Source organism: Trifolium pratense, linkage group LG2 (genome assembly GCF_020283565.1).
Source record: "Trifolium pratense cultivar HEN17-A07 linkage group LG2, ARS_RC_1.1, whole genome shotgun sequence".
NCBI lineage: Eukaryota > Viridiplantae > Streptophyta > Magnoliopsida > Fabales > Fabaceae > Trifolium > Trifolium pratense.
In genome coordinates, this window is record NC_060060.1 from 18,318,722 (window position 1) to 18,388,900 (window position 70,179).

General features: G+C 32.3%; 9 protein-coding genes across 20 annotated transcripts; 4 read left to right on the forward strand and 5 right to left on the reverse strand.

Annotated features, from left to right (window-relative positions):
- Nucleotides 1-269: 269 nt before the first annotated feature.
- Nucleotides 270-5,807, forward strand: LOC123903786 (pentatricopeptide repeat-containing protein At5g65560). 3 transcript variants are annotated; one of them, XM_045953391.1, is made up of 3 exons: nt 301-3,349; nt 3,456-3,563; nt 4,514-5,807. In XM_045953391.1, the coding sequence occupies exon 1, from the start codon at nt 545-547 to the stop codon at nt 3,260-3,262; it is 2,718 nt and encodes a 905-aa protein (XP_045809347.1). In that variant the 5' UTR covers nt 301-544; the 3' UTR covers nt 3,263-3,349; nt 3,456-3,563; nt 4,514-5,807. The 3 variants fall into 3 exon arrangements, with proteins under 3 accessions (XP_045809349.1, XP_045809347.1, XP_045809348.1); XM_045953393.1 differs by having other exon boundaries at nt 270-3,563; nt 4,514-5,763; XM_045953392.1 differs by lacking the exon at nt 4,514-5,807 and having other exon boundaries at nt 3,456-3,753.
- Nucleotides 5,808-6,817: 1,010 nt separating this feature from the next.
- Nucleotides 6,818-11,206, reverse strand: LOC123903787. The gene is made up of 5 exons (XM_045953395.1): nt 10,748-11,206; nt 8,974-9,671; nt 8,296-8,428; nt 7,293-7,651; nt 6,818-7,201 (listed from the first exon to the last, which is right to left on the reverse strand). The coding sequence occupies exons 1-5, from the start codon at nt 11,108-11,110 to the stop codon at nt 7,075-7,077; spliced, it is 1,680 nt and encodes a 559-aa protein (XP_045809351.1). The 5' UTR covers nt 11,111-11,206; the 3' UTR covers nt 6,818-7,074.
- Nucleotides 11,207-14,726: 3,520 nt separating this feature from the next.
- Nucleotides 14,727-23,313, reverse strand: LOC123903788 (translation initiation factor eIF-2B subunit beta). 6 transcript variants are annotated; one of them, XM_045953398.1, is made up of 11 exons: nt 23,135-23,313; nt 21,673-21,737; nt 21,356-21,510; nt 20,397-20,684; nt 19,688-19,817; nt 18,356-18,463; nt 18,142-18,244; nt 17,895-18,020; nt 16,542-16,729; nt 16,298-16,425; nt 14,727-15,253 (listed from the first exon to the last, which is right to left on the reverse strand). In XM_045953398.1, exons 2-10 carry the CDS (start codon nt 21,723-21,725, stop codon nt 16,329-16,331), a joined length of 1,248 nt encoding a protein of 415 aa, XP_045809354.1. In that variant the 5' UTR covers nt 21,726-21,737; nt 23,135-23,313; the 3' UTR covers nt 14,727-15,253; nt 16,298-16,328. The 6 variants fall into 6 exon arrangements, with proteins under 6 accessions (XP_045809354.1, XP_045809355.1, XP_045809353.1 ...); XM_045953399.1 differs by having other exon boundaries at nt 23,153-23,302; XM_045953397.1 differs by having other exon boundaries at nt 14,727-15,310; nt 23,153-23,269.
- Nucleotides 23,314-24,184: 871 nt separating this feature from the next.
- Nucleotides 24,185-27,442, reverse strand: LOC123903789 (zinc finger BED domain-containing protein DAYSLEEPER-like). Its single transcript, XM_045953402.1, has 5 exons — nt 27,330-27,442; nt 26,245-26,296; nt 25,496-26,151; nt 25,232-25,400; nt 24,185-24,599 (listed from the first exon to the last, which is right to left on the reverse strand). The coding sequence occupies exons 2-4, from the start codon at nt 26,294-26,296 to the stop codon at nt 25,365-25,367; spliced, it is 744 nt and encodes a 247-aa protein (XP_045809358.1). The 5' UTR covers nt 27,330-27,442; the 3' UTR covers nt 24,185-24,599; nt 25,232-25,364.
- A 9,881-nt stretch (nt 27,443-37,323) lies between these two features.
- Nucleotides 37,324-39,533, forward strand: LOC123903790 (7-deoxyloganetic acid glucosyltransferase-like). The gene is made up of 2 exons (XM_045953404.1): nt 37,324-37,932; nt 38,179-39,533. Exons 1-2 carry the CDS (start codon nt 37,422-37,424, stop codon nt 39,093-39,095), a joined length of 1,428 nt encoding a protein of 475 aa, XP_045809360.1. The 5' UTR covers nt 37,324-37,421; the 3' UTR covers nt 39,096-39,533.
- Nucleotides 39,534-41,061: 1,528 nt separating this feature from the next.
- LOC123904306 lies at nt 41,062-43,074 on the forward strand. The gene is made up of 6 exons (XM_045953988.1): nt 41,062-41,344; nt 41,419-41,650; nt 41,764-41,848; nt 42,260-42,330; nt 42,375-42,524; nt 42,969-43,074. The coding sequence occupies exons 1-6, from the start codon at nt 41,062-41,064 to the stop codon at nt 43,072-43,074; spliced, it is 927 nt and encodes a 308-aa protein (XP_045809944.1).
- Nucleotides 43,075-43,194: 120 nt separating this feature from the next.
- On the forward strand, nt 43,195-44,196 carry LOC123903792 (protein MEI2-like 3). The gene is made up of 4 exons (XM_045953410.1): nt 43,195-43,275; nt 43,370-43,441; nt 43,679-43,858; nt 43,999-44,196. The coding sequence occupies exons 1-4, from the start codon at nt 43,204-43,206 to the stop codon at nt 44,053-44,055; spliced, it is 381 nt and encodes a 126-aa protein (XP_045809366.1). The 5' UTR covers nt 43,195-43,203; the 3' UTR covers nt 44,056-44,196.
- Nucleotides 44,197-44,348: 152 nt separating this feature from the next.
- Nucleotides 44,349-51,852, reverse strand: LOC123903791 (myosin-1-like). Of its 5 annotated transcripts, none has more exons than XM_045953408.1 (11): nt 51,405-51,852; nt 49,480-50,612; nt 48,341-48,442; nt 48,094-48,237; nt 47,860-48,004; nt 47,715-47,742; nt 46,633-46,798; nt 46,420-46,483; nt 46,266-46,279; nt 46,013-46,097; nt 44,349-44,639 (listed from the first exon to the last, which is right to left on the reverse strand). In XM_045953408.1, the coding sequence occupies exons 4-11, from the start codon at nt 48,166-48,168 to the stop codon at nt 44,584-44,586; spliced, it is 633 nt and encodes a 210-aa protein (XP_045809364.1). In that variant the 5' UTR covers nt 48,169-48,237; nt 48,341-48,442; nt 49,480-50,612; nt 51,405-51,852; the 3' UTR covers nt 44,349-44,583. The 5 variants fall into 5 exon arrangements, with proteins under 5 accessions (XP_045809364.1, XP_045809362.1, XP_045809363.1 ...); XM_045953406.1 differs by having other exon boundaries at nt 50,250-50,612; nt 51,405-51,845; XM_045953407.1 differs by having other exon boundaries at nt 50,250-50,612; nt 51,623-51,842.
- Nucleotides 51,853-60,810: 8,958 nt separating this feature from the next.
- On the reverse strand, nt 60,811-62,861 carry LOC123904307 (polyadenylate-binding protein-interacting protein 3-like). Its single transcript, XM_045953989.1, has 3 exons — nt 62,561-62,861; nt 62,305-62,426; nt 60,811-61,039 (listed from the first exon to the last, which is right to left on the reverse strand). Exons 1-3 carry the CDS (start codon nt 62,859-62,861, stop codon nt 60,971-60,973), a joined length of 492 nt encoding a protein of 163 aa, XP_045809945.1. The 3' UTR covers nt 60,811-60,970.
- Between the last annotated feature and the right edge of the window lie 7,318 nt (nt 62,862-70,179).

Sequence of the window (70,179 nt, forward strand, 5' to 3'; positions counted from 1 at the left end):
TATCTTTTTATTAGTATGAATATATATTGCATTAACCTATTTTTTCTTCATTTTAAATTTTGTTAATATTATTTGTTAGTTTAATTTAATCTATTTTTTTATATGTTTCAAATATATTCGATAAATGATATTTCAAAATATTAATTTTAATATATTATATGTTATATTTTATATCGAACTTAATATTTATTTCGTCAAACTATTATTTTTTAGTGTTTTTTTCTATAATATTAATATTATTTATTAAAAAAAACTAATCGATCCAAACCGAACCGCGACCGCCTCCCCCTGTGTGAGTAAGCAGAAGCAGAACCAGTGCAGAAGCAGAACCCCACGGCTATGGAAGAGCCACGATTTCAAAATTAAACCTCCTAACTTGTTAGTTAGCTTAGCCCAAATAAATAACAACATCTCACCTTATTCCTCCGCAGCCTCCAAAAGCCACATTCATATTCTTCTCTTTGCTCTTTAATCTCTTCCAAATGCATTGGAAGAACCAATTCATAAACCCTAAACACTAAACCTTTTTGTTCATGGCTTTTAAATGAGAAAATTCACACCCCTTTTCACTATTCTCCACCATAAACATAACCATAACCAAAAACTTAACCTTTTTCATCTTTTCCTTAAACCCTTTTCTTCTCTCTCTTCACCTTCCTCTCTCAACCATCAAAAACCTGATCTTGATCTTCCTTCACAGATCTTTACCATTCTCTCGCAACCCCAATGGCGAAAAAACCCTTCTTTTAACACCTTAATCCCTTCTTTAACCCCAACCCATCTCTCTTATCTCTTCAACAAACCTAATCTTGACCCTCTCACTGCCTTAAACTTCTTCAAATGGATCAATTACGAACATGGTTTCGTTCACACTGTTCATTCATACCAATCCCTTCTTTTGATTCTTGTTCGTAATGGGTTTCTTAATGTTGCAGAAAATGTTCGAAATTCTATGATTAAAACATGTGGTTCATCAGAAGAAGCAAGGTTTGTTTTGAACTTTTTGTGTCAATTGAACACAACTGATTTTAAGCTTTCTGTTACTTCGTATAATAGGTTACTTATGTTGTTGTCACGGTTTGGTTTGATTGATGAATTGGATTGTTTGTTTAAGGATATGTTGGATGATGGGGTTTTGCCTAATTTGATTACTTTTAATACTATGTTGAATGGTCATTGTAAGATTGGGAATGTGTTTGTGGCTGAGGTTTATTTTGGTGGGTTAATAAAGAGTGGTTTTTGTTGCGATACGTTTACGTATACTTCATTGATATTGGGTTATTGTAAAATTCATGAATTGGAGAGTGCTTATAAGGTGTTTGAGATAATGCCACAAGTGGGTTGTCGGAGGAATGACGTTTCGTATACTAATCTTATTCATGGTTTTTGTGAAGCTGGAAAGATTGATGAGGCTCTCAAGTTGTTTTTTCAAATGAAGGAGGATGGTTGTTTTCCGACTGTGAGAACTTATACGGTTCTTGTAGCTGCGTTCTGTGAGTTGGGGAAGGAGACGGAAGCTTTGAATTTTTTTGAGGAGATGGTGGAAAGAGGTTGTGGACCTAATGTTTATACTTACACTGTGTTGATTGATTATTTCTGCAAGGTGGGTAGGATGGATGCGGGGATGGAAATGTTGCATAGAATGTTGGAGAAAGGTTTGGCTTCTAGTGTTGAACCATTTAATGCCTTGATTCATGGGTATTGCAAACAGGGAATGATGGAGGATGCTGTCCGTGTTTTGGGTTTGATGAAGTCAAAAAAAGTTTATCCAAATGCTCGTACTTATAACGCACTAATTTGTGGGTTTTGTGGAATAAAAAGCATGGACAGGGCGATGGTGTTGCTTAATAAAATGTTTGAAAACAAGCTGTCGCCAAACCTCATCACATATAACACTTTAATTCACGGGCTGTGTAAAGCGGGTGTGGTAGATAGCGCTTGGCGGCTGTATCATTTGATGATTAAAGATGGCTTCATTCCTGATCAGAGGACTTTTTGTGCTTTTATAGACTGCCTCTGTAGAATCGGAAAAGTAGGAGAAGCACATCAGGTCTTTGAGTCCCTCAAGGAAAATCATGCCGAAGCAAATGAGTTTGTATACACAGCCTTGATTGACGGATACTGCAAGGCTGGGAAAATTGATGATGCCCACTTATTCTTCAAAAGGATGCTTGCTGAGGGGTGTTTACCAAACCCTGTTACGTTCAATGTATTGTTAGATGGCTTGCGCAAAGAGGGGAAAGTGGAAGATGTGATGTTGTTGATGGATGCCATGGGAAAGTTTGATGCGAAGCCTACTGTTTATACATATACAATTCTGATTGAGGAAATATTGAGGAAAAGTGACTTTGATCGCGCAAATAGGTTTCTCGACCAAATGATTTCATCTGGATGTCAGCCTAATGTGGTCACATATACTGCATTTATTAAAGCATATTGCAGCCAAGGAAGATTACAGGAAGCTGAAGAGATGGTGGTCAAGATTAAAGAAGAAGGCATATTGCTTGACTCCCTGATCTATGATTTATTAATTAATGCATATGGATGTATAGGACAACTAGACAATGCATTTGGTGTTCTCAAACGCATGTTTAATTCTGGTTGTGAGCCTTCACGTCAAACATACTCCATCCTAATGAAGCATCTAACGAACGAAAAACAAAAGAAGGAAGGCACGGGATTTGATTTTAATTCAACTAATATTTCAGTCGATAATGCTGATATATGGAAGATAGCTGACTTTGAAATCATAACTGTGCTATTTGAGAAAATGGTGGAACATGGCTGTTTGCCTAATGTTAACACTTATAGCAAGCTTATTAAAGGACTTTGCAAAGTGGAACACTTGTGCACAGCCTTTAGGTTGTTAAATCATATGAGAGAAAGTGGAATATCTCCCTCAGAAAACATCAATAATTCTCTTCTAAGTTGTTGCTGCAAGTTAGGAATGCACAAAGAAGCATTGAGATTGCTGGATTCTATGATGGAGTGTAACCATTTAGCACATCTAGAATCCTATAAGCTTCTCATTTGTGGGCTATTTGAACAAGGTAACAAAGAGGAGGCTGAAGCAATTTTTTGTAGCTTACTAAGTTGTGGATATAATTATGACGAAGTGGTTTGGAAAGTCCTAATTGATGGTTTAGCTAAGAAGGGTCATGTTCATGAGTGCTCACAATTGTGGGAAATTATGGAGAAAAATGGTTGTCGTATACATTCTGAGACGCAAACTATGTTAAGTCAGGAACTGGATGGAACTTGATGCAATGATTGTTTATTTTTTCGTGGAATTGAACATGGAAAAGGATTCCTCCCATTGATAATTATTTTTTTGAGGAGTCTGGCTAAGGTTGTTGTACAGAGTAATACCTGAAATTTCATAAACATACTTATTTATGAGTCTGGTTAAGGATTCCTCCCATTAATACATTCTAAACATACTTACAACGTTTCAGTAAATGAGGTGCGAGCAACTCTTTTCTACGATTGCAGTGACAGTTAACTGTCACAGACCATTGTAACTTAACTGTGACACTCACCCAGACGTAGCAGAAGACCAAGAGGCAAGTGACGATTTAAATTCTTATTTATTCTTTTATTCTTATTATATAATAAAGCCTGGATTCAAATTTGTAACTTTAATTTACTCATACTACATATTGGGGCATTACTTTACTTGAATCATGTTGGGGCATTACTTTACTCAGACATGTTGGGGCATTACTTTACTTGAATCATACTACATATTACAAATTTCTGTCCCTTAATTTATTCATATGTTTTATATTGGACATAACCTTTAGGTTGTTCCCATGTCTGCTACAGTTTCTTTTGGGGGCGGGGAAGATATTGGCGGGTTTAAATTAGTGAATTGATGCGGTGAAATACATAAAAATGCATGATTTTTGCATTAGATCTTTTAGTATAACTTTGTAGTAGCTTGTATTTTTTTTTTTAGTTAATGACTTGATTCTAATGGATGTGTAATGTACAAGTAAGAAAATTCATTTATCTGTTTGATAAGTATGCTTTTGGGACAACAAAATTGAGCTTATTTTTTCCTTTTCAATTCTGGTTCTTTGAATTAGTAATCTATGTCTATTTTCTTAATGGTGTTTAGTGATTTGTTTAACTATGTTGAGGGATGCACATTTTAGCAGGGTTGTTAAATAGCGACTATAGCGGTGCTATAGTGTAGTAGAATTTTAACAAACCATTACTATTTCACGATATGCGGTTTAGTACAAAGTATTGTCAAATATCAGCTATAGCATCACTATAGCACTGTAGCACAGTAGAATTTGAACAAACCACTGTTTTCCAAAATCCACGATTTACAACACTGCATTTTAGTTATTTTGGTTCTATATAGAATTGAAATGTATGTAACTGTGTTATTAAGTTGTTTGTCTGAGCTATGCTGCAGTCCGTTTGACATATTTTTCATAGCACTGAGATTAATCTGCCCAAAAATGCGACTGAAAACCATTGATTTTCTATTTTATTTTCATAGGTATTCTATTCTTTGCAACTATTGTGAGTTGTGACCAACAGCGGAAGCTGTGGTAAGACAACCCAGCAATTTTTAGTTCAATCATGCTACTATGGTTGCAGACTCTAGAATGTATTTTTGTTGAAGATCCATTGTATTGCCATCCATTTCAAATGCAAAGTTGTTGCTGCAGTAAATGGCAGCCTAATAATATCCTTCCACTATCATGTCACGATTCTTCTAACAAATTCTTCACAAACCTGTGTACAATTTGTCCAACATATTTGAGGAGTTGAATACAAAAAAAGGTCTGCAATAACTATTGAAGATAAAAAGTTTTGATAGAAAATTACTTCATACAAGAGTCATCAATGATAAGCTGAAATTTATTTTGTTTATTAGGTTTGTGTTCTGCATTAGTATGGTTAGCATTTTGGGTGAAGCAAGTGAGTAATTTGATCATTTTATTTTGATCTATAACACGCAACATTCGGAGGGGCTTTTTTTGGTTTTTTGGTATGAACAATGCACGGACTTACCCAACTTTTTGTTTGTTGAGTTCAACTTTTATTTAGAAGAGCGGGGTGAAAGCAATGTTTTAAACATCAAACTGAACTGTTCAATCAGTTGACTTGAGCGGTTCGATTGTAGTTTCGTCTGATTTGAGCGGTTTAAAGACATTAATTGGATCAAAGCTTAAAAGAATAGAGTTCTTGAAAATCATGATCACATAGGTTCTAATACCATGTTGAAAGATACAGTTATTGAGAAGTGTTGTGTGTATGGGTTGCACACATGATCTCATATAACTTGATCACTATCAATAAGTAGAGTCATTTGGATTTAGGAGTTCATTAGAAGCTTACTAGCAGCCTAAGTAATATCAGTAGCTGGCTTGTTAGAATATACTAAACGCTATTATATGTGAAATTTGCAATAGATATTTATAATTAAGGACGACAGAGGAGTCCTTGTTTAGTCTAATCATTGTGGCCTCGGCTTAGTTATTATATGGACTACTCTAGTTCATCTACTGTCAAAAAAATGTTATATTTAGGGATTGAGATCCCCTACCTTGAATGACTAGGTATTTTTAGGAAAGGGAAATAACATGAGAAAGAGTGTGTTATTGGAGATAGACAGAAATGTAGAGGGAAGTTCGGAGTTCCCTCTATAAAGTTAGACAATCCCAACCCTATATTTAAACCTATCTATGTTACTGATTTGATGCTCATTGCAACATCATATTACTAGGCATAACCCACTTTAGGGCTTTCTTCATTCTACAAAGTTGATAATTTTCTTGCTTTTGATATTAAATATATTTTGTTTGCTAGATATTTAAATATTTTACAGAAACTAGTGTAAGAATCGTATCCAAGAACCTTCCTATGGCTTAATGAATCCACTCGTTCTATTTATTAAAAAAACACACTCATTCTAGACCTTAATTTTCAGTTCTCAAATAGAAGTCTGGTGCCTTGTATAATTTGCCATTTGAGAAATGCAGATTGCATTCTTTCTTTCTTTTTTTGACAATAATACAAATTGGATTCCTAACAAGTGAGAGATATATCAAGATAACCAATCAATAAATGGAAGAAATTAAATGATTGAGGTCAAATGATTAATAAATTTTAGTCAAGGACAAATTGTTTAGTAGAATTCAAGATCAAAATTATTGCTGAAGATTTAATTTACTTCCTGTCCGAACACTGAATTGTTTAATCCCCATTTTTCTAAGAATCGGAAGGTTAAAGACACAACCATAAATGGAGGTACAAGTGAAATTGCACAAACCGGAAAAAAAAAAAAAAGTGAAATTGCACAAGGGTAACTCTGAGATACGATTTCAAGATATCAAGGAGTTCAATATCAATGATAGAACTCAGGAAGTCAAGGCTAAGTTTGAGAGCAGTAACCTCCACATCCCAGGACCTGCTGGGCATACAAAACCCAATCAGCTACAAGTTTGATTTTATTTTTTAAGAATACAATGATGCTATTTTAGTATTTTTACCACACATCACTAAAGAAAATGGTATCATAGTATTTATATAAAAAAAAAAATCATAGGGAAGCGGATAGCACATTTCCATTTCAATTTATAAAAATGGCATCATGAAATGATTTGATAAATCCGTGTATAAAAATGTTTTACATGACGTTATATACAAAATAAGAGTAAAGAATAGTAAGTTTGGTTAGACGTTTCAATCTTGTCTGATTTTAATTAAATACAAAGGCATAAGCGTGCAGTGAAAATTTCCCTTCCAAAGCTTAAGCAGTCAAATAATCATGAACATAAAAGCAGATATGTCATTAAGATTGAACTATTTCTGTTGCAGAATAATATACCACTAGAAGAAATTAGTGCATTATAGGAGTCGATAATTCAATAAACATATATTTGATTCAACATGGTACAGTTGTTGTGATGCCCTATGTGTTGACTACTGTACAATACACAGAAGAAGAGATATATTACAATATGGTCCATGACAATTTTGACATAACCCGATCCAAGTGCAAAGGGTCATCAGCGGGGATGCGCACACTCGCAGGCTAAAATACTAGTAAAATTATTTACTAGAGGGAGAAGTCAATCTATTTTCCTCTGAATCATGCTTCGATGAAGAAGGGGAGCCCATTAATTCTGAGAATCCCTCTACCTTCACAGGTGGTGCTCTAACCATGCTAATATTGTTCCTATACACAAACAATGAAACAACAGTCTCAATAAAAAAACATAAAAAGCCACCCTGGAAGTAGCATTTATTATTTATTCGAATTTACTTACTGTGACTGCATTTGGGGAATCTGTGGCGAACCCATCTGTCTATACTGAGTGTTAGATTGAGGATGGAAATTTGACATTGCAGCCAACTGCTGCTGCCTAAACTGCATTTGAGGATGTCTAGAATTGAAGGCATTACCATCACTTGGTATATCTGATGTATTTTCAATCTTGACTTGAACTAATGGTCTTTCCTTATTTACATCCATAGCAGGGCGGTGAGCAGATTGCTGGTTTCTCATTCTCTCTAACTGCAACTGCTGTTGTTGCTGAAAAACCAGACTTTGGGAATTAATCATCTGCTGCTGTTGGGAATTAATCATCTGCTGCATCTGTGGATGCATCTGTCTTTGCATCTGAACCTGCACGTTAACAATACATTGAGTAATACTACTTCACAGAAATCATAAATCAATCACCCCTATTTCCATCAGATACAACAAAAGAGAGTGCAGTGTTTTTTTTTTCGTGGTGGTGATGGGGGAGGAGAGCCTGCCACATTAGAGCTATTACCCATATGAGGAGAATGAACCTAATTAATCACAAGACCTAATAGTGAAGTACATTATACATAATAGGATGTAGTATGAACAAATACATGAAACCATGTCACATAAATTGGACATGAGGCAGGGAAATAGAAAAAAGTGCCAAGAGGTCGGAACGTGTGTATGAAGTGCAGTCTCATCCTAGGCACACCGTGAAATCATGACAGGTTGCATGTAATTTGGGTTACCGTGTCCCCCTAATAACTGGACACATTGTATCCAAATAACTAACATGCAAAGTAATATTTTGGTTAGAAAAGAAACATATTTATACTTGTGGTACATGGTAATTTTGTTTTGAAAAAGCACCAGGTACATCTACGAAAGAAATCTAGGAAATAACAAAGGATCCTAAATAAGGATTATTGCGCCACCCTTACTGTGCTATTTTCCCTGTCCACACTTCAGACCAGTATCTTACAATAGTAAACAATGCAGAAAGAAGTAGATATAATTACTTGTTGAGGTAGTCGAAGGGAGTTCTGCTGTTGTTGCTGCAACTGTGACTGAATTCCATGAGCACGTTGCTGACCTTGTTGTACAATATTTTTGGAGCCATCTTTAACCACATCCACTAATGGCGCAAAATTACTGTGAGCATATGAAGGAAAAATATTAAAATGGATCCACTGAATGTTTAAGATATCTTGATTTGAAAACTAAGCTATCTTTATTTAAAAGCAAACTACAAATCAGGGAAATATTACCTACAAAATGTACACATAATACACTCAAGCATTAAAAAGTTCACAGCAGCACTGTAGTTTATCGTCAAATTTTCCTCTCCCTCCCTCACAGATTTGTACTTCTTAAATGTTCAAGAATAGAGTACATTGATTACTTTTTCATTATATGAATGAAAATAGAACACAAACTGAAGCCTTTTCTTTGAGCAATCACCTTATGATTATATTAATGATGAAGAGCAAGACCAACATATTTATGCATATACATATATTTGATAGTAAATTGCATTTTGCTGAATTCATAAGATGAATTTGGCACATACATAAACAGCAAAATAAGATAAGGTAGAAAACCCGGCAAAGCTAACTTGGATATACATAATTTTCTTTTAGATCATTCTTTTCTCCCTTTCATAATCATAGGAATAGCAATAAGAATTTCAAACATACCTAAAACCCTCAGTTTTAAGCAACATCTTCAGAAGTTCAATGGCGGAACACTGTTTTTTATAACTATCAGTAAGTACTTTCAAATTGGTTCCTATTTTAACAATGCGTTTGCTCATCACATCAGACAAGTATTCAATTGGACCTTCCATGGCAGCTTCAAATCCTGCACCCAACAAAATGCGAGCCACTGCTTTCTGAGAGAGCTTCGCCGCTTCCTCATGACCAAGAACTCTTCCATTTTCCTCACTTCCCAACTTCCCACGGTTTAGCCCTCCCCCGCGTTGCCCATTAACATGCTCAGCACTCCGAGTCACAACAGGAGGCAACGTATCAAGCACACTAAATATCCTCATTTTCTGGTTATTGTTATTATTCTCCACTCTTTCACTCACAGGAATTGCACTTTCAGGTACACAGTTCCACGCATACGTTATCTCCGGAAAAACAAACTCATCATCACCATCAACTAAATTACCACCGTTTGATTGATCCATAACCTGATGCTGTTCTTCCTGAAACACTACACGCCTCTTTTTATAGTTACTACTGCACATAATATAGGAAGCCATCTCCGCTGGAGAACGTTTTGGTGACAATTCTTTGTCCCACATAACTAACTTCTTGTTAGCTTTATAATTCTCAATTACTTGATTATACCACGTTTCAGGCAACTCAGAATCAGCATATCTGGATCCAATCTGCATTACGAAAGAAGAGCTCAACATTTTTGGCACTACAGTACACAAACAATAATATAGTAAATTACCATTTTGTCCCCCCAAATATATATAACGACAAATTAATCTCTGAAATTTAAATTTCCATTGTCTACTGTCTAGAGCATACTCAGTTTGCAGCACACTCAATTTGTAGCATGTTTCAATAAACGTGTTCAAGACTTTCATTCATTTCTACTTTATGATTTTTAAAAATAAAAAAAAAACAGTTTTACAAGTTTTTATACATTTGTTACAGTTTAAAAATAAATAGAATCCAAAAGAAATCTAAAAACTGCTTCAAATCCAAAGCTCTTTTGAACAGCTTCTCATAAAAATCTTTTCTTACAGATACTTTTTTCTTAAAAAGGTGATTTTTATTATGATATTCAAACATGAAATAGCTTCTATTTTTCTAAATTTCTAAATTTCTAAATCTCTAAAAAATAATATCAACATTAATGAATGCTAAAATCACTTTCTTATAGTCTCTAACAAACAGGCCGTAAATTAAATTTTCTTAAAAATCTCTAAAAAAACAAGCTCTAAATTCAATCAACAAAATGTAACAGGCTCTAAATCTCTAAAAAAAAATCAACTTTCAAAATCACTACTTTAATACTAGGGCAAATAACCAACAAAATGTGAGACACAGTCACTATAGTCCCTAAATGTATAGAAATTGCAAACACATCCCTAGTGCGGTAGTGCCCATTTTGTTAGTAATTCTATGGACTAATCTAACCAACAAAAAACACATTCCAAAACTAAATTGACTACCTAAAAACAAATCCGAGATCAAAATGACCGATAAAATAGACACTTATGGATTTGTTTGCAATTTCTGATAATTTCAATACACTCAGGTACTAATGTAACAGCAAGTTCCACTTCTAGGGACCAAAATGGTACTTTACCATTATTGCAAACTGCCACTAAATTCAATTTCAGAGATTAATTTGTGATTCAAATACAATTAGCTAGCACAAAATTTCATAAACCAAATTGGTAAACCACTCAATAATAAAAATTAAAAACATGAATAAGAAATTAATAACCTTGGAATTAGACGAACTAGGTGCATTGTTGTTATCAAGAGTGAAATAGACATCATCAGGGTACAACCTAAGAAAATTAGGGTTAAGTTTAGAGAGAGAGGGTTTATGATTAGGGTTTGAAGAGAGAGAAGTAAAAGAAGAAGCTTTATCGAAGAGAAGAGCACGAACTCTGAGTTGAAGATGAATGTGAAGGGTAGATTTGGAAGAATCAGTTGACATGAAAGAATTCCAAGCTGAAGGTGAAGAGAGAAATGGTGCGAAATTGGTGTAATTTGAATCGCCAAGCCATGTTCGCCATGTTCCGGCGGCTTCGAGTTTCCGAGCTAACTCGTAACCGCGTCCGTCGTCGCCGAGTAGAGACATGGCGGTTTCTGGTTTGGTTGCTACCGTCACCTAACTAACTTCGATTCTCACTCTCTCAGTTTATTTGGATTTTGGATTTGGATTTGGATTTGGATTTTTTTTTTACTTTGATTTCATTTGACTATGAATTGTTGAATTTTTTTTTTCTATCCCAATTGTCAATCTACCCCAATATTAATTTTAAATGGACGAATTTGTCCTCATATATAAACTAAAATCCTGAAGAAAAAAATTTGGTTACCAGAATACTTTGGAAAAAAATGTTCTGATATGTAAATTTTTTTTTTTACCTGAACACTTTGAAAAAAAGTGTGTAGGTATGTAAAATTTTTCCAAATTTATTTTGTTACCTACACGTATATAAAATTTTTCTATTTTTTTTTTACCTGAACACTTTGAAAAAAATTGTGTAGGTATGTAAAATTTTTCCAAATTTATTTTGTTACCTACACACTTTGAAAAAAAGTGTTCAGGTATATAAAATAAATTTCCAAAAATAGCCTATTTTTTTACATGCCTACACACTTTTTTTCAAAGTGTTCAGGTAAAAAAAACATTAGAAAAATTTTACATACCTATACACTTTTTTTCAAAGTGTTCACGTAAAAAAAAAATTAGAAAATTTTTACATAGCTGAACACTTTTTTCCAAAGTGTGTAGGTAACAAAATAAATTTGGAAAATTTTTTACATACCTACACACTTTTTTTTAAAGTGTTCAGGTAAAAAAAAATTTACATATCAGAACACCTTTTTCGAAAGTGTTCCGGTAAACAAATTTTTTTCTTCAGGATTTTAGTTTATATATGAGGGTAAATTCGTCCATTCAAAATTAATGTTGGGGTAGATTGACAATTGTTGGGGTAGAAAAAAAAATTTCCTGAATTGTTTGACTTGTAAGATATGATTGGGTTGGGCTGGTTAAAATGGCTCTTTTTATAATCTCAAGAAAATAACAATAAAATTAAAATTAATTAATTGTGACTTCAACAAAAATTCACCATAATATCAAATAATGTATATATTATGTTTTTGAATTTTAAAATGTGAATGGAACTGGAGTTTATGAAAGAAAAAAACATCACAATTGTAAACAAAATGTTGTTACTGATAATCGTAACCAAAATATAACGAAATTACTTGTTACCGGTAAAACTATTTAATATTTAGAAAGGGGTGATTTAGGATTAATTTTGATATGAAATTACCTCTTTTGATTGTTTTTTATTTCTTTTTATTTAAATAAGTGATATCGACATATTTTTAGGGTTCATTTGAGTTTTTTTCCGATATTTTTTCATCTGGTGTTGTTTTAATCTCGTCTTAGTGCGTAGTTTTTGTGTCGATTGTCCCGCCTTAGTACGGTGTTTGTTTTTATTTCCCGTCTTGGTATGATGTTTTTGTTCAGATTTGTGGGTTTGTTTCAATTCAAATTTAGTGCAGATTCAATAACTTTAGCGTCGTCAACGTTGCATATCCGGATGCATAACTATTCTAAACATTTGAATTTTGTCACATCAACCGTAGACCATGTCATAGACATTAGGCCGTTTTATGCTTTTAACTCGAATAATGTTAATAGCATAAAACGTCTACCTTCTATGGAAAAAAAAAACCTCTAGCTTCTATAAAAACAAACCCACAAATCTCAAATGTTAAAGCATGAAAAAAAAAAAAAAAACCCTTCTATGAAAGAGCTTGCCTTTTCTTCTTGTACATATACATCCGCATTTTTTTTTGTGGTCCATTTACGTTAATAATCTCCATAAATGAAGAGAGTGTGCATGGGAAAGGTTACCACACTACTAAAAAATTGTCATTTTTAGACGGAATTTCATGCAAATTTAAAATAGATTTAAGACACGTTTCACACAGATTTAGGATGAAATGTTATTTTTAGATGAATTTCAAACAGATTGTGTCATGTCCGAAAAACCTTTATTTCTAATTGTATATCCCGTCCCAAGATTCGTCCCAAACACATTTTGGGTTTATTTAATTTATGAAAATTTTGTTTTTGATTTATTTTTCATTGAAGAATTTTGACAAATTTTCGATGATATATTGTGAGCATCTATTAAATTTCTATATGTTTTTTTCTAACAGCAAATTTTATTTAACAACTGGATCCTTGTTCAAGGCGAACAAAGATCGATAATTTAGAAAATACAAATTAAAAGTGTCGTATATAGGTGAAACACCCGAAAATAAACACCATAATATGTACATATCTATAATCTATAATATGTACATATCTCTCATTATAACACTCATTCACTTTTTTTTTATTACAAAGAGGGACTTAGCCCGAGAAAGAGATTACATCAAAATTAAACGAGGGGTAGTTATACCTAAAATATAAGCTAAAAGCAAATGACTAATATTACCAGGACAAACACCAAAGAACACACTCCCTACATCCATATTACAACCATAATGTGTCCACGCATTGATTTGCTTCGCGATACAAACGATGCACCGCTATCTCCCAATCCAAAGAAAGCAATCTCCGAATCTTTTCAACCAGAGTTCTACCTCTCAAACTCCCTCTTCCATTCGAAGTAAGCACTTGAACTACCACCATAGAATCCACATGCTTCAACACGAAGAAAATTTATTCTTCGAGCAACCTGAAGTCCCTCGTACACTCCCCACAACTCTGCTACATAAGTTGTAACATGTCCGACATATTTAACAAAACCTCCCAACCATCCTCCATTGCTTCCTCTAATAATGCCACCACAACCAATACGAGCATCTTCTCCACGCCAGCAGTCTGTATTTAACCTTACCCATCACTCATTCACTTCAATTTCAACAATATTTGTGTTTGTCTGTGCTTGTGTTGATGATTGTGTTTCACTTGGAAGAGTTTTGTTTTAACTTTTAATAGGTTGGGGATGGTTTTATTTTTCCTAAATTTGGATGAAAGATTGAAGCTTAAGATGAGTTTGATATTAATTTGTGATCTATTATGTTTTTATTTTTTCAAGAAGATAAAGTGTTTCTCTATCTTGTCATCATTTTTGTCCCTCGCCAATGTTAACATCACACATAAGCATCTAACATGACAAAATAATGGGATACAATATCTTAACACCACACACCAATTTAAAGTTCTGGACTAATTTGCCTAATGAATCAACAATGGAGTTTTTAATAATTCTTATTGATTCAGGGACTTTATTAAAAAAAAATCTGATGAAATACATTTCAACACACCAACAAAGATTAAGAAGAGCACACTTTATCTCCAAAAGAAGAGCACACTTTGTTCCCCTCCATGTACTCCAAAGTCCAAAGTTTCATTGCAAGGTATCGTCTCATAGATTCATTCATCTTCATTACATGTTATAAATATAAACACACTAAAAGTTTCACTATTTGCCATGGTAATCACAAATCTAGAATACGTGAAGCATTCTCAACATCAACTTCAGAGTGAGAATACAAATGGACAATGAAAACTATGAACAGGTCGAGATACAATTTCTTAAAAGGAGCCATAGAAAGATTTGAAATTTGAGAGGGATCTTTAATGGCCATACACCCTTCTAGTTTCTAAAAACATGCAAAAGACTGGTGTCTAGTGTCTATCAATTATCAAGCTATCCGTATAACTGTTAAGCAAATTTTACTTGGTCTCGATTTCATAGATAGATTTCCACAAAGTACATCTTGAACAATAGACAGAATATGAATGTAACATTCCACTTGAACATCATGTTCTAAACAATCCACTCGAGCAAACAATTATTGTACATAGATTTATCTAACAAACAATCCACTTAAGACTCCATATTGTTAAAAATCTACTGTCACAGTCATTTTATGAAACAAAGTTCCAACAACTAGAGTTTCTGTGTACTATTATCAACTCTGAGTAGAAAAAGATATACAAGTCAAAAAAGTTAGGGGGACCCTTGATACCCTGCGACTGGACAAAAAATTAAATCAAATAAGGGTTATTCCCCGGTGGTAAGCAATCACAAAAATGGAATTTTCCTTGTTTCACATGGTATTTTCACAGATCATTTCTCCGTATACAATTGCTCCGTCCCAATTCTCAGAACTACACAAGGTTTATTTTCTTCTGCATTGAACATCTGTCTACAGCATGGTTCATCAGAGGACAACAGACACCCTGAAAAGTGAGCATTGAAATGTTCATCATTCCATGATAATAGGTTCCTCACTTCCTCTGAAACAGAAAAACCATTGCAAACATCACTAATAGAATTCCGACAGAAGAGTCTAATTCAACTCCACAAAACCAACTAATAAGGTGAAGACTGTCATAAGAGTCATATCATTGGTCAATGTGAGATCTTCAGACACACCCTTTTATCCATAATTGGACATCTCAAGCATGAACTTTTCATGAATTGACATCTACAAGTGGCCCAACGAATGGGTGGTCTAAAAACATATTTAGGCGAGACTGTAATACCATTATCAAGTGAGATCTACATCACTTTTGACTATTGAGTATAGCCCAGTAATGAGCCTATCACAAATTTCAGACAATGGCAATTTTTTCTAATTTCAATATGCTACAGCACCGCAATAAGCTGCTACTGACAACACTGATCTCTACAACTACAAAAAGCCTTAAATGGTTAAAGAAAAATAATTATGATGATAAATTGATAATTTATTGTTTGACTGGAAAGTCATGATGGTTGTTTCAACATTAATAGACGGTTTTATTTTTTTAATGGAAAATTATAATATTTAGGTGTTAGTAATGCTAGGGGAGAATCAAATCCACATCACCTTATTTCTCCAACCCCTATGTTTATGCCCCCCAAACCATCAAATGAGCTTATCACTCAAAAAATAGCCATCATACTCATATGAAAGAAAATGAAGTATGGTAAAATAAATATGGAGTGTAGAGTTATCTAATTCGACTTTCTAAAACATCTTTTTATTTTTTTCCCTAAAGAGACAATTTAGCAGCCTCAAACAAATCACTTCCTTAAGAGTATGTTAACTTTCTAGATAATAGACTGTGCGTTATATAAGGAGTGTATCGCTATTCACTACCAATTCTATGGCACAACCACTAACACCTTACACCTACACTCATCCTTTTTGTTTCATAAATTAACACAGCTGCTTCCCCGACCCTCTCACTCTCAAATTATAATTACAAACAGAAGTAAATAGACATTCAATTGTTTACCATTGTAGGAGAAAATTTGGGGCAGCTGAACTCAACTTCCAGTAACAGGTCTTCGTTTCATCACCAAATCATCAGCTGAGTAGTAGTCGGCAATGAGCCGGTACATGTATGATGGATTATGCCCGCCTCTGAGAAGAAGTTCCAAACCAGCAAAAGCAGAGAAAGAAACCAATTAGTTAGTACACATTTTCTAATGTCAATTACCAAGAAAAGCTAGTTTTCTAACAGTTACAGTTCAACTTACGTGTCAGTAATAAAGAGACTAACGAGTTTTGGTGGCACATAATCAAATGTTGGGTTAACGACATGAAGAGAACCTCCACCACTCGCAGAATCCATGCAATCTGAGAACTCACCAAAGTCAAGTAGCTCAGACGGGGATCTCAGCTCATTCAATAGGACTTCAGGATTGTGCGGATACAGAGGGCACAACTGTCAATAAGATAAAGAAACATTCAACAAAAGCCTAACATTTGGTAACTGTTACGAGGAACCAGATCAAAATTCAATTCCAAAACATGGTTATGGCACCAAAGTTTCCTTGCTAGCAATTAACAGAAAGCCTGGAGATATTGTGTATTGGTAACACATCTTAACTGAATCAATGCAAGACTCGAAATCCTAATTAAAAAGGAATTAAATCATGATAATAACTAACATTATACAAAAACTAATCTCCAGTGATTGTCTAAGATACTCTAAGATAATATCAAGCTATTATACGATATTTTTAAACCGTAACATTTTTTACAAGACATTTTTTTTAAAACTACTACATCCTCATAGCTCTTTAATGCATAATAAGTTTTCTAAGTAAGATTGGTCAAAAAAGAAAGTTTTCTAAGTAGGGAAAACAAGTATCAAAATGTTAATGAACATTTATTTTGGTTTGATTGTTCATAATTGGTTAACTATCTTAATGACTATCCTTCGTTTCTACTAAAATAGAAAGGTAAAAAGCTCCACTAGTGTCACTGTTAGGATTTAGAATAAGGATTTTAGTTAGGAAAGTTAGTTAGTTAATTGTTCAGTTATAGAGTATTGGAATAAATAGGGGAATACAATGATAGAGGTAACTATCATTGAGTGCTGTAAACTTTGGTGAATTGAGTAGTAACTCGATTGTAGAAAGGGGAAACCCTTGGAGGAGAGATTTCTCTCGAATTTTGTCTATCGTTCGTTCGTTTCTTAATCTTTCAATAAAATAGTTCTTTCCTTTGAATTCAATTCCTTGGTACAAGTCACATACCGGTATAAATATGAAATATCATATCTGAATTATCAAATAATGTTAGGTGATTATTCATCTTGAAATGCAATAATACAAGTTAAAAAAACAACACATTGATTAAAGATTTTGATTCTGATATTTTAGTTTACAAAATTGTAAAATTTATGTGGAAAAAACATGCTGAATTCTTTGCTTCACGTAGTTTTGGTCTATAATCAGATTTCTGTATTTAACAAAACAAAAATAATCAAGCCATAGTTTTGGTCTATAATCAGATTTCTGTATTTAACAAAACAAAAATAATCAAGAGAAGATTTGGTAAACTATAATTGTGAGGTAGATTTATATTATAACTCAGCATTTCACCTTGTGACTTCCAGCAAGTACAACAAAAGGAACAGCATGCCTTTGAGCTGCAAGTGCAACCATATTTAATCCAACTGGGGCAATGACTCCACCATTAGCCATGACAGCATGGGCTCCAATGATAACCTATATAATGGCAGGATTTTTACATATATTCAATCAGGAATAACTCCAACACTTACCATGTCAGCTTGGTAAGTTGAAATCAAATAAAATTTTGCATAAGAATGGAGGGATTTTCACATACCATGTTCACTCGGGAAATCATGGCAAAAACTGCAGAATCAGTAATCACTGTGGTCTGTAAGCCTCTAGCAGCCAATTCTTTTGCAAGGAGATGTCCTTGATATCTGATTGCATGTAACGTCCACATTAATTAGTCATATGAATAGTATAAAGAAATCAATTGCTAATTGAACATCACCGTCAACTGCATATGTGAGACTGCCACTACTACCAACCTTGGGGCACCTTCTGCAACAAAGACCTTAAATGATCTCTTTTTCTCCTTTGCAGCACAAAGAAATTCCAAAACTGTCTTTGAACTACCTAGCGTTAATATTACCTCACTGAAAATTATGGAAACAAAGTGTAAACAAATAAGACAAAGGAATAAAAAATTCTTCTATCTTCAAAAGAAAATAAAGAAAAAGATCATCCTATTCCTATCTATCAAGACATGATATAATCCCATAAATCAACCGAACACTTGTATTGGTTAATTAAGATGAGGGAACATGAAATAATAACAATAATAACATGTTAAGAGCCAAATGTTAGTCATGTAGATGTAGATAAGCAACATACAACATAGATGGACAAAATAGTTCATTTTCCAAATAAACAAAAAAAAAAAAAAACCAAACCACATCAAAGTTATTCTCAAAAAGATAAAATAATGACAGCTTGGCTGTTTGATGTGTAAACTACGTGGCATTTATTGAACAAATGTATAATGTTTTAAGTTAATATTAAGTACTGTAAAAAAAAAATTAATATTAAGTAATGTACTTGAAAATTACTCTTTGACCAATTATATCAGCCAATAGTATGTATCCTCAGAAATACACCGTCATCGCGTATTATAAAATAACTAATCATTACGTTTTTGTTTTACATTCAAGACCAATACCTCAAAACCATGCTTTTACATGAAGGTAATGCGATCTCCGCAGGAAACTAGAAAGTAAGAAAGATCAAACAAACAGCCTCCATGATAAGCTTTAAGTAAAGTGTGGCTTGATAAATTTAACCATATAAATAGTTAAATCAAATTATGTGGGATCTTACAGTTTTATCAATCTTTGTGATTTCAGTCCAATCCTCACTACTACTAAAATAATATAGAAAACACAAAAACACAGCACCAAACTTTTAAAATAGACACAGTTACTTATCTAATTGTTAAAAAAAAACAATGACAGTTTAGTTTATGATTAAGAAATTTAACCATCTAGAAATAGTTGTATGTTCACCATATGGCATAGTATAGAATACTCTACTCAAGAAGCAAAAGCTTTCAATCAACCATGTGGAGAATTCTTGGGTATTGAAATAATTTATCAATGTCTATTTAGCCAAGAGTAAGAAATCTTAGCATTGGCCACAAAATAAATAGAATGACTCTTAAAAAATTGGCAAGCAAATATGTACAAATATCCATATAAGCCTTTCAGAGCCACTGACCAACCTTGCCTATGGTGAGCAGATGTAAAATGTTTTCAAACAAGCAAGCACTCAAACAGGCAAAAGATAAACACACACATCTTAGAGTATATAAAGGTAAAACTAACTTTTGATGAATGTGCTCTACTGCTTGTTCAGCTATTTGTTCATAGCAAGTAGATATGTCTTGAATTAGTTCATTAACTGCTTCAATGACATCATGCTTCAACTTCCGACCTCTTGAACCCTTATCAACAGCTGAAACAAAGAAAAACAAAAGTCAAACTTAAAATGACAAAAGCAATTGAATATCAGAACTGAAAAAATGTCACTAGAATGAAAAAAAATAAAGGGCGGCCAGTGAACGATGCTCGCTCCCACCAAGTGGAGTTTGGGAAGCGTAGATGTATGCAATCTTGCCCCCACAGGCAGAGAGGCAGTGTCCAACATTTGAACTTGTGACCTCAAAGTCGCAAGGCAGCAGCATTTCATTGTGCAAAGGCTTGCCATAAGCAAGCAGGAATTGATAATAAACAATAATCAGTGTTCAACAACTAAAGTATATAGTAACGTCAATGAGGCATTTTGATGATTTTAAAAAAAAGCGAGGAAACTTATTATATATAAGCATTAATTATATCCAAAAAATTTATCTATATTAAAAACAAAACATGTGTCTAATTATGAATTTTTGCAAGCAAAAGCTGAAATAAAAAGCAGAAGTAAATTTTTTTCTTCACTGCATATCAAGTATAAATACAAGCAAGATTCCCTTCAGATCAAGTTGGAAGGAAAAGAAAAGAAAAATATAACATGGTCAACAATACTCATACTCACATCTACTTTTCCCTTCAGAATCACCCCCTGAAGAAGATGTGTGTGGAATGGCGGCTGAAATAGGTGCATCCTCTAGAAGAGTTTGCAATGATGGTGGGCGCAAGGTGCTTCTTGCAGCAGCTGCAACAGCGGCAGCAGATAAAACAGGATAATCATCTCGCTCCACGTCATCTTCATCATCACTTACAGCTGATAGCTCCAAACCAGATATAGCAGCTGTGGCAAGGGAAAGATCTTCCTCCCTTATAATGTGCAAAACACGCCTTGCAATATTCCCCACAGCAAGCTCTGCAATCACATACATAACATTTTATGATAGCCAAACAATAAATCAACCTCTATTATCCACAAATCACAGTAAACCACTGTGTGTGACGATGTAACCATAAAAAATTTATGAACAAAAAAGTATTAAAAAAATCTTGTAATAATCATGAGTATTTTAAACAGAGCTACTTGTATAATTTAAAACTACCTTTGGCATCTTACTTTTTCAAAAATTCTCTTATTTAATGATAGAATCAACTGGCATCTATGGAAAATAATTAGAAGAAAAAAAAACAGGAACTTATTGTTAATCCCTCAGAACAATGTGATCATGAGCAATGAATGAGTACATTTTTTAGGGGCCATTTGAGAGTGCGTCATCTCTATTTAGTAAATTCTATTACAAAAGATGGTAATTACAGCTTACATTCAATTAGTTTCCCCTTACTCTCCCCCCTCCTTTCACATATACATTTCTGATAAAAGGCCCCCTATCATTTAACTGTTCAATAAACACTTACAAGCCCGTAAAAACTTTATCATAAGTAAAGAACCATACAAGCTATTAATTAATTCAAACTTAGGAAATCATGCAGCAATAAGCCCAAAAATACATACTTGACTTCCATAAAGACAACAAACATAATGCTTAATTGTAGTTTAACAAGAGCAAAAACTTCATCTCAGCATACCAACAGGGTTAGCAGCGATAAGCTTCTCCCCCACAGCCCTTACTGCATTAATCAGAGCTGTAGCCTGGTTTGTTTGAGGCACCCTTTGCTGTGAAATCACAGACCGAAGCAACTCTGCTGTCTGCTTTGCTGTGGCCTGAGAACCTTCAATTTTACTAGCATCACACATCAATAAATAAATAAATAAATAAGAAAGACAACAAACACAACCAGAGAGAGGGAGAGAAAAAAAAAAGAAAGAAAAAAACAGTTCAAAAGTCATAAAATGTTCCTAATACACAATTCACTGAAACGGTGCCAATGAAGAAACAATTTACCGTTTTTTAAGCTGATTCACAAATTCATTAACAAGTTTGTGAACATCCGGCATTTTGGTGCCAACCTGAAAAAGGGGTAAAAAAACTATTTTATTTATATAAATACAAGTAAAATGGTAACCTAAAATAGCATTACAAAACCAAGTGTCATTGAGTTGAAATGACTTCTATTTTCTTCTAGTTTTTCAAATTATCAAGTTCTCCCAAAAACCAAACAAATGGAGAGGGTGATTGCCTATGAAATATTGAGGGAAAAATGATAATAAGTAGGGGTGTTTGTAGTACAGGTTGGGATAGCGGTATTCGTGGTTCATGAACCGAAAGGTTTTAAAAAAACAGTCCGTTACCGCAAAAAACGGCCACAACAAAACGGTATAGGTAGCTTGTGTTACCATTTTTATAGCTTGAAAAAAAAAAAAATCACGCTGATACGGCCCTGACGAAACGCCATTATGGCCGCGACAAAATGCTAATAGATAGAGACTTCCGTTTTTTTATTGAAATGAATAACAATCACATTTTTTGTACAAATATGAACATAAATTACAAAGTGTTATCTCCTTTTAACTCTTTCCTAGTTCAACACTTCACATTTATCTCTAATTTGAAATTGTTATACATATATGATAGTATTGATAAGATTTGTGCGATATTGTGATTAATTCATAACGTGAACGCAACATCCGTAACGGCCGAAATCCTAAAATTCTCAACGCGACTGCGATCACGACTGCTGTTTAAAACCTTTGCTGAACTGAATTGTATAATTCTTCAAACCAGTGAGTTCAGTTCTAAACCAGTTCTGAACCAGTTAATTTCTACAAACCGGTTTAGTTCAGTTAAACCAGTTTTGAACCCGTTTTTCTGTTGAAACCAGATTATCTTTTATTTCCATACACATTCTCACATGCACACAATGAAAGACTCAACCAACGAATTGAAATAAACAACAAAAAAATCATTCGCCAACTATTTCATGGACTAATTCATCAACTTCAACGTTAATTTCATTTTAATTCTGTAATATATATTTAAATTTCATTGTATAACAATTCGTTAATCGATACTGTGTTGAATCAGTTTCAATCTACCTCTATGCCAAACCTACAAAGCTATGCCAAACCTACAAAGCTGAGTTTGAATTGATAAATAAAATAATTTGTTGTATGAAAAAGCAATTTTGATCTGTAAAGCCGAAACGGAAAATCAACAAGAACCAAAAGGAAATTATTTCGCCGCCGGCGAGTTTGAAGTCGACATTAGTGACGAAAACAATCAGAACCTGTGGTTAGAGTAGCGGTCGGAGAGGAAGCGGTGTATTCGACGGAAGACACGACGGGAGAGGTACTTTCGACGATTGCGGTGGAATAAGAATCAGATTTGGGGAGAGTGTGTGAGAGAATCTGTGTATTCGATAGGGGGAAAAAAGTTCCTACATTAAAATTGAGAAAAAGGAAAAAACCTGGACGGAATTTCTCACTGTTTCTGGCTGTCGACGACCAACTCCGCCTGCGTTTTCCGGCGAAGCTGATTTCCGAACGACTCCGACTGGTGTTTCTGATACTAACGCAAAGCTGATGGAACTACTGCGTTTTGTTATTTTAGTAGGGTTTTATATAAAATATAAAATAAAACAAAATAACAAAACGAATGAATAAATTAAAGCATTAAATATGATTTTAGTCCCGGGAATGGATGTAATTTATACTTGAGAGAATAAAGTGTGGTTTATTACCATTGATCAAGAGAGAAAAACATATAAAAATTTAGAAAAAATGAATTTAGATGGTGTTAGATTACACTTTATTCTATCAAGTGTAAATCACACTTGAGAGAATTCATTTTCTTTAATCCCTACGTTTAATTGTATATTTTTTTTATTGTAAAAAAATATCCCATATTTTTTCCCGTCACCCTTAGTTCCTACTGTTAGTTTTTTCCTTGTCAGCAAATGGAACTGCCATGTAGACATGTCATGTGTTAAAAAAAAGTTAAAATTAAGGGTTAGTCGGTGACAATATTTTTTTTAAAAAAAATTATTTTCATCTTCTTCCCTCTCCTTGTTTTTTTTTTATTTTTTATCTTCATCATGTGTTTATAAATTCATCCAACAAAATAAAAAATTAATAGAAGAAGAAAAAATCCAATAACAACAACTAGGGGTGGACAACAGGCCGGGTTGGGTCGGTATGGGACCAAAACCTCAAACCAGCCCAATCCGCGGGTGGAAACCTCTGGCCCATATCAACTCAAAATCCATTAACGGTTTGGGCGGGTTGGGTTTAAGCGGGTTGCGGGCCAGACGGATGGTTTTATATGGTTTGGGCCGATTGCAGCCCAATTGATTTTTTATTTTATTTTTTTGTTTAATTGGTTTTTTTTTTGTTTAATGGGCCTATTTTCAAGTTTTTTTTTGTAACAGTCCAATTTTGAACAGTACAACCAAAATAGGCATTTTTTTAATATATGATCACAACTTAAATTATAAACATAACATAAAGTAAATATCACATTCATCAATATGACAACCATATTAGCAAAGTCAACCCAACACATACAAAGCAAGTCATAATTAAGCCATATTAGGTCCAAGGCCAGGGGGCTTTACAGTTTACACAAACTAATGAGCTGTTTATAAACATAGATTACAACCATTAAGGCATAAACCATCAACATGATGAATTTCCAGATCAAGCAGTCTGACACAATAATTTCACACAGCCTATATATATATATATATATATATATATATATATATATATATATATATAAAAAGCTGGCTAAAGTCCAATGCGCAGCTAAACAACACAGCCAAACATTATCAACATAACCTCATCCAAATTAACAAATAAATGGATTTTACAATGCTTTAGAAGTAGTAGCACTGCAAGCAGATGATGTTCAACACATGTAAAAGAACGTTGTTGCTGCACAAGTGAAAGTGAAGCAATATATATTAGTTATCTATGCGATAATGTTTTTTCAAACTTAACTAATAAACCAAAATATATAATTAATTTATAAAGGAATGTCAAATTAACCCATCAAACCATGAAAATTAGGAACGTTGGGCAGACCAATATTAAAAGACTAATATCCTCATACCCAAGGGACTCCACAATGTGTAAAGTTACCATTTATCAACGTTCCAAAGTAAGCAGTAGTTCCTCTGTTCTTGCTGCCATTTAGTTAGCTTCTACTTTGCAACTGCTAGATTTGGTAGTTTGAATTAAAACTTTGATTTAGTTAGCTTCTACTTTGCACAAGTTGAGGGAAACTGATCCGTAATTGATATATGTAGTACTTGCTTACCTATTTTTAGTTTTACTTGTTTATGACTTCTATTAAGAGTTAGTGTATTTTTACTATTCCTTGACTTTACAGCATCCTAGGCTATTTGTTAGTATTTCTAGTCATTAGAAGTTCCTAGACATCGAATGTAATTGTTGCAGCTTCATGAAGGTGTGATGTGATCTTCTTTCAGACACACAATTTTTTTACATATTTCAATAACTTAATATTCACATTGATCCAAAAAAAATTAACCCATCAAACTTACCATTTACTAATCTTCATCATATTTCACTAGGCAGCTAAGCATTTATCAGCGTTCAAAATCACATGGAGCCAAGCTCACAAGCAGGCTACATTCCAAAATGCGAGGTTCAAAAGAGTGGCATGTGATGTTTGAGTCATATGTGACTCCAAAATATCAAAAAAATGCATCCCTACAAGTAATTAAATTAAATTAGTATATATAAATAAAAATTAATGAAGTACATAAAATAAGAGAAAGAGATAGACAAAAAATTGAATTGTGTACCATAAAAGGGAATAAAACAGAAGGTCCAGCTGCTGGAAGTGCTTCACCAGCAGTACCAGACCGAGATGCCCCACTTGTTCTAACTCCAACCGAGGGATTCAACCAACTTTGAGTACATATCAAAGCCTCTACCATACGTGCGCTCAATGAACTCCAACATGTGTTTAGAACACTACCACCTTTGCTAAATGTGCTCTCAGATGAAACCCTTGACACATTTCCTATTCTCCATTCCCTCAATACCTCTTCAACTTTTCTTTCAATTGAGTCCTCTTTGTCATCTAGAATTAAAGTGAAACTAATGATTCGTTTTTTATCATTCCCATCATTGTCAGTGAAGAAGACAGTAATGACCAAGTAACTAAGTTTTTGAGGTGATGTCCAACGATCTGTGGTTAAGGCTAAACTAGTGCAATTAGTTTTGAAAAATGTCTTGAGCTTCAGTTTTTCAGTCAAATAAAGTTTATAACAATCCTTAGCAATAGTCCTCCGTGAAGGGGCAGTGAATTGTGGTTGTAACTGTCTACCCCATTGTCTAAACCCCTCACTTCCTACACATCTAAATGCATTTTCATTACTGAGAACAAAATGTGTAATGACTTTTCTACACTCATCCATATTGAATATTTGGCTTTGTGATTGTGGTTCAGCAGATTCTGAAACAATTATAATAAATTAAATGTTTTAGATTTGTAAACTATTAATTTATGGCAAAAGAAACATAATGTGTTTTTAAATATTGATATAACCTTGTGTGCTCCCAGTCCAAGTTCCTTGCAAGATCCTAGCTCTTTGCGCCATCTATCAACATAAAAAGAAAAACATGTTTCAAAACATGCTTACAATCAAAACTAAAACAAAAAAAAAAAGAAACTAATTACATGTGTTTTCTTTAAAAAATTCTTAATCAAATGACTAAGCATCAACTAATGATAATAAACAAGATAAGTGTAAAAAGAGGGAAACAGAGGAATAAAAAAACATCTGATATTTTTTTTTAGCAGCAAAAAAGATTTTATTGAAACTACTCACCAAATCATAAGACATGATTTGAGAGCATATAGTTACAACAAGAAAAAGAAAAACAGAACAGTAAAACAAACAAGGCTAACAAACACAGGTAGCCAAATAACAACAATCAAATAACAACAGTCAAATAACAAACATAGCAGAAAAGCAAGGGGTAACAGGAAACAAAAAACATCTGATGAATTAAAAAAGAGCAAATTAACATGGTAACAATGGATCAAAAACAGAAGAAAACACAATAAACTGAGAATCATCTATGAAAATCATTAAAGAACTATCCTTGTAATAATAAGGAACAAATAGAAAACAAATAATACTAAAAAAGCAACAAACAAATAAACATTGTTATTACCTTTCAAGAACAGGATAATAAAAACTCTCAGTCAGGGAAACAAAGTAATAAAAACTATAACACTTAAACCAGATAAAACTAGATACAAGAACGGGATAATATGATAGTAACAAAACCAACCACAAATGTTCAAGGAAATATATCATAAATAAATCCAATAACATAGATAAGTTCAAAAACAAAGAATTTTAAGTTTGAATAACAAGTTGTGATGATTTTAAAAATTACAGAAAATAATAACAACTTTGAATAACAAACCCTAAATCAAAAATCCTAAAAATCGAGTGAAGAAGAATGAGAATGGCGAAATATAGAAGATTGAGAAGGATGAAAAAGAATGAAGAACACAGACAGAGATATCTCTTGGAAAGAAAAGGTGTGATACATCTTCTTGCAAAGAAAACCATTGAATAAAGAAATAAAACACAAAGAAAGAAAGGCTGATAATCGTACCTTCTTTGAAGACGGTGGTGGATCGAAGTTTCAGATCTTCACTGTTCTCTCTGTGGATGTGGCGCTGTGCTAGGGTTTGAGATTGGAGAGAAAGATGCGTTGTTAAGGTGAATACGCGTATAAGTTAACCAATAACATAAATAATTAAAATAAAAATAAAAACTGAGTAAGTGGTACGGGTCGGTTCGGGTACCCGTGGATCCCATTTATAGAACCGGACCCGATCGCATGGACTCCCTTGAACCCGTGAAACAGAACCGCAGGCTCAAAAAACCGCCCAGATCCGACCCAAATCATTTTTTTTTTCGGTTTCAAGTGGGCTGGGCTGGTTTTGCGGGTCTTGTCCACCCCTAAGTATAAGCAACATTTCTAACAGATCTGATGCATATTAGAGGTATGACAATATTTTAGTGGTAATAACCCACCATTTTTAATAATATTTTAGTTGTGGGCATATTAATAATATTAAATTTTTAAGAGGAGAAAAATCAAATTTGTAGATAACTGGCACTAACAGCCTATTGGAGGTCAAATGTAATGTTCCTATGGCCAACTGGTTGGGAGAGCTACACTTTGTCCGTTGGTTGGGAGACTATTGTGTATCATCATCACATGCCAGCTGTACCTTTGCCCTAAAGAATGACATAGTCTAGTCTAGGTAGGAGTAATGCTTTCAAATTTTCCCTTTCTCCCAAGTGCCTTTACTATATGAATTATCTCAACCCAAGTGCATCACATCACTCTCTTATATTCTTAAGCATATATCAAGATTATCTTTTTTAACTACTCTCTTATATTCTTGATGCACGGATCCGGTGCTGAGTAGTTAAATATTTATCTTTTTTAATAATAATAATAGGTTAAAGATCTAAAACAATTGAGCTGAATAGTTTCTAAACTTGAACTACTTTTGTTAGACTACTTTTGTTAGAGCAATAAAAAATTTCATATTGAACTAGAATCGAATTTTGGGTTGAACTAAGTTTTATCGAGTAGAAGTAATATGAGTTCGACTCGATTCATTTCTAACTCTATAGAAATGTAAACTCAAAAAAAAAAAGGAGAATGTAAAATCGGATGAGGATACGCAAAACTAATTAAAATAGATTGTAACACTAAATAGAAGGCAATTTATTAATATTCTTGTAATTGAGCCTAACTCAACATATAAAATCGGTTTATAAAGGGAGAATTGTCTCAACTTTATAAACACATATTCAGACCATCTCGCAACCGATGTGAGATTTCATAACAAATTGTTGGATATGCCTTGAAATCTCGGTAACAAGAAGTCAGAAAATCATGTTTTTTTGGAAGATTCTGCCTGCTCACGCCCAGGCGTGGGAGCTGGCGCCCAGGCGAGCAGAACTGAGATCAATTCTGCCTTCTCACGCCCAGGCGTGGGAGCTCACGCCCAGGCACATCGTGTTTTGACAGCATGAGTTGTTTTGTTGTTTTTGTGGGAAATTTTTTTTCTTAGAGGGTATTCTGACTTGGATTTATATTATTTTAAAATAGTTTTGTTACTAGTTTTTTGGCATATATTTTTCTATAAATAGGGATCACTTTATTCATAGAAAAATTGAGAGAGAAAGGGAGCAACAATGTAGGATTTTCAATTAGGATTTGCCGCCGACACAAAGCTAGGGTTTTAGAGAGAAACAATGGGGGTTGTCTCTTGGTATAACTCTAGGGTTGGGCAAAGGGGATTGATTACACATTGGGAAACACTTATCAAATTGAGTCTCTTGGCCACGGGAAGAGATTCGGGTTTTGGGTAGAATTAGGATTAATTCTTTTAACTCAAATGAGAATTTCTTTGTAAAATTACTCTTTGATATAGTGGAATGGAGTGGCTGCTCTCTCCCCCAGACTAGGTCATTCTTGGACCGAACTGGGTAAACAAATATCGTGTTTTTTCTTCTCCTTTATCTTGTTTATCGGTTATTATTATTATTGCTTATTCCATTTAATTATTGGTTGTCGTTCTATTGCTCCACACATCAAGTTCTTTATTTGTGTGATTTTATAGACGAATTCACAACACAAATCAAACATAAAAATTAAAGGATTTAACAACATACTCCGGTATAAGCAACATTTCTAACAGATCTGATGCATATTAGAGGTATGACAATATTTTAGTGGTAATAACCCACCATTTTTAATAATATTTTAGTTGTGGGCATATTAATGATATTAAATTTTTAAGAGGAGAAAAATCAAATTTGTAGATAACTGGCACTAACAGCCTATTGGAGGTCAAATGCAATGTTCCTATGGCCAGCTGGTTGGGAGAGCTACACTTTGTCCGTTGGTTGGGAGACTATTGTGTATCATCATCACATGTCAGCTGTACCTTTGCCCTAAAGAATGACATAGTCTAGTCTAGGTAGGAGTAATGCTTTCAAATTTTCCCTTTCTCCCAAGTGCCTTTACTATATGAATTATCTCAACCCAAGTGCATCACATCACTCTCTTATATTCTTAAGCATATATCAAGATTATCTTTTTTAACTACTCTCTTATATTCTTGATGCACGGATCCGGTGCTGAGTAGTTAAATATTTATCTTTTTTAATAATAATAATAGGTTAAAGATCTAAAACAATTGAGCTGAATAGTTTCTAAACTTGAACTACTTTTGTTAGACTACTTTTGTTAGAGCAATAAAAAATTTCATATTGAACTAGAATCGAATTTTGGGTTGAACAAAGTTTTATCGAGTAGAAGTAATATGAGTTCGACTCGGTTCATTTCTAACTCTATAGAAATGTAAACTCAAAAAAAAAAGAAAAAAAAGGAGAATGTAAAATCGGATGAGGATACGCAAAACTAATTAAAATAGATTGTAACACTAAATAGAAGGCAATTTATTAATATTCTTATAATTGAGCCTAACTTAACATATAAAATCGATTTATAAAGCGAGAATTGTCTCAACTTTATAAACACATATTCAGACCATCTCGCAACCGATGTGAGATTTCATAACAAATTGTTGGATATGCCTTGAAATATCGGTAACAAGAAGTCAGAAAATCATGTTTTTTTGGAAGATTTTGCCTGCTCACGCCCATGCGTGGGAGCTGGCGCCCAGGCGAGCAGAACTGAGATCAATTCTGCCTTCTCACGCCCAGGCGTGGGAGCTCACGCCCAGGCGCAGCACGTTTTGACAGCATGAGTTGTTTTGCTGTTTTTGTGGGAATTTTTTTTTCTTAGAGGGTATTCTGACTTGGATTTATATTATTTTAAAATAGATTTGTTACTAGTTTTTTGGCATATATTTTTCTATAAATAGGGATCACATTATTCATAGAAATATTGAGAGAGAAAGAGAGCAACAATGTAGGATTTTCAATTAGGATTTGCCGCCGACACAAAGCTAGGGTTTTAGAGAGAAACAATGGGGGTTGTCTCTTGGTATAACTCTAGGGTTGGGCAAAGGGGATTAATTACACATTGGGAAACACTTATCAAATTGAGTCTCCTGGCCACGGGAAGAGATTCGGGTTTTGGGTAGAATTAGGATTAATTCTTTTAACTCAAATGAGAATTTCTTTGTAAAATTACTCTTTGATATAGTGGAATGGAGTGGCTGCTCTCTCCCCCAGATTAGGTCATTCTTGGACCGAACTGGGTAAACAAATATCGTGTTTTTTCTTCTCCTTTATCTTGTTTATCGGTTATTATTATTATTGCTTATTCCATTTAATTATTGGTTGTCGTTCTATTGCTCCACACATCAAGTTCTTTATTTGTGTGATTTTATAGACGAATTCACAACACAAATCAAACATAAAAATTAAAGGATTTAACAACATACTCCGGTATAAGCAACATTTCTAACAGATCTGATGCATATTAGAGGTATGACAATATTTTAGTGGTAATAACCCACCATTTTTAATAATATTTTTGTTGTGGGCATATTAATGATATTAAATTTTTAAGAGGAGAAAAATCAAATTTGTAGATAACTGGCACTAACAGCCTATTGGAGGTCAAATGTAATGTTCCTATGGCCAGCTGGTTGGGAGAGCTACACTTTGTCCGTTGGTTGGGATAGGGGTGTACATGGGTTGGGCAAATCCGGTCGACCCGGTCAAACCCACCCAATCCAACCCAAAAAAGTGGGTTGGGTCGGGTAAGTGGGTGAATATGGATTTCAAAAATGAAAAACCCATTAAAAAAATTGGGTTTCGGGTAAAACCGGACCCAACCCAAAAAACCCACTAACCCACTAGTGCTATGTTTCTTGAAATTTTTTTATGAAAATACTAAAGATTTTTTCATTTGATTATTAAATATTTTTATATTGAAAATGAGTTGTACTATTTTTTACGAAAATAAAAAAGATTGAATAATTTTTATGAACAAATATGATAATTTTTCGCATTATTTTTTTAAAATTTAAAAAAATTGAATAATTTTCATGAACAAATATAGCGATTCATGGTTTAGTCATTTTATATTAAAAAAAGCAAAAACATCATTTAGATAACACGCTATCCAACCCGTAAATTAGTAGATTTACACAAAAAAATGGGTGATTATTTTTTATAGTGAAAAAAGTTGGCCTATTTTTCAAGAAAATACATTGATTGAGTTATTTTTTATGAAAAAATATGATGATTCAACATTTAGATATTTAATATAAAAAAATAGAAAATAGAAAAATAATTTGGGTAACCCACGACCCAACCCAATCCAACCCGGAATTAGTGAATTTGCCCAACCCGACCCAATGTTATAACGGGTGGTTATTTTACTAAACCCAACCCGGAGTACCATATGTGGTTTGGGTTTTGGTTTTAGCCAAACCCAACCCAATCCGGCCCACGTACACCCCTAGGTTGGGAGACTATTAGGGACAGATCTATGTAGCTTCAATTGGGGTCAGCTGACCCCACTTCTACTATTTTTTTCTGAACCAATAAGGTCATAATTTCATGCAATGACCCCACTATATATACACTGATGTCCCCACTCTCCACATAAATCTGTCAAAAGGCACACATTTGTACAAATATTTTATATTTATATGTATTTGCTGTACCTAATTCTTTTTTAATATGAATCATACGTAAATTAGTATTATATCTATTGGCAGGTGAATGAAGTTATAGCTTTCATTTAATAATTTTTTTTTTTTAATTTGGTTACTTTAATTAATAGATTAATTAAAACTTATAACCGTAAATAAAAAACTTAAAACTTATACTTTTCTTTCTAATTTTTAGTTCAATTTTACTTATTACATTTTAATTGAAAAAATATTAAATACTATCAAATATTTTTTTATGCTGTTTTATATGAAACATTACAAATTCAATCAACCAACTGATTATTAATTTTGAGTTATCCACTATGAGTTAGTTCATCAACTATCTACTATTTTTTTTTTACGGAATAGAGATCTAACATTTTAATTATAAGTAATGAGAGTGTATAATTAAGGTCGTAAAGAGTGTATAATCGAGTTATCCGCTATAAGTTAGTCAATAAATAGAATCAAATACATCAAATTTTACCCACATTTGCTTATAATTAAGGTCGTATAAAGTGTATATATTTTATAAATATATATACTAGAAATGACTTTGACCCCACTTATTGAAATTCCTGGATCCGTCACTGGAGACTATTGTGTATCATCATCACATGCCAGCTGTACCTTTGCCCTAAAGAATGACATAGTCTAGTCTAGATAGGAGTAATGCTTTCAAATTTTCCCTTTCTCCCAAGTGCCTTTACTATATGAATTATCTCAACCCAAGTGCATCACATCACTCTCTTATATTCTTAAGCCTATATCAAGATTATCTTTTTTAACTACTCTCTTATATTCTTGATGCACGGATCCGGTGCTGAGTAGTTAAATATTTATCTTTTTTAATAATAATAATAGGTTAAAGATCTAAAACAATTGAGCTGAATAGTTTCTAAACTTGAACTACTTTTGTTAGACTACTTTTGTTAGAGCAATAAAAAATTTCATATTGAACTAGAATCAAATTTTGGGTTGAACTAAGTTTTATCGAGTAGAAGTAATATGAGTTCGACTCGGTTCATTTCTAACTCTATAGAAATGTAAACTCAAAAAAAAAAAGGAGAATGTAAAATCGGATGAGGATACGCAAAACTAATTAAAATAGATTGTAACACTAAATAGAAGGCAATTTATTAATATTCTTATAATCGAGCCTAACTCAACATATAAAATCGGTTTATAAAGCGAGAATTGTCTCAACTTTATAAACACATATTCAGACCATCTCGCAACCGATGTGAGATTTCATAACAAATTGTTGGATATGCCTTGAAATCTCGGTAACAAGAAGTCAGAAAATCATGTTTTTTTGGAAGATTCTGCCTGCTCACGCCCAGGCGAGCAGAACTGAGATCAATTCTGCCTTCTCAGGCCCAGGCGTGGGAGCTCACGCCCAGGCGCAGCGCGTTTTGACAGCATGAGTTGTTTTGCTGTTTTTTTGGGAAATTTTTTTTCTTAGAGGGTATTCTGACTTAGATTTATATTATTTTAAAATAAATTTGTTACTAGTTTTTTGGCATATATTTTTCTATAAATAGGGATCACTTTATTCATAGAAAAATTGAGAGAGAAAGAGAGCAACAATGTAGGATTTTCAATTAGGATTTGCCGCCGACACAAAGCTAGGGTTTTAGAGAGAAACAATGGGGGTTGTCTCTTGGTATAACTCTAGGGTTGGACAAAGAGGATTGATTACACATTGGGAAACACTTATCAAATTGAGTCTCTTGGCCACGGGAAGAGATTCGGGTTTTGGGTAGAATTAGGATTAATTCTTTTAACTCAAATGAGAATTTCTTTGTAAAATTACTCTTTGATATAGTGGAACGGAGTGGCTGCTCTCTCCCCAGACTAGGTCATTCTTAGACCGAACTGGGTAAACAAATATCGTGTTCTTTCTTCTCCTTTATCTTGTTTATCGGTTATTATTATTATTGTTTATTCCATTTAATTATTGGTTGTCGTTCTATTGCTCCACACATCAAATTCTTTATTTATGTAATTTTATAGACGAATTCACAACACAAATCAATCATAAAAATTAAAGGATTTAACAACATACTCCGTCAACAACCCATTGCTCTCATTGTCATTTCTCTCATGAACACTACAAACAGTATAACACGTGGATAAAAAATTGTGAAAGATTGGACAAAAAATTGGTTTTTGATAAATATTTTGTTTTTAACACGTGGATTTAATGAATACACATATACCTAATGGCATGTCTGTATGGCATTTCCGTTTGCTGAGGAAAAAATTTATGCAGGGACAAAATTGCTGACGGAAAAAAATGTGGGATATTTTTTGACCATAAAAAGAAAGTAGGGATCTTTCTTGACAATAAGAGAAAATGTGGGGACTAAAAACATATTTAACCCTAAATTAAAAAGTATATCTATACCTATATCTCGCGTCAAAAAAAAAATTATACCTATATATCTATTCTATACCTATGTATAAAGAGGATTGAAAAAATTTTGGTGTGAACTTTTCATAATACCAACAATATTCTTGATTTTTTTTAACAACAAATATCTTTTATTAACAAACTCACCATAACATAAGATTCTTTTTTTTAGCAGCAAAAAAATTTCATTAACAAATGCATCATAACATAAAACATGCTTTTTTTTTTTACATAAATTTTCATAATAGACATATGCCGCCTGTGAAAATAAGTTAAACTTTCTTCTTCTTTTGAACAATAAATAAAACTTTCTTTTTTTATCAAACTAGTCAAACGGCCGATGTTAGTTGTTAGTAATTTAGATAGTTGGTTGATTCATTTCTCTTATTGATTAAGAAAATTTAGATAGTTGGTTGATTCACTATTTTTTTTTGTCAAACGGCCAATGTTAATTGTTAGTAATTAGTATTGTTAGTTTTTGCTAATGGTAGGAGTCGAACCTCTAACCTCTTCAGCTCTACTCCCTAACGCATCTACCTTTAGCCACTAATGCATCCTTATAACTCCCAAAATTGCCTTTACCAAAACTTTTATCAAGACAAAGAGAGTTAGCAACTTTTTGAAATTTCCATTTTATACACTTTGATGTTACTTACTTATAAGTGATTTTAATACGAGGTTTAAATATAAAAAAGAATTTAAATTCCATCCAAATTAAATTTGAAGCATATTACTCTGCTTATTATCTTCTTTAAAGATGCATAAAATTTATGTATTTTCATAACATTTTGTAAGAAAAAAAAAAACCTATTTTCATAGATAAAGGTTAACCCCAATAGCTTAACATAAGTTAACAAAATAGAAAATGTGGATCACACAAACGGACATGTGGCCACTAGTTATTATAAGGCAAAATTACACTTAAGGCTAAAATGACTCGTTAATCATTGTAAGTATTACGATTATAAGTTCCCATGAACATAATTCAATTGCTATGAACATCGTATTATATATACAGGGATCCGGGTTCGAACTCAGAAATTTTCACTGTGGTTTGGTGTTGGGAGGGGAGAACTCACTTTGTGTGTCCCACAAGTTCCCAGACAAAGATTAATCATCGATAACGGCAGGGAAACTTCCTAACAATATCATGGTAACAAAAAAAATCAAAAAAATCTCACATTTAAAAGAGAAAATGTTAGCAATATATAAAGTGTGAGTCAAAAGTCTTACATTTGATTTAAACAACAAGTAACTAATATTTTTTTTTTACGCAGTAACTTATATACTTTTTTTTTTGTTTTTTGAAGAAACTAGATTAGTCCACTCAACTTGATACCAGGAGAATCGAATCTGAGACCTTAAGGAGAGGCACACTCCACTTATATATATATATATATATATATATATATATATATATATATATATATATATATATATATATATATATATATATATATATATATATATATGGGGAGGGATCAAATTACACCGATGTAACATTTGAGTAATGTTACACTGCTCAATAACGCTTCAACAAATACAAATTTTACAAAATTCACCGTTGGATTGAAAGTTTATATCATATAGATCATCCATGTTCAATTTTACAAAAATCTAAAATCGTTTCATATGTTATTGAGACCGATCAAAATTAACGTTTTATGTGTTTTTATTGAATACCGTTAAGCTTGATCAATCTCAATAACATATCAAACGATTTTAAATTTTTATAAAATTTAACATGAATGATCTATATGATATAAACGTTCAATCCAACGGTAGATTTTATAAAATTTGTATTCGTTGAAGCGTTATTGAACGGTGTAACATTACTCAAATGTTACACCGTGTAATTTGATCTCTCCCCTATATATATATATATATTAATGGAACTTACTTATATAGTACTTAATAGGGTTACTTAATATTTTAAGATTTTGGATATAAATATCGTGTATAAACTCATTAGTGCGATCGTTCTTAGTTCAATACAAACAACACACCTAAAAATCCAAACAATAATTAATAACCTTTTTCTCTTTGTAAGAAAATATCACTATGACGCATACTATTTCATTTTGATGAAAATGAAAATCATGCTGTATACTGAATAGCATGTACCACCTACCATACTATCCATTACTCAAAACCCAAAACTCAAATGATAGATGTTGAGGATATTTTCTCTCCGGGCCCCATGTATCTTTTATACCCCTCAATATTCCAATTTTGCTCTTGATAAAAACTCCGGTTCGCAGAAACCGAAGTTTTTTCTAGTTCAAATTCAAGGAAATTTCGGTTAACAGAAACCGAATTTTGTTTTCAAGACAAAAAAAATTCGATTCGTAGAAACCGAAGTTTTTATTGAAGGGCAAAAAAGTAAAATGCAGAGGGTGAAAAAGAACCATGGGGGCCTAAAGAGAAAATATCGATGTTGAGTGGTTGGTAACTCTTTCATTGAATTTGGAATTAGCAAAACTTCTAGTCCACTCATATATGATACTATTTGTGTTCAATAAGGACAAACAAATTAGCTGTCAAAAAAAAAAAGGACAAACAAATTTACTTTATTAATTATACAACATAAATTAGATGCAATAGCATGTTATAACCTCAGCAAAAATCAATGGAAACAGAACAACCTAAGCAAAAATCCTCACCACATGTGTTAATCTTTCCTTGTCCAGCACAAGGCCATGTAAACCCAATGTTAAAGCTAGCTGAACTTATTGCAATTCAAAATCTCCATATAACTTTCCTCAATACAAAATACATCCACAATCGACTCATTCAATTCAATGATGATATTCAAGATCTTTTGGAATGCTATCCTAAGCTTCAATTCAAGACTATCTCTGACTTTCATGATGATGAGGAGAAACATCCTGGATTTGGAGAAAAGATAGGTGATGTAGTTGTGGCATTGACTTTGTATGGTAAACCTCTTTTGAGAGATGTTATTGTCTCTGAGAAAATAAGTTGTTTGATTGTTGATGGAATCTTTGGTGACCTTGCTATTGATTTGGCTCATGAATTTGGGATACAATTGATTACTTTTCGTACTGTTAGTGCTTGTTGCTTATGGGCTTATTTATGTGTTCCTAAGCTCATTCAATGCAATGAACTTCCCATTAGAGGTATATATACACACACTCTCAAACTTCTCTTAGAGTTTTTTCTTTTTCAATTTTTATGCAAATCTACAAAGCACGAACACTTTTCAGGTTATGTGTGTTCAGGTGTCCGACACACTTTGGTGTTGGTGTGGTATCAGGCACCAACATGACACTGAAACTTATGATTACTTATGTTATTTTCTTGTGTATGTGCTTCATAGATGCAAATAATGAGTTATATGAGTGTTCTACTTGTTTAATTTATAGGAGATGAGGACATGGATCGTATAATAAGAAACATGCCAGGTATGGAAAACTTGCTTCGATGTAGAGATCTTCCAAGTTTCAAAAGATTAGCCAAAGAAAACGAGCATATCGCTTTAGACCATGTTGTATTTCAAAACCAACAATCACTTAAAGCAAATGCGTTGATACTCAACACATTTGAGGATCTAGAAGCTCCAATCCTCTCCCAAATTCGTCTCCACTTCCCCAAACTCATTATCTACACTCTTGGCCCTCTTCACCACCACCTCAATACCACAAAAAAAACATCATCATCTTCATCGTCATTCTTCAAAGCGGATAGAACATGCATGACATGGCTCGAATCTCAACCGTTGAAATCAGTTGTATATGTTAACTTTGGTAGCATTACATCAATGAAAGGAGAAGAAATCATTGAGATATGGCATGGTTTATTGAATAGTAAAAAACAATTTTTGTGGGTGATTAGGCCAAACATGGTACAAGAAAAAGGACTATTAAAGGAGCTTGAGGAAGGAACTAGTAAGGAACAAGGGTTGATTGTGGGGTGGGTTCCACAAGAGGAAGTGTTGTCTCACAAAGCAATTGGTGCTTTTTTGACACATAGTGGTTGGAATTCTACTTTGGAGAGTTTGGTTTATGGTGTGCCTATGATTTGTTGGCCTTATTTTTCAGATCAACAAATTAATAGTAGGTTTGTGAGTGAGGTTTGGAAAATTGGGTTGGATATGAAAGATGTTTGTGATAGGAAGGTTTTGGAGAATATGGTGAATGATGTTATGGTGAATAGGAAGGAAGAGTTTCTAAAATCAGCTATGGAAATTGCTAAGTTGGCATGCAAGAGTGTGAGTTGTGATGGTTCTTCCTACAACAACTTCCGAGATTTGATTGAATATATAAGGTCCACTAGCCCATAAAATATGGGATTTTCCTTATAATTCTCCTACTAAAAACTTCTCATATTTTTATAAGTGTGTAACAAGATCACTAAAAGAAGTATGTATTTGAAGTGTAAAATTTGATGATGGTTTTATATCACTAATAAATAACCAAAAAAATTTGTGGTCTTTTCAAATACATACTTCTCAAATTATTGAGGGAACAACACTAATTCATTATGTATTGATGATGAGATTCCATTAATAATATGGGGATGGAGAAAGTAGTCTCATGAAATAATTTGATTATTGTCTTTTCTTTTGTATATCTTTATCATCATTCGTCAACATTTCATTCGTGTACAATTTGTTTGTTTAGGTAAATTGGGGTAGTCCAGATCTAATTAAATTTCATGGTATATATTGTAGTTTTGTAGCTTAGAAATGTCATATTGCTTTTTTCATTTCGGGATCTCACTTAGAGATTATTGGGTCAATTATATTTTTAATCCCTCTAAATTAAAGTTTATTTTTAGTTCATTTAAAAATTTCCTTTATACTTTGAAGTTTGAATCCTCTAAATATTTGTTAATTTTTAGACTATCTAACTCATAAGTCATAACCTTAATTTTGAGCTCAAGTTTAACTATTTAGCGCATAAACTAAATTTAACAAATTAATTATCAAATTGAATCTAAAATTATTTTCGAATGAGTTCGATTCTTGATTTCTTGTCCTAGCCCTGTCTATATATAGTATATACCATGATGTTTATGTTTGCATAAAGACACCAGCATATGTCAGTCATTTCTAGGACTACTAGTGCACGACTCATCCTATACACCTAAACACCGCTCAAAATTAATCATCACAAATTAGATGCAATAGCATTAGCATGTTATATATAGAGCAACTAAGATATTTGAAAAATGGAAAAACCAATGGAAAAATCTTCACCACATGTGCTAATCTTTCCTTGTCCAGCACAAGGCCATGTAAACTCAATGCTAAAACTAGCTGAACTTCTTGCAATTCAAAATCTCCACATAACTTTCCTCAACACAAAATACATCCACAATCGACTCATTCAATTCAATGATGATATTCAAGCTCTTTTAGAATTGATTCATTTTCGTACTATTAGTCCTTGTTGCTTTTGGGCTTATTTTGTGCTCTTTTCTTTTTTGCCGTTTTATCTTTTGATTGTAATTTATTGCCGTTCACGCTCTATTTGGTTGGTTCAATTTATTTGTTTTGCACATCAAGGTTATTTATTGGTGTGACTTTAACGAATTCACAACATAAAAAAAATGTTTTCCTTTTTTTCGACACTATTTGGTTTTGTGTCCGATAAATGTATAATCACCGTATAACACGTGCGCGGGAAATTCAAACAAGTGTTCAAAAACAATTTATTTTTTCTTTGCTTCAACACACCATTGAACATGTGTGGTGACAATGTTGATCAATGATGTGGTTTTGGAAAAGTATCAATGAGGGAGTTAAAGGCATTAAATTTTATTACAATATTTTTAACTTATTTAATATAGATGGATAAATAAAGGTCTAAAAATACAATCATATCTCATTTTTGAATTTTTTTTAACTAAATAAATTAATCAATTAAGATCTTTTATAAATAATATTATTATTTTATTTAATTATAATAAATATGTGTCGGTGTCCTATGTTTTTTAAATTATCAGTGTTGACGTGTCGGTTTTGGTGTCGTGTCAGTGCGTGTGTCAGAGTCCTACATATTAGTAATGGTAATATAGTTAGCCTGTTAGTTAGTTTCGATTAGTCACTTGGTTAGTTAATTAGTTAGTTAGTTGGTTATTATTTCTGTTATTTGACAGTTTTCTTCTGTTAGTTTCTGTTGCATTCTCCTATATATATAACAGACTAGGCCTAGTGCAGAATACTTTTACATATCTACCTTTCTAATCACATTAAGTTTAGTTTTCTACTTTTCTTGCTAACAAAGATTTCCATGGAAGTTACCATGGATGAAGAAGAAATAGGGCTAAAGATAGAAGATATTATGTGTACGTTTAAGAACATGGATGGAGGACCTGGAAAGTTGATAGTTGGAGTCAGCAAGGCTATGGAACAAATCAATGATCTCATTGATAAGCACAAAAAGAATGAGGAAGCACCACCATCTCTCAGTCAAGAGACTCTTTTGACTTTGCTCACCATTGTTGGTAGAGAGGTCGACCTTCACACCAACAATGGTGATGTTTACACTGGAATCCTTTACGTTGTCTCTCCTGAAACTGAATTAGGTACGGTTCTTTTTCCTGAATTATTCTATTGTTTATATTTACTCTTATCTAAGTATTTTTTTCTTTATTATTAGGTATACAATTAAAGCAATGCAAACTAGGAAATGGGATCATAGTAGATACGCAAGATATTGCATTAAATCAAATTTCTAAAATTGTTGCAAAGGGTGTTACTGTTCTTGTGGAGAATCTTGGCAGGAGTTTCTTGATACTGGATGAGCAACCAAACTACCAGATTGATATTCAAAGGATATCTAGTGGAGAAGATACTAGGAGTTCGTTAATTATCAAGAACATTCCTAAGAGGTAAGAAAATGATGAGTTATTAGGTATATTCAAAAGATATATAGCAGTGTAGAAACATTTTGAAAATTTTTATAGTTTCTTGATGATTTTTGCCTATTGTGAATTTTTTTAAGGTATACTTCAGAAATGCTTATATCTGAAATCAATGACACTCAACCAGGGACTTTTGATTTCATCTACCTTCCACTTGTCAAAAAAGTATGATATGTATATATTATTAGTAGGCAAATTCTTATCTACCCATTTCATTAAATTGGGCTGGATTACCCATTTGAGTTGGCACTAATCTAAACCATCCAATTAATCTTCTATCATTTATGTCATCAAAAATATAAAAGTTGCAACTCTAGCAAGTTATAATTATGTAATTATAAAAATACCCACTGAATTTTAACAATTTTTCATTCCATCTACTTCAAAGTTCAGATTTTTATAACTAAAAATTATCATTTTTCATCTTTTCTTCATTTCTAGTTCATTTTCGTTTTATTATTTTTTAAAATTTCGAACTTGGTATGCAACAAATTACAGTAAAACATTAAGTAGTTTTGTGGATCATGATTTTACAAATTTAATGACACAAATTTTATGTTTTTTCGACAATCATAGAGGGAGAAATCAAAGAAAAACCTCTTCTTTTATGGTGTTCACAAAATCGCGAATTTTGTTTTAAATCTCACGTTTTGATGTTTAAAACTTGATAATTTTGTGTTAAAATCTTTAGAAGATTGAATTCTGGTCGAAACGCACCAAAAATCGCACGAAACGGGACTGTAAACGCGGAGAAAATGGTGATGGAGCGCAACCCAGTTTTGACCCGTTTCTGGTCACGGGTTGACCCGCCAGAGGTTGAAGATACACTGTTCATGCTCCAGTGAGTCCCACTCGCGGGTCAGAGAGAGTGAGGGAGAGTGTGATAGCTACGAGCGTCCGATTTATATGCCGTTTTTTGCGTTGGGCTTTATTTAACAAGCTTTATTTTTATAATATTTTTTTCAAATTTATTTCCTGAATTAAATTTTATTTATAAAATATAACAACAGTATTAATTAATTAAACATTTTTAAATAATGTTATTATGAAAAATATGTTAGAAATACAATATTATATATCGTCAACTTTATATTGATATTCACTTCCCTTAATAAAGATGATATGATTATGCTTACCACATTCTACCTTCTCTAATTATAACAAACTTAATTTTTTTAATTAACAAAATCCTACAATTAGATGCAAGTGAAAGGTTAGAAATAAGAAGAAAAAAAATGAATTTTGCACATTATCTTTCGTTTAGCATATTCTTGTGTCATGGCAGGAGTTTCTTGATACTGGATGAGCAACCAAACTACCAGATTGATATTCAAAGGATATCTAGTGGAGAAGATACTAGGAGTTCGTTAATTATCAAGAACATTCCTTAAGAGGTAAGAAAATGATGAGTTATTAGGTATATTCAAAAGATATATAGCAGTGTAGAAACATTTTGAAAATTTTTATAGTTTCTTGATGATTTTTGCCTATTGTGAATTTTTTTAAGGTATACTTCAGAAATGCTTATATCTGAAATCAATGACACTCAACCAGGGACTTTTGATTTCATCTACCTTCCACTTGTCAAAAAAGTATGATATGTATATATTATTAGTAATGTTAGATTTTTGTTTTGTACCTCTTTCTAGGATGATTTATTTAGTAATATTTTTCTTTTTCTTGCAGGATAGAAGGAAAAATGTAGGTTATGCTTTCATCAATATGCTCTCACCTTCAAATATCATTAGCTTTTATCAGGTTTTTTATTTTCTAAATTTTCTTGCAATTTGTTTCAGTTCAGAGTTTTTTCTTGTCTTTTATCTGTTTGTATTAAAATTTTCATTAGCATAGCTTGTCTGGTAAATAATTATCTATAAACTATGTGCATAGTTTGTCATTTATCTGATAAATTTCTTATAGAGAAGTATTTATATGCTTAAATACAATGAATTATGTATATGCTTAACTGAAACACGTACATGAAATTTTATGCAGGCATTTAATGGCAAGAATTGGGATAAGTTACAAAACGAAAAAGTTGCTTCCATCGCATATGCTCGAGTTCAAGGAAAGGACGAACTCATAATGGAATATGTGATGAAAAATGAAGACTCAGATACTGTGGACATGCAAATTCGCCCGACAGTATTTTTTTCAGAGAGCAAATACCAAGAGGTATTATTTTATTCATATCATATGCTTACTGCTTTCAATAATTTTTGTATTGGATAAATTTGAGCATTGCTTTATTTTGTTTTGCTTATATGATTCATATATATATATATGCTTATACCACTCTGTCTGTGACCGTCTAGGAAAGCGTTCGATACAGGAACTTGAATGTTCGCATACATCAACCAGAAATGATGTAGCTATGAATTTCTGATGATATATGGTATGTCGAGAGCTTGAAGGAAAATTCAGACATTGATGTATTGAGAATATTGTTGTCCTGCTTGTAGTTTTTTTTTCTTCATCTCCTTGTATTTCGAGTTTTAACCCCAAAAATTCACTCTAAATCTTCCATTAGATATACTATAAAGAAATAAAATGCAGACTGGTGTGTTCCATAAATATCTCAATGTTTTGTAAAATTCAAATGTGTTGTGTTTTTTAACTCTGCAACTCAGAACAGGGTTTCCATAGCAACTGCCATGCAAAGAGTTTTATGCCATAAATTCAAACGTTTTGGGAATTGATGTTTATAAAAAAAAAATTGAAAAGGAGGGCAAAGTGGCACTATACAATGGGGAGAGTGTTAAGATAGTCGCTCTTCTCCTTCTTAAAGTGATCTTGTACTCCTCCTTATGAATAGGTAATTTGTCTTTGTGTATAAATTTTTGAGGTATTGCAAACTAAAAGGAGGAGTACAAAAATGTATACACCTAGTTTGCAATACCTCAAAACCTTGTGAAGCTTAAAACCCCCATTGTACAACTCATCCTATCCTTGGTACCTAGCATATAAAGTAAGAAAATGAGATAATACAAACATTCGTAGTAAATTAAGCTAGCAGATTCAATATTGAATTAAAAAATGACATCACCATTCTACACAAAGATATAAATGTATAAAAGGAAATCCACCACAATGCTTGTAAAACTTGTCTTCCTCTTTCCCTTTCGTTAATGTATTGATAGTTTATGAATTAGTGCTTCTTTTTACTCATAATCTGAAAACCAATAGCAATATGTTGCAGAATTTGAACATGAAATTGATCAGCAAATAAATATGTTGATTTTCGTAATACCAACTCACAAACAAACATTGTTTTATCACTTTAGTCCTCTATTACCATATCAAAAATTTAACTTCAAACTTAACTAAAAAATTAGAGATTTTGAGAAAACTGTACAAAAAACTTATATAAAAACTGAACTTGATGCTTAAGCAGAAATTTGAGAGAGATAAGAAGGCAAACAAAGGATTGCTGCTGTGCAAATTTCACTATGCATTTAAAATTCCACTGACTTGTATTATGTTTGTCAGTCCATGTAAATTAATAGCTGTCTCCAATTTATTTTTTAATCACATACGATCTGTGTATAATGATCATCTATAACAGAACTGAACTGAACCCTAATGGACAAGATTAATAATCTATAATACTGGAAACTACATGAATAAAGAAACTATTATATGATAGCTAGATGTTAGAATATATGAAATGTCATAATATCTTTGATATATATTATGTTGGAGTATCTAAGATTAGGAGTCTTGAATCTTGAATATCCATATAAATAAGGGATGGTGTTTAGTCTATTGCATCAAGTTACTATCAAATTAATAAAAATCATATTTCACCAGAATTATATTTCTTCTTATTCTTCACCTTTTATCTAAAACTCATAACTTCAACAATACAAATAAAAACAAAATATATACAACACTTAATAGATTATATTCTCCCCAAATTGAAGTTGCTTTCCAACATTGCCCCTCTAGCTAGGGAATACAAATCATATTCCAAGCTTGTTATAAATGAACCGAGTTTGAGGACCTCAAAGAGACTTCATGAGAATACAAGTTGGTCACTAGAGTTGAAAAACTCGCAATTTCCTTAGAGAGAGAACCTTTTTCTAGTAAATTATAGTAACCATCTCTTGATTGGAAAATAATTTACAAAGTTTCTTCAGGAATGTCTGAGCACAATCCATTATATATACAAAATTTACAATTTGATTATTGGAAACTATACAACTAAGAAAACTAAATACTATAGATGCTTTCCCAACAACCATTGACAAGATAAAGGACTTAACAAATATTCACAATATGCAACAAAATATTAGCAGAAGTGAAATAGTGTATAAAGCCAGTAATTACCCCGAAGAGATGGTGGTGCACCACCACATAGCTGATAAAATATATGATATGTCCTTTCCCCTTCATTGCATTGAACTGCTCTAGACTGTCCAGATACCAAACAACATTAGTAATTCAACACATAGATACAAACAATTAACATAATAAAATAACCTTTAGAGGGATGTCAGGCCAGGAGTATCATATGAATTCAACACATAATAAAATAACTGCTCTGTGGTATATTGTCACTGTTCTAAGAATGAATGATTACCTTTTCAAGCAAAACTGTTGATGTCAGGCCAGGAGCATCATATGAATTCAACACATAGATACAAACAATTAACATCATAATCAGTTGGAAACTTTTAGAGGGAGAAAAGGCACATTGGTTTAAAGTTTCAACCATTAAACAGCAGAAAACCTACATGTTTGAATATTAGCACCAGAAATTTTTCCAGTTTCACTAAAGTTAATCTCAATGAGCTTTCCCTGTCACACATTCAATTCAATCAAATTATGAGAACTTCCAGTATTGAAGAATATATAATAACAATTTTAACATAGATAGAGAGAGCATCAAAACATGAACTCCACAAGAATAGCCATTTCAAGATTTAATAATCAGTCGGGAATCTTACAAAACGACTTGAGTTGTCATTTCTCAAAGTTTTTGCATTACCAAAGGCTTCTAGTATTGGATTAGTCTTCAGTATCTCATACTCTATTCCACTTCCACCTCCAAGAGCAGCCAAGTACTGCATTGCTATCTTTGCTGTCACAGTCTTCCCAGCTCCACTCTCACCACTGAATATGTAGATGATAAATATTATTATATGCCCCAATTCATTCATACACAATACACAACTAAGGGGAAAACAGGGATAAGAACAACCAAGAACAGGTTTCACAATAGTGACAAAATCTGCATACAGTATGAAGAAGCCTTTATATCCATTGTCAACCAGGTAAGTAAGAATGAGGTTATCCTAAGTTATGTTTGTTTCTATCCAATAATTACGGTAATGCTCCTCCGTTCTAAGAAAGTTAAAACAACACTGACAATATATGGAAAATAAAAACTGAAGAACTAAAGCTAACAGCAGACCACAAAGAGTGTATCTGTATATTTAAAAAAAATTGAAACTCAGTAATCAGTATGCATCTAGAAATTTGAAAGTCAAAAGAAAATAAAAGAGAACGTCATAAATATCAAATTCAATTTATGAACAATTACTAACTGTACAAGGTTTTATTGTTTTCTTTGGGGTTATGGGAGGTATAATATGGAAACTTCTAGTAAAATTAAAACATAAAAAATGGAATTAAAACAATTAACAACTCAAGTGTTACTGGTTACTCATTAACCACTCTTTCAACATCAAATGATTGAGCAGTTAATTGCTTGCTGCTAATTGGAAATATTTTCAAGAAAAGAAATGTAAACAACCTAAGATCTGACAGGTCTCAAAAATTATATTGTTTGATTAATTCTACAGAAAACAAGTATAGACAAGAATAAAATCAATACTTGTGACAAATTATAGTTTGCAATTTGAATAAAAGGAGTAAAAGTGTAAACATGAAACCACTATTAATACAGTATTAAAGAGGCTGCAATTAAAATAAATTATTAATTAAAACATCTTATAGAAATTAAATTTAGTGGAATCTGCCATGACTAGCTACTCATTAAAACTGAATTCAACAAAAAATAACTGACCTTATAATTATAGATTGATTTACTTCATCTGGAAAACAAAGGAAGAATTAGAGTAAGTTCTTGCTTAAAACAAATGGAAGAGGTCTTAACTCTAAAGCTCTAACGCTGCATCCATATATGTTCATATGAGGAAATAAAAAGTTACCTTGTTCTCGGATGACTCTGTCTGTAATTGCATATACATGAGGGCTTTCGGTTGCTTTACGCTTGTAGGCTTCAATATAATTGTTACCATACAGAGGAACTTTCTTGAAAGGATTTATAGCAACCAAAACGGGCCCCACTTTTGTCTGAATTGCACAAAGTTACACAGATAAACGTTAAGAGTTATGATCAGATAAAATATTGTGAAAGAATTTGAAGAGACATAAAAGCTTACATAAATCATATTTTGATTGTATCTATATTGTAGATCGTATAAAATTGACGGTTCGTTCAAATAACTGAGTTGCATGAGGTCATCCACTCCGTCAAGAATGTCAGGATTTGCTGATACCAAACTGTCTTGTTTCACTTTTAAAACCTATAATAAGTACCAGAGAAGGTGAGGCTATGCAGTTAACAAAACTAAAAATGAAGAACACCACTCTCAACTCTTGAGAAATATCATAACTTATTTATCTTACCTTCCCATCAGGCAATGAAATAACTGATTCTGTTCCAGAAGTTGTTATTATCTTTGCCAGCTCCCAATTCCCATTTGGAAGTTGAAACCAAGACTAAAGTTTCTGAAATAGTTAACACCAGAAGTAAGGGAAAGACGTAAAAAATTCCAAATTTAAGGCAATCAAATAATGATTGATAACTCAAACAGGCTCGTCAAATTATTTTCTGGAATTGCTAACATGATATTACCTGTTTTGAATCTTTTACAAAATTATAATTGAAGTAATAGTATAATTGCTTACAATTCCATGGCATTCCTCAGTAAAACAAATTCACACACATAATAAAATCATTAATTAAGAATATAGAAATAACAAAGGCATAGATGCTTTTGATTGGGAATATAATAGTGACAGGCAACAAACAGTAGCAAATCTATGAATTGACATAAGTTACTCTTTATCAAGACAAAACACTCTCAGAAGTCCGAAGAAAGGATAGACAGAACTGACTCATAAAACCAAAAATATAAACGAAAATGAGTAATCAATCAACTTCAATTTTCAAACTGCCACATAAGGATATGTCAAAAACAATACTGGACTAAAGTGATAGCAGAAGACAAATAAGACCATGGCCATTCCCAATCTTAATTGCTTCCCAACTTAATGTATATCAAAGAAATTGAAGAAAAAAAATTCATATCCCTGGACTAAGCCTCCTCCAGGAAAGTTGAAATATAACATAACTTGGATGCATGTTTTCAAGCACAGGTTTCTGATTTCAAGATGCATCTGGGGGATTCATCAAAGCCTACACCACTTAGTTTGCTCCAAAGGTGTCTGTTAAAGAAGGCGAGGTCATGGGTCTTTCGCTCACCATCCAGTGGGACCGTGACTTGGGATACAAAATGTCAGTTTTAGCTGGACTTCCAAGTAGTAGTTGAGGCTATCTATCACGACAAGGAAAGCATATCAAAGTTTGGGTCGACTGTACAATTTTAGATCCCTCATTGGTGTTAGTTCAAACTTCAAGGTTCCATCTTGTATTTCGCACTTTGTCATAAATGAAATGACATGATTTGTTAGAGTTAAAAAAAAAAACTCATTCTTTTTGTCAAAAAAAAAAACTCAATATTTAGTCAAAAAAAAAACTCAACCTTTTAAGGCACTGCTCCAGAACAGTTGAACTTTATGCAGTAAAAACCTGATATTTTCCTTGTTTCTGGTTAAATTCCAGAAATTTTTACAGCTGGATTATAAGTTGTCTGATAGAAGTCTAGATCAACCTCATGCCAACTTTCATTTGTTTTGACCTACCTTTATCTAAAATGCAGTATTTTCAATTTCAACTGACTCCTATCATGTTCGAAACCTGACACTCAACCAAAATTGGCAACTACAAAATATGAACTTTCAAGTTTCAACCAATATGATTCTGATGCATTCTTATAATCTTATAGATGTTTCTTAATCTTAGACACAAAGTTCCTCTGTATTAACAATCTCTTTCAATCAAACTAACATCAAATTTCAAGAAGATGCAAAGTTCCTCTACTACTGGTAGCTAACATTCATGAATTCTGGATCAGTTTTCATGTACACGCACTATAGGACATACACTGGTAAGTCATGAGTGTTTTGAAGCACTGGGGTTCATTTTTGAGAAATCATTTAAAAATTAATGACATTATAATTAAGTTACATAAACACAAACAAAATTTAAAATTTGAGCTTTAAATTTCCAATTAAAAAATTTGAAAAAATGCATTCAATTCTTGATCAACCCATCCAGGAAAATCAGCACATATATCCAACTGAATAACTATATTGCATTCAACCTTAAAAACTTTCCAAACCCAGGATAAGATTAATTGAATCTGAAGCTAAAAGTACATTATTTGAAACACAAGGTGTTGTATCACTCCACCTCGATTCCCTAGAGGACACTGAAATTGTTTGGAAGGGGAGAGGAACAGATTCCAAGTTTTCATCACCAATAGATGCCCTGTCTTCGAATAATACAGCTTTTCCACTATACGCTAGATCTTCATTGAAAAGACTCGTGCCACCTGCACGGTCTTGAGATTCTTCAGAAACATCTCCGATCAGAGCATCATTTTCAGGACTACTTGATCCAACCAAACCACTACTTCTCAATTTAGCATCTCCCTGGCTTTCCATTAGATCACGGGTCAGATTACCATTAACCTTGAAACCAGGAGGCAAAGATTTGATAGGATGAAGAACAGGAAGAGTCTTGGATGCCAAAGACATTTTTCCTTAAATAACTCTGCCACAACAAAACAACCAAAAATGATTACCAACAAAACATAGATATTTTAAAAAAAACAACAAAGAGATTCCATTTTCCACCAAAAAGGCCTATCAAACTTTTTAACAAGGTCCCATCAACTGAATTAATCAGTTAAACATAATGGAGGGGACCATAGATCCATAGCTCAAGATACAGACTCTACTATCTAGTGGTGTGGTTCCTTCCTTAAAAGTTTCCAATGACAAGTGCAACTCAAACTTCATCCTTATTCCTAAGCTGTAAAATCTCAATAAGACAAAGCCTCATTCACTCTCACTAAACCTAATCTTACTAAACCTAATCTTAGGGACCAATCCAAAACAACAGCACCTTCAAGTTTGTTCTTTTTTTTTTTTTTTTTCCTTTCTGAAAACTCAGTATCCGACCCAAGTACCAACTAATCCTTGGGATCAATCTCACATTCAAATTAACCAAAACAACAACACCTTCAAGTCTTTTTTTAAAAAAAAAAAAAACTCAGTATCCGGCCCAAGTACCGACTAATGCTACAATCCCACCTTCAAATTAACCAAGCCATACCGATCTAATCTAACATGAAACTAAACCTAAACATCATTCAAAGATAAAATCACCAAAACACTTCAAACCAAAAGTAAAACAACAAACAAACAGATCCTCCAATTTCACTAATCATCTATTACTGAAAAAGTAAAATAAAAATAAATAAATAAATCAAAATGTGTTACTTTACTTCAATCATCCACAAAAAACAAAAACTTTAAATCAAATTCAGTTCAGATATCTTACTTAAATATATCAATATTCTTATTTTCTACTGATTTTCCACTGATCAACAAAAAACCTAAATTCTCCGATTGAAATTGAACTCGATCGAGGAAGTTCAGAGAATGATCAAATAAATACTCGATAAGTGAAGCAAATGATGAATCAGTGATGAGTGATGAAACTGTGAAAACAACATATGAAGCCAAACAGAGCAAAAGAAGAAGATGATGGTGATGTACCAGAGAGAATGAAGAAGAAGAAGAAGAAGAAGAAGAAGAAGACGACGACGACAATGGTAAAGAAAGCATTTTTGGTTTCCGAGAAAGTTGAAATTCAGAGAAAAAAAAAAGCAGCTTTTGTTTTCTTTTCTTTTTTAAATAGTGTTCATAATCATGATAAAGTTTGTTATAAATTAGTTATAGAAAGTAACGTAGGAAATTAGTTTAAACTTGTTTAACTTAGGGATTACACGAAAACTCAGACATATCTGAATTCAAACCCAAGTTAATGGGCGAAACCTGAGTTGACTAAGTTTGAGTTTGGGTTCAGGTGACACCCGAATATATGGATGTGGGTTTGAATAGTGTCAAACTCACACCCGAAACTCATTCACCCACCCATTTATATATTAAATTACCTATTTACCCTATGTATTTTGCTTTTTTTTTTTGCATTGTATTTTGCTCCCTTTTAAGCTTTTGAATGTTGTAGTAGTGCATGTTGTAGTGATGATAACATTTGATGTATTGTTTAGTAAAAACAAAAAAAAACTATTTTGAAATTTATAAATTATATTATCAACTACATTTTGCATTTTATCAAATATAGTTCGGGTCGGGTTTTAGCATATAATCAATTATGCGTGTTATTGTTATGGGTTTCGGGTTTGGTTGAAAAAACCCGAACCCAACGGGTGTGGGTGGCACTCGAATATATGAGTGTGGGTTTGGGTAGTATCAAACCCGCACCCATGGGCACCCATTGCCATCCCTAGTTTAACTTAACCAGCATAGGACTCGTTTTGCCTAATTTTTTTTAGAGCTTATGCAATATAAATTAGGTTTTATGCTATTTTATAAGTTCATACTAGTGAAAATTATAATTTTATAAGCTATTTTATCATAAACTACCTTCACAAACTTATAATAATATATAAAAATTGCATAAGCTATTTGCATAAGCTCTAAAAAAGAGCTAAAAAGTCAGGCCAGACGGACTCATATATAGTGTACCACAAGTGGTAGATACTTGAATCCCTTAACCATTTGATCCTGGGTACGATCCCCTGCTGCCGGTGCGTATCGAGAATAGCTTTGGTTTAAAAAAAAAAACTTGTTTAACTTATATAGAATTTGTTCAACAAAGGAAAAGTTTAGAGGATATATCATATATGTGGTTAAAAAAATATATACTAGTTAACTTAAATTTTAAGATTTATAGGATCATGCATGGTGTACTTGTCCTTAAATAAGTACCTCGGGCAAGGTATGAAGATGAATAATAAACTCATTTTATCTATACTTATTTCTATTTTTCATTTTTATATAATGTTTTATTGTGTTTCCTCTATTATCTATTTATCTTCAGCTTCATGAACAATATAGATACATAAAGTATAGCAAATGGGTGTCCACAATATTTAATAAAATTTATTTAACTAATCCTCAATTTATTAAATTTATTGTGCACTCATTTGCTAATTTGCTAATTAAACCTTGACATGCTACTTCTTTATCAAACTTTTCTGCAAAATAAAAAAGAAAATGAAGTTAATTTAGACAAATGAAAAACATGACAAAGTATATAAAGATGAAGATAGAAATAAGACAGTTGAATGACACACATATATATACAGGAAAATAGGGGTTCATTTTATTTCTCCGCCTTCCATTTCATTTAATCTAATGGCCGTAATTAGTTATAAATTCATTCCACGTAATTACTATTTTTCTTTCTCATTCCCTTGCTACCTGCCAACAATAAGAAAATAGGGGTTCTCTATTTTATTATCATTAATTTAGGGTCAATTTATTTCAGATTTTTTTTCAAAAAAATCTATTTTTTTAAAAAAATAATCATTTTTTTAATTTTATTTGTGCTTGTTTCAGATTTTTTCAAAAATCATTTTAGTAAAAAAATCATTTTTTCTTCAAAATGAAAAGCTATTTTCATTATCTTTCTTCAAAATCTATTTTTTTGAAAACCATTTTCTGAAAAAATAGATTTTTGTAATTGTAAACAAACGGAAAATAGCTTGAGATTTTCTTCAAGAAAATCTATTTTCTTGAAAATGATAATTTTCTTGAAAATAATTTTTTTAAAAAAAAAAAATCATTTTTTTAAAATCTCAAACAAACAGGCCCTTAATCTTTCTTTTCGAATAATTATCGTCGTTTCACTGCACCTCAAATTGATTCACATTGCCTGCAGTGGCGGAACCAGGAATTTTTTCTTGGGTGGGCCGTTAAAAAAATTTATAATATATAAATTAAATAAAAAAAATTATATTACGTATAAAAATTTAAGTCATAATAAGCAATAATTTGATAATTAAAAAATTAAATTACATACCTGAAAATAATACACTGCGTATGTCAAGTGACTTGAAATCATCAATAATTAACTTTGAACTAATGCTTGCTTAATTAAACAATAAAAAAAATTAGATTGAAATTTATTCATTAATAAATATAAGATAATAATTAAATTATTAAATTATCAATTTAATTAAATTGAAAATAGTTGTGTTTTGTGTTTTTGGTAAAAATAAAAATTGTGAATTGATATATTATAAGAAAAACATTAATCTCAAAATTATGTCTTTACATATTTAAGACAATTATTTACCCTCAAGGGTGTGTGTTAAAGTTGATTTTTAAAAGAAAAAAAAGAAACAGAAAGCAAAACCAAACAGAAAGCAAAACCAAAAAAGGCATATGGTTCTTTTATAAAAAATAAAAAAAAAGAAGGCATGGTTCAAACCAATGACCTTCACCTCCAATGCATTAGGCGTTGAAACTTCTACCAGCTAGGCTAACACTACGCTTCTATTCTTATTTACCTTCATAAATATATAGTAATAGAAATATGTAATTTTATGATAATACCAAGGGTATATTAGTAATTTCCTATTTTTTAGGGGAGGGTCGCGGCCCACCTCAGTCCTCCTCTAGTTCCGCCACCGATTGCCTGCAAGGTTACAATATGGATCACCTCACCTCTTCATAAACTGACGTTTATGGGTATAATAACAATTAAAACCTTAGAACTATACATTAATCCCAAATACTGATTTTTTTTTTATTTTTTATTTTTTATTTTTCATAAATTTCATCAAATGTTGATTTTTTTAGACCAGACAACAATCCAAATGATAGCTATATATGGTTGTGCACTAAGTCGACCGGTCAATCTTTTATAAAATATTCAACTTCTGGACTACATAGAAATATTTACAAATATTCAACTTATGTTATATCCAGTGTTATAACTATAATTAAGTTAGAATCCCATCCACCGTTATTCAAATAACTATCTTATTATGTGATTTTCTTGTACCATTGTTTGTGTTGAAGAAAATGAATGATTGTATTATTGTGCTTAATTATATGTTAAACTGAGAGTTTTATTAATTTGTTATTGTTCGGGTTTAGCTATACAATTTTTTTAAAGCCATAATCTGAATGTATTCTAAAAGGTGCATCATATTCTTACCAGCTATGTTTCTATGTATTTCGTCAAATACTTTTCTTATAAATTAATTGTAGAGATATTATGGTATGATCATTTTATTGTTTCTCATTCCTTCTGTTTCTTTATTTTAGATATGTAAAACACTAGCTTACCTTCATAACTGTGTTGAAGTGTCTTATAGGAACATAAAACCTCAAAAATGTACTTATATGTTTGTTAACTTGTTTATTTAATGTCTTAGTCTTTTGGTTTCGGTATGTGATTAATTTGTTTTATAGTGGGGCTGTGGATTTGGATTCTCTAAAGTCACAATTTCCTACATTTAGGCAAAATTTGAGGGTATTTTAGACTTTACAACACACATAAATACATTTAAATATGTCACATTTTCTCTTTCTTAGTTAAAATTTGCTTGAATGTAGGTGAATTTAAGATTTTTGAATGTAGAGAATCCAAATCCGTGGGGCTGTAGCTTTTGTTTTAGGAGAAGGTTAGACACATGTTAAAAAGATAAATGTGGTAAATATTAAATGTTAAGTTTGTAACGGATTTGGATTCTCTAAAATTTTTTCCCTAAATACACCTGCATTCAAGTAAAAGTGAAGCAAGAGAGAGAAAATATTGCATATCTAGGTGTATTTATGTGTGTTGTAAAGACCAAAATACCCCAGAGTTTTGTCTAAATGTAGGAAATTTAGGAAGCAATGACTTTAGAGAATCCAAATCCGTAAATTCAACTATTTAAACATTAAATATTTTGTATCATTAAATGTTACTCCCTCCGGTCACATATATAAGAAAAAATAACCGTTTACACGGTATTTAAGAAATTTAGTTAAGTGCAGTTAATTTTCTTGATTTAGTGTAAAACATTGTTAAGTTTACTATATTGCCCTTTTCATTCTCCTTGGAAATCACATGCTTTTGTAAAAGTGAAATAAGTGCATAGAAAAAGGTAAAATTAAATAAGGGTATATAAGGAATAGTAGTATTAATTAGTTTAAAAGTTGTTAACTTTTGCTTATATTAGTGACCAAAATTTGAAGTGTTTTTTTTCTTATAAATGTGACCGGAGGGAGTAGTATATTTCTACTTTTAGATAGTTTAACATGTGCCCTTGGTAGTCTCTCAACACTAAATTTTCCCCCTCACGCTATCTTCCACAATCCACCATTATTCTCCTCAACTTCTCCAACATTTTCACGGTACAGTACACCACTACACCCCATTCCTAGTATCGCCCACACCACACCAAATAATCCATATGAACAAACTCTCATTTTTTTTACCCAAACTAATAAATTTGACCACTAGATTTAGACTGTGTGCTTGCTTTTTTACGTATCTTATAAAACTTTATTATTTTGAGAATTGGTACCATTTATACTAAGAATGAAGAACAAATAAATAATGGGTATATAAGTATTTGATGCTTTGTAAATTGTTGAACACTTAAATTTTTAATAGGGGTGTACATGGATTGGGCAAATCCGGTCGACCCAGTCAAACCCACCCAATCCAACCCAAAAAAATGGGTCGGGTCGGGTTAGTGGGTGGATATGGATTTTAAAAATGGAAAACCCATAAAGAAAATCGGGTTTCGGGTAAAACCGGACTCAACCCAAAAAACCCACTGACCCACTAGTGCTATGTATTTTGAAATAATTTTTATGAAAATACTAAAGATTTTGTCATCTGATAATTAAATAATTTTATATTGAAAATAAGTTATACTATTTTTTATGAAAATAAAAAGATTGAATAATTTTTATAAACAGATATGATAATTAATCGCACTATTCATTGTTTAGTCATTTGATATTAAAAAAAGTAAAAAAAAAAAAAAAATCATTTGGATAACACACTATCCAATCCGTAAATTAGTGGATTTACACAAAAAATGAGTGATTATTTTTTATAGTGAAAAAAAGTTACACTATTTTTTAAGAAAATAGAATGGTTGAGTTATTTTTATGAAAAAATATAATAATTCGACATTTAGATATTTAATATAAAAAAATAGAAAAATAATTTGGGTAACCCACTACCCAACCCAATCCAACCCGGAATTTAGTGGATTTACCCAACCTGGCCCAACGTTATAACGGGTGGTTATTTTACTAAACCCAACCCTATGTGGTTCGGGTTTTGGTTTTGGCCAAACCCAACCCAATCCGGCCCACGTACACCCCTAATTTTTAAGCTTTAAAACCATTATAGGTGTGATTAGATCCCGAAAAATAGGTGTAGAAAACTCACTATGATTAAATAGCATAGCTATTTCCTTTAATGTCTAGTTATGTATACTTTAGATCTCATTTACTTTGAATTTTTGCTGAACCAAGATGCTAGGCAAGTATACCGGTACATGTTTAATTTGGTGGATTTTAGGGTGAGGGCTCTATCAAGTTCCTCACCGGTGTACCACTCAATTTCACCGTTAGATTAAATCTGTCTACTTGATCTAATATTTCATCACCACATCGGATCCAATTTTTTTTCTCTCCCTTGGCAGTTCTCTTTCTCCATTGCGTGCAGTTTTTGTTCTTTCGACCCTGTAAAATTGGGATTTTGTGCCTATACATGACCAATTAAATTGCTTTCGTAGGTATTCATATTCAATTGACAGAGTTTATAATGTTACTCCCAACTTACTACACATCAAAGGATTATCAATAATGTTGATCATATGGTTTTTTTAGTTGAAGGTTCAATCAAATTTTGTGATCGATGCATTTACCTCATGTGTTTGATGCAAAAATAAGTTTTCTCCATTTTCAAACTATCATGGTAGATTATGTGCAGGGCAGGCGATAGAGAGATAGAACAAAAACTGCACGCAAGGGAGAAAGAGAACTGCCAAGGGAGAGAAAAAAAAATTGGATCCAGTATGGCGATTAAATATTAGATCAAGTAGTCTAATTTAATCTAATGGTAAAATTGAATGGTACACTGGTGAGGGACTTGATAGAGCCCTCACCCTAGAAGCCACCGTTTAATTTACATTGGTCACAAAATAGAGTAACTTTTTTTTTTGAAGCAACAAACTAGAGTAACTAACAAATGCATCGTATTTAGTTTTAATTAGTTTGTTACCTATTTTTAATTAGTTTTTTGCTTTTACATCGGGTACATTGACCATGTCTTGACATTTTATTTATTTATTTGATTTCGTAGAGAAACTACAAGAACTAAATGTGTTTAACGGGACTTACCGTCAGAGCCCTGCTTAATGAGATTAGGTTTATTTGAGTTATTGTTTTGTATTTTTATTTGTAATTGGGTTGTGTTAGTGTGTAATAACTATATACTTTTGGTTATATTTTCTCTGTTTTTGTATATGTGATATGGACTATGTGGTTCTTTCGATAGATTGATTCTAATATACTTTGAAAAAATATTTGGTGTTGATGACAGTCAATTATTAGCGATTTAGAATACTATTTTGAGTAGTTTTTATAGTAATTGAAGACCAACAACAAGTAAAAATCAGGAAAAACGAAGTTACAAGACCAAGAAATAAGAAAAAGTGGAAAAAGGCAAAAACGTCAAGAAAATGATGCATTATCGTGCCTACGATGAAGCCACGATGGAACAAGGCTTCCCACATGGAAAGGCAGTTAAAATAAAGAAAATCTGAAGAAAATCTTTCTCATCGTGCCACAATGACAAATTCATCGTGCCACGATGAAGGCGGTCAAATAAAAACAGAAAATCTGGAGTAAATTTTCATCGTGGCCACGATAGTGCAAAACACATAACATCGCGCCACGATGGCCGTACGATGGAGCACATAAAAAGTTCAAATCCAGCAAAAAAGCTATAAATAGAGCCTCCGCCCAAGAAACCCCGAGGCTTTAAGGTTTCTTTTATTTTTCTGTTCTTGTCTTTTATTTTCCTAGGTTATGTGAAGTAGATGATCTCCCTTATGAATGCTTGAAACATGTAATCACGGTTCGAACAAGTTTATATTCAATTGATATTCAATTACTTCTATTTGTCTTGCTTTAATTATTTGTTTTAATATTGATCACATTAGAACAAACTCATAGGTTATTAGTGGATATCGAAAATTAAGGATACGAAGCTTATGGAAGATATCCAGTCCCTCGTACTACGAGCTAACCCTAATCCAGAACCTCGGATTAAGAATTGCATTTAATTAAATTCTGCATGTCTAGGAGTAATATGCTAGAATAAGTTCATGTGACATTTGTGAAACAATTGAACTTACATGCGAGGATATATATATAAGCAAGATAGGTGACTTGTAACCTAGGCACTAGACATAATTAATAGAAATAGGGAACTCAGTTCCAACCTTACTTTCATAGAAATTAATCCGAGAAGGTCTTATCCGAGAAGGTCTTTCCAGCACTTTAATTTATTGTTATTTATTTCAGCTGCAAACCTTTCAAAACAAACAAAACGAATGCAAACTATCTAAATTCCTAAAAGACACTAGTAACTTTGACACAAACTTATCACTTTATTACTTTGTGCGATTTTGTACATTTGCGGAACCTCCGTCATGTGTAAATTAACAAGTTGTGTATAGAATTATTTGAACTATTCAACTAGTTCAAATATTTTGGGTAAAAATGTCTTTTAATAAAAGCAAAAAAAAAATATTTACAAAAAAAAAATAAAAAATCTCCTGCGGAAACATGTTTCCCGAGGAATTTATTACAAGTATTATCTGCGAAAAGTTTTATGCGGAATTTTGGTTATTTTGGGCAGCAAATTTTGCAGGCAAATTTCTTATGGATTTTTGGCAAAATCCGCAAGAAATTCCGCATGAAAACAACAAAATTCTGGTGGTGACCACTTGTGATGTGTACAAAGTACAAACCTATAAGGAAGATGATTAACTCTGTTGAAAAAAAAAATTAAGATGATTAACTCGTTTTGCCATCCCTAGATGGGTGGGGTAGTTTATGTGGTTTGGAATTGCTCTGAGTTTTATTTGGAGCATCTCAATATTGGACTTACGTTTAAAAGTTCTGTGTATTGTACTTACGTTTAAAAGGTGTGGAATTAGGCATGACAATAAAACTCATATCCGTGAGTATCCATCCAAATCATACCCGCTTTGATGGGGAAAACTTGTGTTGACTGAGTTTGAGTTCGGATTTTCCACGATTTCAAAAGATGGGGTTGGGGCGGGTAATTGATACATTGATACCATCCCGAACCCGTCCCGCTTATACTAAAAATTAGATATAACCTCTTTTAAATTAGAAACGCTTAAACAATCTCTTAAATTACATTTATATATTTATTTTTTATTTTTAATTTGAGTATTAAACAAACTATTTCCTCTATATCTTTTCTTTATTTAAAAAAATATTGTTGAGAGAAAATAATTTTGGACATTTAACTTTTTTTTAAAATAAAAAATACTAAAATACAATCTAAATTTATGTGAAAAGAGGCGTAACATATACCCGAAACCCGTTGGAAATACCCGATCCCTATTAGATATGGGTTTAGGGTTATACTTTTTATCCCCGCTCGAATTTGGGATGAATTTGAAAAAACTCAAACTTTATGGATTTGAGTTTGGGGAGGGCAAAATTTATCCCAGTCCACCCCATTGCCATGCCTATATGGAATTTCTACATTGTAATTCTCTCAATCTCTCTTTTCAATTATTACATCTCCACGATTAAAGAGAAAAAGAGGTAGATAAAATAAAACTAATAATAAAAAAATAAGAGATTGAGTTTAATGGTTAAGACTTAAGATAGTAACAATTAAAAAAAAAAAGAAGACAGAATTATAGTAAAAAAAAAAAAAAGACAGAGAGTTTCATTGGAGATAGTAATCCATTCCACGAACCACATTCATCTGCACCGTATAATTAAAGAATGTGGCGGTGGTTGTCCTCTTTTTCATTCATTATCGGAATAATCCTCGTGTATAATGGCTTCTTTGTGTTCGTTCCAGATGAGCACCACTTCCTATGGACAAATTTATATAAGATACTAATAGTAATATTCCAAGAAAAATATTCCAAGAAAAATACAAAAAAAAAAAACATATTTCAAATTATTATATTTTAGTTTTTTTTAATAAGTTTGTTTTTTATTTGTTTCTCTTATAATTTGGGACGGAGACATTACTTTAGAAATAAATTTTATATTTTTAAATTAATTATATAATTAATGTATTTTAACTTTATTATAGTCCAAATACATTTATTATATAATCAACTTTGAGATGTGTATTCTTGTGGAGCGGGTATGAGTAATTACCGCAAAATCGAGCGGGTGTGCGGGTACATGTACCCTTAGTATCCGCTTCACCCCATACCCACATACTATATACTCCCTCCGTCCCAAAAAGAATGACCCATTTTGAAAATGTACACTATTCATATATCTTGGTTTGACCATAGTTTTCTACTAATAAATAAAAATAAATATTAGCATATAAGATGTTGTTGGATTCGTCTCGATGAGTATTTTCAAAATATCTAATTTTTATAATTTTTACTATTATACAATTAAAAATATTAATCGTCAAAGTTATGCATCGGCATACGTGAAACAGTCAACTGTGTCATTCTTTTTGGGACGGAGGGAGTATTTATTTATTTTAATTATATAATAATGTAAGGGTCATGCTAAACAGTGCCTCCGGGACACTTGTTAAGCATACCTAAAAAGGAAATAAAAAATAAAATTTATTTTGAAAAGACAACTTTTTCTACTTTTCAGGCATTGAATGCACGTATTTCGAAACAGAATTTCTATTTTAACATGTTTAACCAGTGCCCCGGGGGCACTGTTTAGCATTTTCCATAATATAATAATATTTGTAACTCAATATAAAAAATACAACATTATTATTAAACAACATGATATTATTATTAAACAACATTAAAATCTTTGAAATTCTTTTAATTATACTAAAACAATGGATTTAATTGATATGCACAGACGGTATAAAATAATTTTATATAAGATACATGACAAAATAATGATTATTTATTGAAGGATGGTGTAAAACTATTTTATACCGTCGATGCATATTAATTAAACTCCAAAATAACATGATATTTTATAATTGATTTATATATTTTTAGCAAACATACAGGTAACCGGTACCATAGTATGGATATTTTATACCGTCGATGGATATTTTTTTCAAATGGGTACTATATTACCCTATCATCCATTGTCATGTGAAAGATAAATGATAACATCCTGCAAAAATGACTTGCCTTGGCAACAACTTTCAGGAGATTATACGATGGAATCTGAATTGAATCAACACGTGCTTCTTTTCCAACATTGTTGTGATGCTTTCCCTTCTGGGTGATAATTGCTTGCTTCAAAACAATACCTAATTAGATAAATGAAATCTATCAAAAGGAAAAAAATAAAGAACCCATATAAACATAAATTTTAATGATTGAAATAGTTATATACTCCTAAGATCTTAGTAGATAACAAGAGAAACAAAGAAAAAAAAAATACTGAAATGGCCTTCAACATGATTAGCACATAAGAAGATTCCCGAATAAACAGAACCATCTTTAACGTGAACAGTAACTGGACCACCAACAATGCTCATGATAGTGAAGACCAATGTTGTACTCAGTGGTGGTGAAGGTAGCTTCTCTTCTTTTTCATTCTCTCTATAAATAGCAACACATATTTTAGATCGAGTTGTGTTGGTCTTGTTGAGTTTAACTAGTTTTTCGAAGCGATCCACCTTGGCTTTCAACTCTATTATCTTCTCAATGGTGCTAACTTTGTTTTCCATCTTATTCTCCATTGTTAATTAGGTACCTATGCAAAGAATGAGTATTTATAAAACTTAGAGATGAAACTTTTTTTTTTATTTTTAAAATTCGTATCTCGCCTACTATTACCGACTAATCTGGATTTTCTTGGAAAAGCCGTTCCTCCAATTAAGCCTATGTTTACTCTTAGTTGATTGACTTCGCAATGTAAGTAGGGGTGTAAGTGGATCAGAAAAATTCAATTAAACCGATGATCCAATCCAATACAAACCGAAAAAAAACCGATTTGTTTGGTTCGGATCAAAAACCGAACCAAACTAATAGAAAACCAATGTGGTTTGGTTCGGTTCTCGGTTCCATTTTCAAATCCATTGGATCGAACCGAACCAAACTGATATATATATATATATATATATATATATATATATATATATATATATATATATATATATATATATATATATATATATATATATAATATGTTCATTTGTTTTTTAGGCAGCCCAACTCAACTACATTTGGCTCAACTACCTTTAAAAAAAATCTCGCCTCACAATTATATCTGCCTTCATTGAAACCCTAACTTAGAAACACATATACTCACGTCACAGTCGTGTACGAGAGAAACAGACAAGCTGCTCTCATCTAAGATCTATCTCACCTAATCACTTGGTGCTTTTTATTGTTTTTCCTTAGTTTGTTTTTGCTTCTCTTGTACTTGTTTGGAGATAGCTTGAATAAATTTTACCATTACAAAAAAAAAAATAGCATGGAACACATCGGAAAAAAATACGATGTAAAACCGATCAAAGTATCCGAACCAAACCGAACCAAACCAACGAATTTGGTTCGGATTCATTTTTGAAAAACAGTAAAAACCGAATCAAACCGAACCAATTGAGAGTTCATTGGTTCGGACATCGGATTCACTCAAAATCGAACCAAACCGGTCCAATTACACCCCAAATGTAAGTTCTAAACTGAATTTTGAGTGGAATGATTTAAATAGGGAACGGAGCGAGATTGAGCTGATCATACTTTATTACTCATTGATCCAATATTTAAAATGTTTCTCATCTCCGGCTCTATTCCATGTTTTGAGGAGTATTTTACCTCCATCCACATCCTCGCGGATTCACATAGTTCCTGTGGAGATCCATCAATCTTAAAAAAGTATAACATTTATATTATTTTCAATCAAACTAGTCCTAAAAAAGATAATAAACTTTAATAATTATACAAAAAAATCCAAATATTATTGATTCCGACAGTAATAACTAATAAACATCATATATATATATATATATATATATATATATATATATATATATATATATATATATATATATATGGGGGCTGCTAATTTAGACCCAGTTGGGTCTAAATTAGCAAGGTGCACCTTTTGAGTTGGACAAAAATACCCATTTTTTAATTTTTTGGAAGAATAGAGCAATAGGGGCATTTCTGTAATTTTCTGCAATTTTACACGCGCCCCCCACTTCTTTTTCCCCCCCAGGACACGTGTCACGCGATTACAGGACAAAATTCACGCGCGTGCACCACACGCGCCGACAGGCGCGCGTGGGTGGAAGGATGGGAGGAGAGAGAAACTTTGCTTTTGAAAAAGGCAGCCACGTGTCACGCTATTATTGGGTCTGCGTGATTTTTTCCATTTTATACTTTAAACTCGATTATTTCGTCGTAAATTAATTTTTTATTTTTTAATTTTTATACCAAAATTCATAATTTTTTTTTCTCTACAAATAGAGACTTGGTTTGTTTGATTTGGACACCGAAAAAAAAACGCAATTTTTCACTACTTTAAACTCGATTATTTCGTCGTAAATTAATTTTTTATTTTTTATACCAAAATTCATAATTTTTTTTTCTCTACAAATAGAGACTTGGTTCGTTTGATTTGGACACAGAAAAAAAAAACCCAATTTTTCACTACCTTAATCTCATCAAATAACTAATAATCAACTTACTGAAACCATTTTACCAGAAAATGGTTTCAGTTTACAACTCTCTGAAACCATTCTACCAGATAAATGGTTTCAGAAGCAAACACAATTAATAAATTACTCACTGAAACCATTCTACCAGTAAAATGGTTTCAGAATACAACTATGTGCAACCATTCTACAAGCTAAATGGTTTCAGAAGCAAATAACTAATAATCAACTTACTGAAACCATTTTACCAGGAAAATGGTTTCAGATTACAACTCTCTGAAACCATTCTACCAGATAAATGGTTTCAGAAGCAAACACAATTAATAAATTACTCACTGAAACCATTCTACCAGTAAAATGGTTTCAGAATACAACTATGTGCAACCATTCTACAAGCTAAATGGTTTCAGAAGCAAATAACTAATAATCAACTTACTGAAACCATTTTACCAGGAAAATGGTTTCAGATTACAACTCTCTGAAACCATTCTACCAGATAAATGGTTTCAGAAGCAAACACAATTAATAAATTACTCACTGAAACCATTCTACCAGTAAAATGGTTTCAGAATACAACTATGTGCAACCATTCTACAAGTTAAATGGTTTCAGAAGCAAATAACTAATAATCAACTTACTGAAACCATTCTACCAGCAAAATGGTTTCAGATTACAACTCTCTGAAACCATTGTACCAGATAAATGGTTTCAGAAGCAAACACAATTAATAAATTACTCACTGAAACCATTCTACCAGTAAAATGGTTTCAGAATACAACTATGTGCAACCATTCTACAAACTAAATGGTTTCAGAAGCAAATAACTAATAATCAACTTACTGAAACCATTCTACCAGCAAAATGGTTTCAGATTACAACTCTCTGAAACCATTCTACCAGATAAATGGTTTCAGAAGGATTTCGGTGTCCAAATCAAACGAACCAAGTCTCTATTTGTAGGAAAAAAAAATTATGAATTTTGGTATAAAAAATAAAAAATAAAAAATTAATTTACGACGAAATAATCGAGTTTAAAGTAGTGAAAAATTGCGTTTTTTTTTCGGTGTCCAAATCAAACGAACCAAGTCTCTATTTGTAGAGAAAAAAAAATTATGAATTTTGGTATAAAAAATAAAAAATAAAAAATTAATTTACGACGAAATAATCGAGTTTAAAGTAGTGAAAAATTGCGTTTTTTTTTCGGTGTCCAAATCAAACGAACCAAGTCTCTATTTGTAGAGAAAAAAAAATTATGAATTTTGGTATAAAAAATAAAAAATAAAAAATTAATTTACGACGAAATAATCGAGTTTAAAGTATAAAATGAAAAAAATCACGCAGACCCATTCATATGCTGACACGTGGCTGCCTTTTTCAAAAGCAAAATTTCTCTCTCCAGCATATAATCTAGTGTGGCGCAGACAAGATGATCTGATAGATCAGGATGATCTGGGCTGTCTGATTGATCAGACAGTCTTAATGAGATCACATCTTGGCTGTCTGATGGAAATCAACGGTCTGTAACCATGGTCCTTCCGTACGCGCGCGACACTGGATCCACGTCTATTAATTGTTTAAGAAGGTGGGGCGCGTGGTGTTATTTTTTTTTTTTTATGTAAAATTACAGAAATGCCCCTGTTGCTCTATTCTTTCAAAAATTAAAAGAATGGGTATTTTGGTCCAACTCAAAAGGTGCACCTTGCTAACTTAGACCTAACTAGGGTCTAAGTTAGAAAACCCCTATATATATATATATATATATATATATATATATATATATATAAATAAATATGGGTTTTTCTAACCTGTGCAACATTGCCCAGGATAAGAAAGGAGAAATTAATGCATTTTTTTTTCTCTCTTCCTTATTTTTCTCCTAATTTATTAAGTTACAATTAATGTCTATTTTTTTTCTTCTTTTCTTTCTTTCTCTCTCCACTCTCTCTAATAATCTCACGCTCTTTTTTTTCTTTTTTCCACTCAAGAACACATTCATGTGTTCATCATGAATAGCAAGAACACCGGCGGCGAACCACCATCTGGACTAGATTCCGGCGGGGTCTCACAAATCGCCGCACAAACCGACAGGAACCCAAAACAAACCACAAAAACACCCAAATTAACCAAATCCCTTTTAAACACTTATTTACCATTTTTAAACACAAATCAAATCTCAAACAACGAAATCGAAACAAACATATCAAAACCCAAAAAAATAATTTTGTTCTATTACCTCTTGTTTCTTTTTAAATTTCTTTTTGTTCTTCTGGTTTTTTTTTTTTCCTCTCTTCTATTTACTGTTTTGTTTTTTATTGTGTTTCTTAACCAAATTTGAGAGAAAGAAGAAAAAAGAGCCTGTGCAATATTGGAGTAAGTGAAGAGAGAGAGAAAGAAAAGAAAAAAAAAATAGGTATTAACGGTTGTTAGTTAATTATGAGAAAAATAAGGGAGAGAGAGAAAAGAAGACATTAATTACTCTTTCTTATCCTGTGCAATATTGCACAGGTTAGAAATAAATAAAGGGTTTATCTATTATGTGCAAATTTGCATAGGTTAAAAAATTTAACATAGTAAGTTTATATTGTAACTTGTGCATTTTATATTAACATCGCTCTTGTTGAAGGAGTTAAGGAAGTCATATGGTTGAAGACTATGATTGGAGAGATGGGGACTAGTCAAGGGTGTGAGAAGATACATTGCGACAACCAGAGTGTCATTCATTTGGCAAATCACCAGGTGTATCATGAGAGGACGAAGCACATCGACATCATGTTGCACTTTGTCAGACACATGATTGAGTATCCGGATGACATGTTCACCAAATCACTACCTAGAGCAAAGTTCAAGCATTGCTTGGACTTGATTAGCTTCGTTGAAGAGTAGACGAAGGTTGGAGAGAACAACACGATGGTTGGTTGAAAGTTGGCATAACCATTGTAACATCCCACTCTAAATATTGCACATAGTAGTTAATTTAAAGGATGTTAAATTACACAACAAGAAACTTGGATTGAGACTACACACTTAAGCAGCGGGTTCCCTTTTAAGTAGTCTTGGCAACCATAAGACCAATGAATAGGATTTTAATTTGTGATTTTAGAACTTATGCTAAGACAAATAAAGTTTAAGTAGATGAATCGTTGGTTATGTTGAATAAGCTATTTCCCTTTGCCCCAAATGCTTATCACTCTGCTAAAAGCATGATTAAGGGTTGTTATTGAATGTGGTGGATTGGGAATGATTTGGCCATGTTAACCTCTGGTTTGGAAAACTTGTTTTAAAGAAAAACTCAATTTTTTAACAAGGTAAATCGATTTACCTGCACTCTGGGAGTGGAAAATGCATATTTTGACAGGGTAAATCGATTTATCGCTCAGGTAAGTCGATTTACCTGCACCTTGTAAAGGAAAAACGCAGTTTTAACAAGCCCTGTACACAGATAACTCTCATTTTTAAGGCATGTATGATTCCTAATTCATAAGACATCAATCTATAATTTATTAAACATGATTTTAGCTACACATAACCTCATGGAATATGTTTCAATTAAGGAATAAAGATTATCATTAAATTGAACTTAGAAACTAAGCATGTAAGTTCCCCGAGTTTGGGATATGATTCTTAGGTACCTCGAGGTCACGATTAATTGTCATTGTACGTTGTGATGACGAAATAAGGATGTCATAAACTCTTATAATTAAATTTCCAAACCTTAACACGTCATCATAATGCATATCGACGATTATTTGTGAGCTTGGAGTTTCTAGACTTGATAACAAAAGATACGCTAAGGTTACGTTTAATCTTGGTTCTATATTATGGCAATAGCTCGGAGTTAGACAAACACATTTTTATCTAAAACCATTCCGAACTCTTGAGGAATTAACGTAACGTAGGTAATGCCTCCCAACTGATTATATGTAATTTTAGCAAGGTCTTTATTATGAGAATATGAGTTAATAGGTTCCCGGGGATTGGGTTATGATGGTTAGGAAAAAAGAACAACTTATGATTGTTATTATGTTAGTTGATCAGTTATGTCGTGGATGTGTTGCACCACAATTCATGTTATGATTGATTCCCGTGTATTAGTAGGAATCCGTTAAGTTAAATAAATTATGTGAGTAATGACCAACGTGGCATAGCTATGTCACAACGGGTAGTGGAGAACATCCTAAGTGAAGGACATCCTAAGGGGAGAACATCCCTAGTGATCTTTCGAGATATACTCACCTCGGAAGCTTCCTGTAAAATGAATCAAGATAACTATTGTGTGATACATCTTTAGTTTCTATAAAGAGAATTATTATTATGTTTAAGCCATTTTTATGAATGTAATGAATTAACGATTGATTCCAAAATGGTTCGTAAGATATAGTTGTACCTAGATGGGTAGCAAGGAATCCATTGAGACGAAGTGACTGTCTCACCCCACTCCCTTTTGATACAGATAAACAGGTTGCAATGTAGAGAGCTATGGACCGGAAGAAATGAAGTGGCATGAGATGTTATTGTCATTGTTTATCTGGATATTCTATTAAGTTGTTGTATAAGTTAGTGTCATAGTATATTGTATTGACTGTTTATTTATGGCTCTGATGTAAGTTTTAAGTTACATTATGACATAAATGTTATCATTCAGTTTAGTCAATACTTATAATGACAAGGCTTTTATGCGTTATGAGTATATACAACGAGTTTAATTCAGTAATTTTAACGTATCTTGATTCTTTTATTTACGTCTCGGCTAATATTTTAGACAAATTAGCAGGGGTGTTATAACAATCAATTTAAAGGCATGGTGGAGAATTGTTGTAATTGCCTTGAAATTTATGTTCAGAAAGTGGGTTTCAGTTGGTCAATTCGTGAAAACAGGTTAAGTTGTTGCCTCCTCACATTAGGCACATCGAGGGCAACGCTAGGCACAACGTTGCGGGCTTAGTGTCTGTTTGGCCCTCCTTATTTTTTACTTTTCTACTTCTTTTAAGGAGAAGTAGGGCCAAACACAATTTTGATAAAATTATTAAATAAGAAGTGTCTTTTTTTAATGAAAAAGCACAATATAAATGACTTAAAAAAAGAATTTATTTTCATAAAAAAAAAGAATTTATGATAATTATCTTTTTAAGTTGTTGTTGTTATTATTATTATTATTATTATTATTATTATTATTTATTATTATTATTATTATTATTATTATTATTTTCTAAGTTTGTTATATTATTAGGATAATTATCTTTTAAATTTAGATGATCACAAATTTATGATAAGTTAGTTATTAATTTATTTTATTAAACAGATTTAATTTAAAAGTGATAATTAAGTTCAAAAAAATAATATTAATAAATATCAAACAACTTTAACTTTAAGTTTAAAGTTTTTATTTTCAACTTTA

Excerpts from the sequence above, each read along its gene's own strand:
- LOC123903790 (XM_045953404.1), top strand. The coding sequence starts at position 37,422 with ATGGAAACAGAACAACCTAAGCAAAAATCCTCACCACATGTGTTAATC. Across the intron at positions 37,933-38,178 it reads CAATGAACTTCCCATTAGAG|GAGATGAGGACATGGATCGT; the intron begins GTATATATACAC and ends TTTAATTTATAG.
- LOC123903789 (XM_045953402.1), bottom strand. The coding sequence starts at position 26,296 with ATGGCGCAAAGAGCTAGGATCTTGCAAGGAACTTGGACTGGGAGCACA. Across the intron at positions 26,152-26,244 it reads TTGGACTGGGAGCACACAAG|AATCTGCTGAACCACAATCA; the intron begins GTTATATCAATA and ends TAATTGTTTCAG. Across the intron at positions 25,401-25,495 it reads CTGTTTTATTCCCTTTTATG|GGATGCATTTTTTTGATATT; the intron begins GTACACAATTCA and ends AATTACTTGTAG.
- LOC123903786 (XM_045953393.1), top strand. The coding sequence starts at position 545 with ATGAGAAAATTCACACCCCTTTTCACTATTCTCCACCATAAACATAAC.
- LOC123903792 (XM_045953410.1), top strand. The coding sequence starts at position 43,204 with ATGCTTATATCTGAAATCAATGACACTCAACCAGGGACTTTTGATTTC. Across the intron at positions 43,276-43,369 it reads ACCTTCCACTTGTCAAAAAA|GATAGAAGGAAAAATGTAGG; the intron begins GTATGATATGTA and ends TTTTTCTTGCAG. Across the intron at positions 43,859-43,998 it reads CAGAGAGCAAATACCAAGAG|GAAAGCGTTCGATACAGGAA; the intron begins GTATTATTTTAT and ends GTGACCGTCTAG.
- LOC123903788 (XM_045953400.1), bottom strand. The coding sequence starts at position 21,617 with ATGACTTTTGAACTGTTTTTTTCTTTCTTTTTTTTTTCTCTCCCTCTC. Across the intron at positions 20,685-21,355 it reads TATCGCTGCTAACCCTGTTG|AGCTTGCTGTGGGGAATATT; the intron begins GTATGCTGAGAT and ends ATGTGATTGCAG. Across the intron at positions 19,818-20,396 it reads TTCTGAAGGGAAAAGTAGAT|CTGTTGATAAGGGTTCAAGA; the intron begins GTGAGTATGAGT and ends TCTTTGTTTCAG.
- LOC123903791 (XM_045953408.1), bottom strand. The coding sequence starts at position 48,168 with ATGCAACTCAGTTATTTGAACGAACCGTCAATTTTATACGATCTACAA. Across the intron at positions 47,743-47,859 it reads CAGAGTCATCCGAGAACAAG|ATGAAGTAAATCAATCTATA; the intron begins GTAACTTTTTAT and ends TTTGTTTTCCAG. Across the intron at positions 46,484-46,632 it reads ATGACAACTCAAGTCGTTTT|GGAAAGCTCATTGAGATTAA; the intron begins GTAAGATTCCCG and ends AATGTGTGACAG.
- LOC123904306 (XM_045953988.1), top strand. The coding sequence starts at position 41,062 with ATGGATGAAGAAGAAATAGGGCTAAAGATAGAAGATATTATGTGTACG. Across the intron at positions 41,345-41,418 it reads CTCTCCTGAAACTGAATTAG|GTATACAATTAAAGCAATGC; the intron begins GTACGGTTCTTT and ends CTTTATTATTAG. Across the intron at positions 41,849-42,259 it reads ACCTTCCACTTGTCAAAAAA|AGGGAGAAATCAAAGAAAAA; the intron begins GTATGATATGTA and ends CGACAATCATAG.
- LOC123904307 (XM_045953989.1), bottom strand. The coding sequence starts at position 62,861 with ATGGAGAATAAGATGGAAAACAAAGTTAGCACCATTGAGAAGATAATA. Across the intron at positions 62,427-62,560 it reads TCATGTTGAAGGCCATTTCA|GTATTGTTTTGAAGCAAGCA; the intron begins GTATTTTTTTTT and ends TTATCTAATTAG. Across the intron at positions 61,040-62,304 it reads TCCTGAAAGTTGTTGCCAAG|GAAGTGGTGCTCATCTGGAA; the intron begins GCAAGTCATTTT and ends ATTTGTCCATAG.
- LOC123903787 (XM_045953395.1), bottom strand. The coding sequence starts at position 11,110 with ATGTCTCTACTCGGCGACGACGGACGCGGTTACGAGTTAGCTCGGAAA. Across the intron at positions 8,429-8,973 it reads CTTAAAACTGAGGGTTTTAG|TAATTTTGCGCCATTAGTGG; the intron begins GTATGTTTGAAA and ends ATATGCTCACAG. Across the intron at positions 7,202-7,292 it reads ATTCCCCAAATGCAGTCACA|GAACAATATTAGCATGGTTA; the intron begins GTAAGTAAATTC and ends GTTTGTGTATAG.